Raw genomic sequence first — 72,089 nt, 5'->3', positions numbered from 1 at the left:
GATATATGGGAGAGGAGAGAGGATCTAGTGGAGCAGAGAGAACCAAAAGATGCCTATGCTAATTTTGTCTCATACTGAAGAGGTTTGGATGACTTCCTCCTTAGGGTGAAGCAATATGTGGAGCGATTGATACCAGCAGATACTCTGGGTGAAAAAAAAGAATGTATTGCAGAAATTAGACCTTCATGCATCTGATGATGTTAAAACTATGTAGACACAGAAATCATTGCCAAAAATATCTGAAGTGATATGTGCTCATGAACTTAAAGGATCAATATAATGTGCAAGACTCAGCCTCAATAGGATGAGAGTTTTCTCAAGTGTGGGACACAGAAGCAAATCAAAGCAACAGAAAGGATGAAAGAAAAGAAGAAAGGAAGGAAGGGGAAAATGAATCAAGGAAGGAAGAAAGGAACCAGCTTTTAATTTTATTTATTAATTCATTGTTTTGTTCTCAATTTTATTAATCTCTCCTCAGATTTTCAGAATTTCCATATTGGTGTTTAATAGAAGAATTTAACTTTTAGAGGAAGGTGTGTTCAGTATCATGCCCAATTCACTGATCTTCTCAATCCCACAAATTTTGAATATTGTCTCATTGTTTTCATTCTCTTTAATGAAAGTATTAATTGTTTTGATGATTTGTTCTTTGACCAACTTTTTTTTTTAGGATTAATTATTTGGATTCCATTTAACTTTTGATACATGCTTCTTCGATCATTTATTAAATGTATTTTTATTTCATTATGGTCTGAAAAGTATACATTTGACATTTTGGGTTTTTTTTTTTTTTTTTTTTTTTTGCATTTTTATGAGACTTTAAGCCGTAATGCATGGTCAATTTTTGTGAAGGTGCCATGTGCAACTGAGAAAAAGGTATATTCATTTCTATTCCCATTCCATTTTCTTCAGAGGTCTATCATATCTAAGTTTGCTAAGATTCTCTTCATCTCTTTGACTTCTTTCTTATTTATTTTATAGTTAAATTTATCTAGTTGAGAGGGGAAAGTTGAGGTCCCCACAGCTATAATTTCACTATTACCTCCTGTAATTCATTGAACTGCTGCTTTGAAAATTTATATTCCATCCCATTTGGTGCTTTTATGTTTAGTATTTATATTTCTTCATTTGCCCTGATTCCTTTAAGCAAAATGCAGGTTCTCTACTTTTTTCTTTTAATTGGGTGTGATGTTTTGCTTTATTTGAGACCAGGTTTGTTACTGTGCCATTTTTACTTCACCTGAAGCAAAAGAGATCCTATTTCAGCCCTATATCTTAATTGTTTGTGTTTCTCTATGTTTCAAGCAGGTTTCCTCAATACAATATGTTGCTGAATTCTGTTTTCTAATCCATTCTGTTTCATGCTTCCCTTTTATGGGTAAATTCTGCCCATTTATAGTCACAATTATTATTTACCTCCTATTTTGTTCTATTTGTTTTCTCTTTTGATCCTCTCACTCTTTTCATGTCTATTTTGCTTCTGACTGTTGTCTTTTTTTCTGCTCCCCCTTTCACCACCTTCCCTTTGTCTTATGTCCTTCTCCTACTTGTTGGGTAAGGTGGATTTCTATTACCAATTGAGTATAGACACACAGACACACATGTGTGTGTATGTTTGTGTGTGTATGTGTGTGTAGAAAATCTACAATCACTGGATCAATTTAGATGTAATTAGAGTTGTTTTCTTCCCCCCCCCCCATTTTCCCCTTCACTGTAAAAGAAGCAACAAATAATTCTAATTTCCTCAGTTGGTTTATCCTTGGAATGATTCTAAGATTTGTAAGACAGATGGCTACCAATGTAATACATCACACATAGAGGAAATATATTGGAAATAATACTATTGCCTCAATAAAAGTCAAGTTGGCATTTTTTAAAGTTCAATGTCTCTTCTTGATTAAAAATCTAAAAATAGATCTATATGAATGTTTTGCTTGATAATGAGTATTTATTTTAAATGTCAAATTGATTAAAAAAAATACAGTCTTTCCCAGCACCATTCAATAAGTCACTTTGGTTACTTTTTACCAGCAATTTCAAATATAAAATAATTGGTTTGGTTTTCAAAGCCTTTCATAATCTGGCTCTCTCCAGTCTGTCAGACTTCTTATATTTTATTCCTTCTGAGCACTATGAGATCTAATGACACAGAAGGCTGTTCCTTCTGGATAAAATTTTTTATCTTCCAACGCTGAATGCTTTCTCTTGGTGTCTCCATGCCTTGAGCATCTTCCTAATCTGTCTCCTGTCTACACTGGTTTCCTTCAGGTCTCAGCTAAATTTCCACCTTCATCGAAAATCTTTTACCAGTCCTTAATCTCAGTGCCCTCTAGATTCACTGTCAATTTACCCTGTCTACTAATTTTACATAGTAGTTTGCATGTTGTCTATTCTATTAAACTGTCAGTCTCTTTGCATTCAATATAGTTAGGGAAATGCTCAATCTAGAAGAGTAGAAAAATAAAACTAAATCAAAGGAAAAAATAAAAATTATTTTTCAACCAAAATTAACAACAAATGTCACTAAAGGTAATCAATGCGTTCAGCAAATACTCAGGATAATAACTTCAGTAGACAAAGAAATAACTGCATTTCTATGTGCCATTAATAAACAGCTACTAACCATAACAAAAGAGATCTTTAAAAAAAATAAGGACCAAAATGCTAAACACTTGGGCATAGAATTAATTTGGAACACATGAGCTTTATTCAAATAAAATCAGGAAAATCTAATGAGGGAAATGCAGAAAGATATGAATAATGGAGAGATATGTTTTTTTTCCTTGCAGAAAAAAACTAAATATAGTAATGATGACAATACACCTTAATATACTGATTTAGTGCAATACTATTCAGTCAGGAATAGTTTATAAAGGCTTACAAATTGGTCATAAAATTTAATGAGAAGAACAAGTGACCAAAAATATCAGGCTATAATTTATAAAGGGAGTTCAAAGTGGCAAATTTGCCTATAAAAGTTTAAAACATCATTTAAATAAAATTTACCAAAATTATTTATTATTTTAAAACAGAAAAAATCAATAGAATTCTATGTCAATTCAAGAAATGATTTCCATTACATATTATATACATATAATAAATATTAAAATCTAGCAATATGAAATCAATTAAGTGATAAAGTGTACAGAATAAATGCTCCTACTGTCCAAATAGACACATCACTAACATACCATTGAATTCTTCACCACTTAAACAAGTATAGGCATGGGATGAATGCAATACAAAAAATATAAAATTTTAGAGAATGAGGAGAAATAAGTAGTAATTATAACAAGATAATTTTCTATGCAAAATGTAATTTTTAAAGAATACAAAGCTATTCACAAGTAGTCAGATGAAAGTTTATTCAAAAGAAAATTCAAACAATAAACTTATAAATTAGTGTCCTCATTATCCCTCAAAATATGAAAATTAATAAATCTTTAAGCTTCAATTATGCACTTAGGATACTAGTAAAAAAATCTAGAAAAATAAATCCTATTGCTGAATATTGGCTCTAATACGAAAAAAACAAGTACACATACATTTGTCAGTAGCACTGTGAGTTGATTTGTTGTAAAAACATAAAAATTCTTCAAAAACATTTTCAATAAATTGAAAATATAATTCATATCAATCCTAAAGGCCTGCTCTCGAGGTACACATCTATACATTTCTACAAAAGGGATGACATTTAAATGAACTCTTCTGGATCCAGGTGAGACCACATTGACATAAAAGCACAAAATCTTATTACTTCTAAGACAAAGTTTAGGGGGCAGGGAGGAGAGAAGTAGAGAGGGAATGGAAAGATTTAGATGTGGAGTGAGAAGGGCAGAGAGACAGAGATAGAGAAAAAGAGATTTGAACAGAGACAAGGAAGTATTTGCTTCTATGTAGACTGGTTGGTTGTTGTCCTTCATTCTCAAAAAGGAGCAAAATGACATCACTATGATAAAGTCGAGTTTCAATGTGTCTGACTATGGATGATCAAACCAATATGACCTTGGAATGCTTTGCCAGAGATTGGGCAGAGATAGTCTATGTGAACATTTGAGGTGCATACTCTAAATCTGCGCATCCTAAGTTTCCTTTGAGCTGTTTCAATTCTGTTTGTTTATAGAGAGCAGCACCTTCTCTGATGTGGGCATGCCATGCTGAACAGTCCTATGCCAGTGTTGTCCTTGTCACACAATCAATTCCAAAGTTCTTGAGAGAGACCTTGATAGTGTCCTTGTATTGCCTCTTTTGACCACCAGGTGATTGCCTGCCCCATGTGAGTTTTCCATAAAATAGTCTTTTTGCCAAGCACACGTTTTGCATTCTAACAATGTGGCCATGAGAGTTGTACTCTGTGAAGCATAGTTTGATTGCTTGGGAGTTTAGTTTGAGTAAGGATCTCAGTGTCTGATACCTTATCCTGCCAGGTGATCTTCAAAATCTTTCTAAGACAGTTCAAATGGAAGTAATTCAGTTTCCTGCCACTGGAGCTAGTAGACTGTCCATATTTCACAGGCACACAACAATAAAGTCAGCAAATGGCTCTGTAGACTTTCAGTTTGGTGATCAGTTTAATACCTCTTCTTTCCCATACTTTCCTTCAGAGCCTCCCAGACACTGAACTAGCTCTGGCAATGCATGCATCAACTTTATCATCAATGTGTACATCCCTGGAAAGTACACTACCAAGGTAACTGAACTTATCCACAGCATTCAAAAGTTCTCCATTTGTTGTAACTGATGGTTCCATGTATGTACAGTGTTGTGGTGACTGATGGAGCACCTGGGTTTTCTTGGTGTTAATTGTTAGGCCAAAATTAGCACAAGCAGCAGAGAATTGATGCATACTTTGTTGCATCTCACCTTCAAAGGCTGCATTCAATGTGCAATCATCTGCAAACAGAAAATCATGCACCAACACTCCCTCTACTTTCATCTTGACTTGTAGCCTTTTCAAATTGAAGAATTTACTATCAGTGTAGTAGCTGGCCTTGGTCATGTTCATCCTCATTGAAAACATTTGATAACATGGCTGAACACATCATTCTAAAAAGCATATGAGCAAGCACACTCACTGTTCACCTCCTGATGTGAGGAAAGGGACTAGAAAAGGTACCCTAAAATTTGTCTGCTTACCCAACTCTGAGCTGATTATTATGGCAGGTGGGAAATACTACTCTGTGGTCAAAACAAAAAGGATGTACAAAATGTACAAAAACATCTGCAAAGATGTTCTCACTCACCATTGGCACATAGAAGATGCATGAACATATAGACAACGCAAAAATTCAGTAGACCTGAAAGACAAACAGCTCTTGTTGCAAGAGCACTCAACAGATACTACATGCAAATTGCAGCCTTGAGTGAAACAAGGCTGGCAAATGAAGGCTAGCTTACTGAAGTCAGAGGTGAATACACATTTTTCTGGAGTGTACACAGTGAAGGGGAGCACTGTTAAGTTGGTAGAGGTTTTACAATCAAAACTAACCTAGTAAGCAAGCTGGTATGCCTGCCAAAAGAACTGAATGACAGGCTCATAACATTGCAATTGCCACCTACAGGAAAACATCATGCCACCATCATTAATGCCTATGCTCCTGCAACAGTAAGTACCCCAACAAGCACAGGAGGCCTTGCTATCACAGGTTCTTCAATCTGCACTCATAAAAGGAAAGGCAACTTTTGAAGAGTTAATAATTATTTTCATCAAGCACATGTATCATTCTTTTAACCATACACATATGTCATTCACCTAGTTCATGGAAGTCAACACCCTGACCTTCAAAGAAAATACAGAGAAATCAAAGAACAATAGACATGATTTCCTCTGCCTCACCATAATTCATTGGAAAGATCCAACTGTCTGACAATAGTTACCAGAGAGGGAAGCACTGACATCTAGGTTTTCAAAGCAAGGGGGCTCCTTAGTGGCTACTCAGAGCCCTCATTTGGCCAAACAAACACTTCCAGTCAGTAAGCCCCAATGTAAAAAAACCTCAACTTAGAGTATTTATATCTTTTTTAGAGCCAGAGGGCATCACAATCATTGGGAACCAGTGCCTCATTAACAAAAGGCTTCCGCCTTCCCAAAAATCTTCCCTAATCAAACTCCTCTTAATGGGTAGGCCCATTAATGGGTGGGGAAAATATTTAATCACATTAAAATATTAACAATACAAATGCATTTACTGTTTCTAGTTTAAGAAATCCTTTTTTTCTGTTTGTAAAAACTCTTTATTGATAAAAGCAGTATTCAATCAGAGGCACCTGATTACGCTAAAGCAAAAACAGCAAAAGATCTTAGTTTGCTTGTCATTGTAGCTCCCATTACAAGGAACCATGATGAGGTTAAGGAAAAAAAAATTTATGAAGACCTAGAGACCCTCATCATCAATGTGCCAAAAGAGGACAAGCCTGAGTAAGCCTAGACTACCAGAGTTGGCAAGGAGTCCTAGGAAGGAATGGAGTTGGAAAGAGCAACAGTAATGGTCAGTTACTGCTGAAGACTTGTGTATTGCATGATCTCATCACCAACACTGTTTTCCTTTCACCTAAACACAATAAAACTTCAAGTATGCACCCTCCCAGAACACATTGGCATCTTAATAGACTATGTGATTATAAGGAGAAGAGATAAACAAGATGTGAGGGTGATGACGGCAATGTATGATGCAGAGTGCTGAACTGATCATAGATTTATCCTTTCCAAGCCAAATGTTCTCATTCATCCAAAGTGCCAACCCCCAAGGCAAAATGACTATCAGAATAATTAATGCCAACAAATTAGAGTTCTCTGAGTGTGAACACTTTGCTTCTCTGTACACTGTGAGTGTTCATCCTTCATTGTTGAAGAAGATCATGCCATCAGAGAAATAATGATATGACTTGCATTTGACTTTGCTTTGAGTGAAGGAGGGCTATGCAGGTCATCAGTCTTACTTCTCCTCCAGAGTTATCTGAATCCAGTGACCAGATATTCATCAGGATGACTGGGGATGACCCAGGATGTGGCAATTGGGGTTAAGTGACTTTCCCAAGATCACACAGCCAGTAAGTGTCAAGTGTCTGAGGTGAGATTTCAGCTCAGGTCCTCCTGACTCCTGCATTGGTGTTCTATCCACTGAATCACCTAGCTGCCCCTCTCTGTACACTAGAGAGAAGACCAAAGCAGAAGAGCACTATTGGCATTAACTATCAGTTGCTTGCTAGAAAAACAGAAGAAATGGAAGACTGAAAGGAAGACCTCTATAACCTCAAGTCTTCACAACTTCTAGTCTAGTCATTTATATATATAATCAATTCACTTCCTTCTCAGATATATGCTGCTTCTTACATATATCTTGTGTTGGGACTGGAAGCTCAATTCTGTGTGGACAGTCTCGGGCAGGTAAAAGTGGGACTTCTAAATCTTAGAGTCTTACGAGGCCCTCCATGAACAGCGGGGGTTCGAGAAGGTCAGACTGAGTTAGCTCGGCTAGCTCGGGTATTTCCGCCTCTCCCCCGGAGATTCCATGATGGGTGGAGTCTCCCTGCCCTCGAGGTCGTCCCTGATTGGAGCACACCTAGTTACCTAACAGCACGGTATTGAGATGCAAACTGTGTGGCTGAAGATTAAGTAGGATTGAGGAAGCCAGAAAGCTCGCTCTTAGCACGTGTGGAGCCAAGAGGACAGTAAGGCTCCGCTTCTCTTCTTTCCTCTCTCCCCTCCCCCTCTCTCCCCGCTTGTACTTCTACTTCCAATCCCTTAAGCTTAGCCTCCTTAGGAAATCTCCCCCTCTTCCTCCTAAGGAAGACCTCCCCCTGCACTTGTAACCGATTCCCTGAAATAAAGCTCAACCCCTGTTCGACTCTGGAACGTCCTTTCTCTCATATGTGCATCCGGCGTGGCCAGCCGAAGACCTGGGACAGGTAGGAAAGACTCGGGTAGCCCAATACAGGCCTCTAGGCTTGGCAATCTTGCTTCTTAATATTTCCTGAAGTCTGGAGACAAGTTTGAAGCTCAGAATTCTAATTTCAGTCATATTTGTAAGGTTTTTGAGACAGATTGGTTGTTGGTTGTGCTAACTTGTCTTTATAGGACAAATTGGTTTTGTATCAAGGGACCCAACTATGTAAACAACAAAAAGCTTAAATGTTAACTTCTAGAATCCAAACAAAGACTTGTGACAGAATGAGGGCTGTGTTTCGTCCTGAGGCCTATTTTTGTGGTATGAACTAAGGGACAAAGAGATTCTCTCTCTCTCTCTCTCTCTCTCTCTCTCTCTCTCTCTCTCTCTCTCTCTCTCTCTCTCTGTGTGTGTGTGTGTGTGTTTCTCTCTCTCTTCCTCTCTTATTCCCCTCCCCCCTCCACATTGAATGTTAATTCAATTAACATTTGCTAGGCTCCTAAAATGTGCCAATCACTGTGCTAAGCATAGAGGAGACAAAAACCAAAAACAGCTCCAACCCTCAAGGAACTTGCAATCTAAGGAAAGGACAAGAGGCAAACAAAAATATATAATACAATATATAGGATAAATAGGAAGTAATTAACAGAAGGAAGGCACTAGAATTAAGAAGGGTTAGGGAAGGTTTCCTGTAGGAGGTAGGATTTTATCTTGGACTTAAAGAAGCAAGGGAAATCAGTAGTCAGAGAGGAAGGGGAAGAGCATTACATGCATGGGAAACAAGAACAGAGAATGCCTGGAACCAGCATGGCATGGTCATGGAACAGCTAGGAGGACTGTGTCAGTGTGTTAAAGAGAACAGATTAGGGAATAAGATATAAGAACACTGGAAAGATAGGAAAGGGCTAGGTTGTAAAGGGATTTGCTTAGCAAACAGAGTATTTTGTATCTGCTCCTGGAGATAATAGAATGCCACTTTAGTTTATTGAGTGGGGAGGAGAGTGACTTGATTAGATTTGTGTCTTGTGAGAATCATTTTAGTGGTTTCATGGGGAATTGATTAGAGGGGGGAGTGACTTCATCAGGCAGATCCATCAATAGGTTATTGCATCAATCAAGACATATGATGATGAGGGCCTCTACTATAATGGTGTTAGTGTCAGAGAAGAGAATGGGGCTATTTGGGAGATGCTGCAAAGGTGAAATCAACAGGCCCTAGCAACAGCTTGAATGTTGGGGCAGTGTGAGAGGAGTGAGGAATCCAGGATGGCTTTTAAATTGCTAGCCTGGAGTGCTGGGAGGATGATGTGGCCCTCCACAGTAAAAGAGAATTTATGAGTGGGGGAAGAATTTACAAAGAAAAGATGGGTTCTGTTTTAGACACATTGAGGTTAAGATGTCTATTGAATATCTAGTTCAAGATGTTTGAAAGACTGCTAGAAAAGTGAGAGTGGAGGTACGTAGAGAGATTAGGGCAAGAAAGGTAGATATGAGATTCGGCATAAAAATCGTAATTATATCCATGGATGCTGATGAGGAGTATAGAGGGAGAAGAGAATATGACTCACAACAAAATTCTGAAGGACATCTAAAGTCAGACGGTGTGGTCTTAAAGATCAAGGAAAAAAGACAGAGAAGGAGCAGTTATCCAAGTAGAGGAGCACCAGTACTGAGTGGTGTCCTGAAAATCTGGCAATATGAGGTTATTATCATGAAGAAAAGAGGGATGGAAACTGTCAAAGACTGCAGAGACGTCAAGGAGAATGAAAAAGAGGCATTGAGTTGGCAACGAAGAAATCATTATCAACTTCAGAGAGAGCAGCTTTAGTGAAATGATAATGTGGGAAGTTAGATTGTAAGGAGTTAAAAAGAGAATGAGTAGAAAGAAAGTAGAGGAACTCATTATTGATTACCTTTTTGAGGAGTTTAGTTACAAAGAATTGAAGAAAAATAGGACAGGATTCTTTGGAATTCTCTACAAAGGGAAATTCCATTTAACGCTACTGTAGACACCATGAAATATCTGAGAGTCTACCTACCAAAACAAACACAGGTACTATATGAACACAATTACAAAGCATTTTTCACACAAATAAAGTCAGACCTAAGTAAGTGGGAAAACATCAGTTGCTCATGGATAGGCCGAGCTAATATAATCAAACTACCAGATAATTATTTTCAAGAGCTAGAAAAAATAATATCAAAATTCATCTGGAAGAACAAATGGTTCAGAATATCAAGGGAACTAATGAAAAGAAGTGCTAGGGAAGTTGACCTAGCCCTACCAGACCTCAAATTGTACTATAAAGCAGCAGTCATCAAAATCACTTGGTACTGGCTAAGAAGCAGAGGGGTAGACCAGTGGAATATGTTGGGTACTCAAGACACAGTAGTCATAGAATATTGAAATCTACTGTTTGATAAACCCAAGGACTCCAGCTTCTTGGATAAGAACTAACTATTCAACAAAAATTTCTGGGAAAACTGGATAACAATGTTGCAGAAACTGGGCATAGATCAATGCCTGACACCATACACAAGAATAAAGTGCAAATGGATACATGATCTAAGTATAAAGATTGATACTATAAACAAATTTGGGGAGCAAGGAATAGTGTATTTGTCAGATTTATGGAGAATGGAGAAATTTATGACCCAATAAAAGATGGAGAACACTGTGAAGTGCAAAGTGGATAATTTTGATTACATTAAATTGGAAAGTTTTTGCACAAACAAACCTAATGCAACCAAGATTAGGAGGGAAGTAGAAAACTGGGAAAGAGTTTTTGCAACTAGTATCTGTGATAAAGGCCTCATTTCTAAAATATATAGAGAACTGAGTCAAATGTACAAGAATACATGTCATTCCCCAATTGATAAATGGTCAAAGGATATGAGCAGGGAATTTTCAGAGGAAGAAATTAAAGATATCTATAATCATATGAAAAAATGCTCTAAATCACTATTGATTAGAGAGATGCAAATCAAAACAACTGTGGGGAACCACATCACACCTATCAGATTGGCTAACATGAAAAAACAGGAAGATGATAAATGTTGGAAAAGATGTAGGAGATGTAGAACATTAATTCATTGCTGGTGGAGCTGTGAGCTGATCCAACCATTCTGGGGAACAACTGGGAACTATGCCCAAAGGGCTACAAAAATGTGGATACTCTTTGACCCAGCAATATCACTTCTGGGACTCTATCCCAAAGAGATCATAAAATGGGAAATGGTCCCACATGTACAAAAATATTTATAGCAGCTCTCTTTGTGGTGGACAAAAACTGGAAATCAAGGAGAAATCAGCTGCGAAATGGTCAAACATGTTGTGGTACATGAATGTAATGGAATACTACTGTGCTATGAGAAATGATGAATAGGAAGACTTCAGAGAAGCCTGGAAAGACTTATATTAATTGATGCTGAGTGAAAGGAGCAGAACCAGGAGAACTTTGTACACAACAAAAACCACAGTGTGTGAGGAATTTTTCTGGTAGACCTAGTACTTCATTTAAATGCATAGACTTAAAAAAATTCCAATGGACTCGAGGCAAAACACCTTCCACAACTAGAAAAAGAGCTATGGAATTGGATCACAGATAGAAACTGACCATTTTCTTTTGTATTATATTTTGTCTTATTTTGTTTTGTTTTATGGTTTTTCCCACACATTTTAATTCTTCTATGTATGTAATAGGAATGTATGTGTAGAACCTATATAAGATTGTATGCTGTCTCAGGAAGGGAGTGGGGAAGGAGAGGGGAATAAAGGGGAGAAAGGGGAAAATAATCTAAAATATATAGAAGTGATTGTTGAACACTAAAAACATAAAATAATTTACAAAAAGAAATACCTGTTCACCCAAAAAGCAACCTTCTGTAGTCTTATATTTTTCCCTTTTTTGTGCATTTTCCCAACCAGTTACTTGACTTTTGATTATTTTGTCAAGTGGAGTATACCCTAGGGACCTGTAAGTTCTCAATTCCTCCAAGGTGGCACAATCAAGGGAAAGTAGTTTACTCCTCTCCTAACCGGCACTCTGGTCTGTGAGCAACCACAAGAACTCTTTTCTGCCCTGGAACTGCAAGTAGGATTCCCTCTCCACAGTCACCACCAGCTACACTATGCCAGGGTTCCTCTTTACCCCAGACCTGCCACTCTGGGCTGAGATTCAGATCAGCAGCTTGATTCCCCTTGTGTCTTTAGACTGAGGGCTCCAAAAGTGGATGCTGCTGTCAAAAGCAATCACAGAGTCTGTCATTGCTCTGGGGCCAGGGCTGGGACCAGACCATGCTCCCCTCTCAAACAGGTGAAAGATCTTTCTTACTGACCATTGAAGCTGTCTTTGGCATTTGTGGGTTGAGAAATCAGGGAACTGCAGCTGATACCCATGATTCCAAGCTCTGAAACCTACTCCACTCCTGTCGTTGCCATGCCACATGGCCCATGCTGGGCTGTGCTCCTCTCCAAGCCAGTGTGATAGCCTCTTCCTGTTGACCTTCCAGGCTGTCTTGGAGTGGAAATCTGTTTCAGTCTATCATTTTGTGGCTTTTGCGGCTCTAGAATTTGTTTAGTCATTTTTTACAGGTATTTAATGGGCTATGGGGAGAGAGCTGGAGGAAGTCTGTCCTATTCCACCATCTTCAATACTGGCAATTTTTTAAAAAGCTTAACATAACTCCAAATTTTTGCAAAAAAAATGGCATAAAATCTGTGGCAATTATGAGGTAAAATTCAGTATCTTGCATAATAATCTCATTCTGCTCACTTAATTTTCCATCAGTTAATATAGGTCTAGCCATGCTTTTATGAAACCCTCTCCCACCCATCATTTCTTATAACACAAAATGGATGGTTTTTAAAATTTTAAAATGATCCCAAATTTGTTTAAATACCTTCTTTTCTATTATTAATATCTATTATTCATTGATTTGTTTGGATCATTTTTGTTTCATCTAAGAGTTATCATCCATGGTTCTAGGATCTGACATAACAACAATGCAGAATAGGGCAAAAGTCTGCTATGTTTGGAAGTAGTAGAGCCCAAAGTTTTGAGTTTCATGAGTCTTACCTGTGGGACCTGTGGGCAAGTTATTTAATTTGTCTGAGTCTCATTTTCTTCAACTGTAAAAAAAAAACCAAAAAGGTATCAATCAATAAGTATTTATTAATTACCGTATATATTTGCTATTTATTAATTACTAATTAATTACTATGTGTCAGGCATGGAGCTAAGCTCTTAGTATACAAAGAAAGACAAAGCCTGTCTATACTCTCAAGGACTTCACAATCCAATGAAGAGGTAACATGTAAATAACTAAAGGTATCGGAGATAAATAAAGAGTAGATGGATATTATTCTGAGAAGGGAAGTTCCAGCTGCTGGAGAGACCATGAAAAACTTCCTCAGTGAGGAGAGACTTGAAGTCAGTCCTGAAGAAAGCCAGGAAAACTAAGAGGTGTAATTGATAGAAAACATTCCAGGCATAGGAGATAGCCAGCAAAAAAGGCAGGGTATGTAAGGAATTGTAAGTAGGCTGATGGAGTTGCATTATAAGAGTGCATGGGAGGGAATTAAATATAAGAAGTCTCTAAAAGAAAGTAGGGTTAAGTTATAAAGAAGTGTCAACACAAAAGTGAGTATATGCCATTTTATCCTGGAGGTATTAAGAAATCCCAGAAGTTTATTAAGTTGGAAGGGGAGAGAGTAAGACCTTTTCTTTGAGAAAATCATGTTGGTAACTGGGTGGAAGTTAATAATATCTACCTATCTCACATGGGGATTGTGAAGATAAAATGAGATGCTGCATGTAAAAGCACTTTAGAAAACCTTTTGCTATATGAAAACTCTGGCTGTTATTACTGTATGTGGGTTTCCAAAGCGTAAATGGCAATATTGGCTCTTATGACTCCCTACATACATGTCTTCACACCTACCCTCAGTCCAATAATCTCTCCATCTTCTCTATCCCTTTCTTGCCTTATCTCTGGACATAATTTAGCTGAGAAGCCTGGTACTTTTGTAGGAAATAAAAGGAAAATGAATAAAACTATTATTATCAAAGAGAGAGAGAGAGAGAGAGAGAGAGAGAGAGAGAGAGAGAGAGAGAGAGAGAGAGAGAGAGAGAGAAGAGAGAGAGAGAGAGAGAGAGAGAGAGAGAGAGAGACCCAGAATTCCAGGTCTTATTTGTAGGTGATGAATCGGTGATAAAAAAAAAGATGTAATCATTTCTATCTGAAAGTTTCATATTCAGAGTTTCTAGGTAACGCTAATACCCTAGTGTTGATATGGTAGCTCTCTCAGATACATTTCCTCAGACAGAATCACCTCATCCACATTCATGGCAATGCTGAACACCTGGCCTTTGAAAAAATGTGGACTTCTCACAAAAGTGCACCTGTCAGCATTAAGACACAAATAAATGGAACTATCAGGGGAGCAACTTCAGCCTATTGGAAGACCTCAGCAGACTGACACCTGGCCATAAAAGTTAGCAGATTGACTCTCTCAGTTTCTGGATTTCTGGTTATTGTTCATGGTTTGTTTGTTTGGTTTTTTTCCTTCTTAGTGTTGTATACCAATATTTTTCAGAATATTATGACTGGACCACTGTCAGACCTTGCTGCCCATGAAACCAGGCCTGCCTCAGCAGCTGTGGTTTTTCCCGTATACTATGAGTTAGGTAATTATTCCAAGCTAGAGGCTAGAATCATTCGCTGGTCCAGGACAGCGTTGTGTCCTGTGGGTTTATAGCAAAGTATCTCAGCCTCACTTCAGATAATGAGAATGACAATAGCTATCATTTAGATAACACTTCAAGGTTGGAGTAGTATTTTACATATGTTATCTTATTTGATCCTGTAAAATATATGCTATAATCACCTCCATTTTACTGATGTGGAAGCTGAGACAGAGAGGTTCGGTGACTTGCTCAAGCTTATAGAGGTGTCTGAGGCAAGGTTTGAGCTCAGCTCTTTCTAACACCTACTCCTGTTATTTTTCCACTATGCCACCTAGCTTCCTATTTCTACCTGTGTCAGGTGGGAAGAATTGGAAATTCTTGGGACTTTTTATTGTATTACTATATTTGAATGGTTACTTACAGTTAAGTAGCAGTCAAGACCTGGCTCACAGAATCATGTCCGAGCAGCAATATTCTGAGACATCATCTTTCCTCAAAAGTGGATAACGGCTAACATTTAGATGGTGCTTTAAAATTTGCAAAGCACTTGGTAAACATTGTTTCACTTGATTGTCAAATGAGCTCTGTGGAAAAGGCATAGTATGAATTTTAGACATGAGAAAACTGAAACTAGAAAATCAAAGGACTTATTTGGCATCAAACAATGAATGAACACCTGAAACAGGATTTGAACTGATTCTTCAGTTCTAGCCTTTTATCTACTAACCCACCCAGCTGCTTCCTAAAATAGCTTAAGAAATATTCCATTGTGTTAGAACAGACAACTGCATCAAAAGGTGATTATTGAGGGAAAAACAATCTTTGAAGCTTACCTTAAGCAGCCATATGTTGTGAGCTAATAATTTCAATGTTTCTATAGCCTCCAAACTTCTGCCCTGCCTCCACATATCTCCTATAATATTTCCACTTGCATATCGGTCTTGTATCCATTGAAGAGTGTTCAATCTACTTGTATAATTCTTCATTAACACTTAAAAAAGAGTTGTTTCCTCTTATATCCTTCACCCTCCACCCTCAGTTCTTCTTTCATAGCCCACTCCATGCATAGGATAATGCTCCATTAGTCTTTATATCTTACTAGGCTGTTCATAATTATAATAGCTCCCGTGTATCCCATCATTTCTTAATGCCATGACAAGCAGTAAGGAATAGTGGACAGCATACTGGACTTGCAGTTAGAAAGAGCCTTTGAGCTAAGTCACTTAATCTCTTGGAGCTGGAGGCAATGCTTTTAAGACCATAATTTGTAGATAGGTTGTGATATGAATCCATGATTCTAGAAGTTCTGCTACTGGAAAAAAGAATCACAGATATTTGCTATATTGACATATTCTTTATTAATATTCCTTTGGATATTTCTGACTGTTCTCTCTTCCTCTGTAGCATTTGCCGTCATGTAGACAATATTCACATTTCATTTTGCCATCATTTAGTTTAGTTATGTGCACAATTTAGTTTGAGTAATCTTTTCTCATAAATCACTCCCTCTAGTCTATTAATCATTTGCTTGCTCTTACATAGATTCTTCTCCCCACCCCAAATTTAAGAATTTTCCTTTGGTGTATAGAAGACGAAAACAATAACTACATCCAAAAGAGTACATGGAAAACAGAACCAATTATCTCTATATTTAGATAAATTCATCACCAGATTTTATTTATCATCTGATGGGCTCAGAATAAATATAATTAAAAAACAAAATATCCCCAGACAATCTCACTTGGGACAACTGGGTAGTGAAGTCAATGGAATCCTGACTCTTATGTCAGGAAGAGCTGAGTTCAAATTCAGCCTCAGAAAATGAAAAGTTGTGTCACTTTTGGCAAGTAACTTTAACCTTTGCCTGCCTCAGATTCCTCATCTACAAAATGAAGATTTTTATGAGGATAAAATGAGGTAATATTTGTAAAACACTTCGAAAGTCTTATAGTGCTACATAAATGCTAGCTATTAATATTTTTACTGCTATTATAATCATAGCTTGTGAAATATCCATCGTCTTGTCAGAAAAAATCTTAAATAGTAACTGTGTTTGTTGAACTTTTATAACTGACTGCCAAAGATTTTTTTTGAGTACTTTTTTTAGATTTAGTTTCTTTGGGGTGGGAAAGAGAGAATCAACCTGAGACAGGGCTTGTGCAAGAGAAGTGTACTGATCTCTCATGTAAATGATTTTGTAACTGGTAGATGATTCAATCCCTCTGCTTCCCTCTTGCTGCTCTTTATCTTTTGGACAATGGAAACAGACAGCTATTCATGCAACCCGGACCAATAATTTTCAAAGAGTAAATAGTGTTTTGGGTGATTGAAACTATTTCTCTTGATTGTGAAGACCAATGAAGGCACAGCTAGGTTCTACTGTTCAGTCTGTACATACTTATTGTGTCTACATTTATAGGTGATGTAATGGAACTTTCATTAGTGACTCATGTACACTAAAGTAATTGTCCAGTGATAAAACTCACTGAATCAAAGATTGCTAAAGGTAGAGTCCAGAGTCTACCTCTATGGAATCTGAAGCTCATATAATCTATTACCTTGATTTTACAAATAGGGAACATGTTCAGAGGAGTCACATGAGTTGATCAAGGTCACATAGTAAGTTAATGCAAGAGTCAGGACTAAAATTGAGATCCTCTGACTCCAAAATCTCTTCCATATGAACATACTGACTCCTCTTGCTCTAATGCCTTTATTCTGGATTGATTGCCTTCCTACTAGTCACACCATTAAATTTTATCTGGCTCATTCTTCTTCATTCCCCTGTTCCAAACCATAATTTATCATCTTCCCCCCCCACCCCACAACTCATTGTTCTTCTAAATTTCCCTATTACTGCAAATAGTACTGCAATTCTGACAGTCACCCATTTTCACCATCTCAGTTTCTTTTTCAATTTTCCTTTCTCACTTACTTAAAATATGCAGTCTCTTGTCAATTTGTGTAGTTTCTCAAAGCAGAACACTTTTCAATATACTCCACTTATCTCCACTCCCACAGTCACCACTATAGTTCAGACCTTCATTATCTCTTAATCAGACTATTGCAGTAGTCTTCTAATTGATCTCCCTGCTTCAAGCCTCTCCCTAATCCACTTATGTACTTTCTAAAGTATTTTTTTAAGTATAAGTCTGCTCATATCAAACTCTTTCTCCCTCAAACCCATTAGTTCCCTCTTACCTCTAGAATGATAGACAGACAGGTAGACAGACAGACAGACAGTCAGATAGATGGATAGATAGATAGATAGATAGAGAGATAGATAGATAGATAGATAGATAGATAGATAGATAGATAGATAGATAGATAGATAGATAGATAGATAGATGATAGATAGATAGATAGAAAGATGGATAGACTCCTTTCTTTGGCACTTAAGTATTTTCTTCACTGGCAACCTGACCTTTTCTTGCCTTTCTAATTTTCACAATTCATCTCCCCTTCATGAATTCTACAATGCAATCATGTTAGTCTTCATGCTATTCCTCTTCAAAATCTATGGTTTTGCATTTACTATTCCTCATATTTGGAGTATTGTTACTCTCATTTACAGCTCTTAAAATCCTTGGCTTCCTGTAAGATTTATATCTAGCACTGCTCTTGGAAACCTCACCTGGAGTTCTAGTTTCTAAGATTATCTTCTCTAAGACTACCTTCTATCTACTCTGCATTGATCTTGTATGCAGTGATACATACATGTTGTTTATGCATACTTTCTCCTCCAGTAGATTCTAAGCTTCTTGAAGATAGTTACTGTTTTTGATTTTGCTTTTTAGACACAGGACTTAGTACAGTGCCTGATATGTTTGTAAGTGCTTAATTAATGGCTGGACTGTGTTGATTAATTGACTGGTTGATTGATTCTCACCACAGAAAAAAAAGAGGCTTTCCCTTTTACCTAGGATCTCAGAAAACCATTACTGATTCCACTCCACCTTGATGAACAATGGAGAGTTGAACCCCATTACACTTCTTAGAGACAGCCCTTGTTTTGCTCACAGATTTGAGAATTCCTCCTTTCTCTTTTTCTCTCCCCTTCCATCTCATCAGATATTTTTATAGTATCATCTCATCATTAAAAAAAAGTTTCATTTTCAATACCCATTCTCATAAGGGTTAATCTGACTTATCTAATAGGAAAAATAAAGGTTGTCCCTATAAATAGGTAAAATTGTCAATCACTTCTAGGTTGATTTGAAAAGCAAAGAACTCTTCCCATATATGTCTCCCATTTGAGCTAACATAAGTGCTCATTGTCCTTAATTTCACTATAAATTCCCATTATTGGAGCTACTTTTTGGGGAAAAGAAATGAAAGGAGAAATACAATTTCCAGAAGTCCTGTGGATAAAATGTTCATATATCATATGGGAACAACCTGGTGGCCCTCTCCCAAACTGACACAAACATGAAATAAAGTGCAAGCTATTTGTTCCTTTCCATGGGAAAGATCCTGGCCCCAACATAATAAATTTCAATACAGGTAAGTTTCTGAGGGGGAATCAGCTCCAGGAGTAATGGTAGGGGACAGAATGTGGCACTGAAATTTGAGCAGCTTAGTCATTTGGATACAAAAAATACTCCCCAGGTAGTAGGTGTTGAATGGAATGAAGTCAGTGAAGACTTATCAGTGCTTAACAAGAGGTTTCTAGGAGATGGTTAGGCCTAGGTTTTGGTTTCCCAGAAATCATGTGACTTTTGGGAATATGAAACTTTACTCTTCCCCCCCCCCCCCGCCCTTGAATTGCCACGTCAACATAACACAACCACTCCTTGAGTTGCCTCATCAAAATAACACAACCCCCCTTGGGTTGCCACACAACATAATGCCTGCTAAGTAAGGTTATGAGCTTTCCATTGGTTAGTCCACTGCTTCCTTTTCCCCTATTCACAGGATAGACTGTTGCATTTAGATTGTGAGCCTGCCTCCCAGCCAATGGGAGTAAAAGGCCAGCAGGGGGGTGGGATCTGTGTTAAGGCTATATAATCTCTATTTTTGCCTTCTGTAATTGCCTCACTCACCTGATTACTTATCAGAGAGGAGATGCCCTTTCTCACAAGATTATAATAAAATCTTGCTGCTTTGCTTCTACCTTGAGAAGTCTCTGATTTTTATTTGAGTCACTAGTCTTTGACCCACACAGTATTAATAATATGACAGTTTTTTCCCATATTATTTACTCATCTCTGTTTTGTTTCTGATTCTTCCCCCCCCCCTTACCTGAGTTCAAGAAAACACATCACCATTTGCTAGTTCATCTAAAACAAGTGCTTATCAAAAATAAAACTTGACAAATAGCCTGAGAGCTTTTGTCAAACCATCTAACACCCAAAAAAGTTTTTGTTGCACTCTTCAAAGAACACAGAGCTACCTATCCTTAGGCGTGGATTTTTCCAAGCTGGGGGAAACAAAAAAACATAAACAGCAATTATGAACACTCAAAGTTTCCAATTTATACATCAATCACTTCAGTCTCCATAGATTCTTGTGACCTGATACTCATACTCATAACCCATTCTAAATTTATAACATTCACCAACCAAAAGAATGGCATAGATGCCAAGATCATATGTATATATCTACACACACATAAATACATATATACACATATATACATAAAAGATATACATATATGTATAAAATAGCTACCAGATCACCCAGAGGAATTTGCAAATCATTTCTATTTTCATCAAAAATACTATAAACATTTTGAATCTATTTCTAGAGATGATAAGTAAAATGAGCAAAAGTCCCTCTCCAGATTCATCATTTAAAACAATGTAATCAATATCATCATTATCCTTATTTTTTTTAGAAAACATGATTGCTCAAGCTTAGTAATGCTCCTCACCAAAGTACAATTAATGGTTTCTGCTGCCTTTCACCTGTATGGTTCACTTGTTAGTTGATATAATAATATTGCATAAAATATCTTTTTATCTAAAATATGGGAATGAAATTTATTTTTGCATCACAATTTACAGAAAATATCTGAAACCCTATTTTTCAACTTTGATTAAAAGTATATATCTCAGAGCACCACCTACCAATCACCAACATATAGGGAAGATTCTTTATACTTAATTATTCCCTTGGGAAAGAAGAGATGCAAAAACTGAGTTGGCTTTAAAAGGGGGCTCTTAACCCTGTGTGTATTAATGTGTTTATGAATGCATGCCTGTTAGGGATCCCTTTGGCAGTCTTAGGGAATGTATGGAAAAATTCTCAGAAGTTTTTTTTTTTAATTCATTTAATAAAATATGTAAGATTACAAAAAAAACAAATTATACTGAAATACAAATTATCAACCTTAAAAAAACGTTTACTGACCTTTGGTTTAAGAATCTCCTGTGGTTTAAAAGGATAATGATCTAGCTACATGTATGTCTTTATCTGAACAAAAGGGAAGTAGAATACAGGTCCTGTAAGTTCTGGAATGAATGCAAGGAACTGGTAAAGACAAAAGAATTGGTAAGTAGGAATAAAATAATTGTAAAGCACTGGACAGTAGAAAGTCACAACCAAGATGGGAACATACCCATACTACTTAGGATAAAGTCATGAGAACAAGGCTAATTGTATAACGTATCGAATCAACACTTCTAGGTTCAGAGACTTACTTAAAGCTTTATGAAGTATTTTTTAAAAAGTTATTCTTAATATTATATATAATAATATAACCTTCTAAGCCTTTTAAAAATGATATCAACCATTTATCCAATATGAAAGACAACTCTTACAGTAACATTTTGTAGAGCAGGGTAGATGTCTCTATACATATAGTTACTCATCATAGATAACTTATCTCAAAAAATAGGCGCACAGAAATGATAAGAAGGGAGAAATGATTTAAGCTGTAACCAAGAATGGTAAGCTCAGTCCTGAGAATGTCAAGTTCAATTAATATTGACTCTCACTTTTAAATTTAGTATCTTTTGCAGTGCCTTATATCTACTTTGTATTCCAAAAACTAAAATTCTGATTTTGTATATACTCTATTAAAAGGATAGCCTCAGACTTCCAGGGGTGTAGCCAGGATAACAGGGGAGCTTTCTCAATATTCTCTTCCAAATAACTTTAAAATAACATCTCAAATCAAATCCTAGAGTTGTAGAGTCAACAAAAAGTGAGGTTAAAACATATTTTCCAGCCTAAGATAACTTAGTTGATTAGAAGGAAAGAACTGGAGCATATGCAGCAGCTAAACTACTTGTGGGCCTTGGAGGTGGCAACAGAAGTAGCAGCAGATTCAGTAGCTCCTAAAACAGAGACAGTAATTAGGCAAATGATCAGAAGGAGACAACAGGGGACCCCTCTGTTAGCACTGAGTGCAGGACAGGTTGCTATTTGGCAGCTGTATTGCCTATATTCACTTCAGGGTTACAGTTCCAAGAGGAGAGAGTAGTATCACTTTCAGTCACAAGGTGTTCTAAGGAGTAGTATCAACTTCAGTTGCAAGAGGATAGTGACTACACCTCTCCTCTGATCACAACACCCTGGGAACCCTGAAAAATTCTAAAATCCTAGAACTAGCCCTGAAAACAGAAGTGCTAAAAACTCTGAAGATTGTGACAGTGCCTCCCTAGCCCAAGAACAGAGCCTAACTTTAACAAAAAGTTCATAGTGAATATATAAGCTGAAAAATGAGTAAACAACAGCAAAATGACCTAAACATAAAAAGTAACTATGGCAACAAGGAAGATCAAGACATAATTTTGGAAGTAGGCAATGACTTCAAAATAGCTATAAGCAAAGCCCCAAAGGAAAAAAAAAGATATTATATGTAACTCAAAAAGGTACCATGTTTGATCCCTGTCATCTAAACATTTTATGCTATTATTTTAATGTATGTGGATTTTTTAGCCCTTTTATTTGTTAGGTCTTACTATTATAACCATATATTTGTGAAAATAGTAATGTGGATAGAAGTGGCACCCCAGTGCAGAAATTACAATATCCGTATTTCTTCTAATACTTCCTCCTGACTTCCCTGTAATCATTCTCCCTCCCATTGGTTAGACCATCTCCTTTCTATATTCATGGAAGTACCCTAGATGGGAGTCAGCTGATCTTATGGCTTTATGCATCCCTTTCCCTTTGGTTAGGATACTATCCATAGAGAAGCAATATTTTAGAGAAATGTTCTTCCACTTCCACCACCTCATGTGGACTATACTTACAATACAAGAATATATGTCTTCCAATATAAGAGTGCTTTTAAGAGGACTACTCTTTTCTCATTAGGTTAGGTACCTTTCTCTTCCATCACCTCAGTTTCAATCCCTTTATTCTATTTTTATTCAAATTATGCATATATCTTTCATCTAAAAATCACTCCCTGTTTGTTTACCTTGAGGGTCAGTCTTCTTCTTTCCTAACAAAAAAAAAAAAAACCCTAAACATGGAATGATTAATTAATGTATAATTTATTTGTGTATGGTTTCCTTGGCACTATTATTTACTTGATTTTCTATTGTTTAATATGTTAGCTACCCCAGATCAAAGAGTACATGTCAGGAAATGAGGTATAATACACTATCATTATGCCCCCATTCCAAGTATTTTCTTCTAACTCTCCCCTTTCTACATTCAAGACAGGATATTGTCTGCCCACTTTAGCTTGTCAGCTCATTGAGGATAAGTACTATCTTTCCTTTTCTTATTTGTGTTCTCAGCACTTAGTAAAGTTCCTGGCACATAGTAGATGCTTATTATATGGTTCAGGATTTCTATTTGCTATGCACTTTTGGAAAGCTTAAACTTTATACTCAAATGCCTCTGCATTTTTTTATCTTTGAAGTCAATGCCTTCTTCTTAAAGGAGAGCTTGTATTAGTTACACAGTGCTATATTTCTCCTCCTTTAGGCAAGATTTTCCTAGAATTACATATTTTTTGTATTTTAAATCTACTAATCTACCCTTTTTAAATCAACGTCTTTAGTGACCAATCATTTATTATTTTTGCCAACCTCTATACTCACTGGAAATAAGGAATGGTAAAACTTTTTGTGAGAAATATTCATAGTCAAGAAAAATTAATTCCATATCCAAAAATATGTGATATATTATTTATCTTGAGTCCATTATCTCTAGTTCAGGACAAAGCTTTCTTCACAATTGGTCTTCCAAAATTATGGCTGATCAGAGTTCTTAAGGCTTTCAAAATTGAGTGTTGTAAAACTATTGTTATTATAATATAAAGTATTGTTTTTGTTTTACATCAGTTCATACATATTCACAATACCATTTGAAACTATCCATTGCATTATTTTTACAATATGTGTTCTATTATATTTTCATACAGGTTCCAGTTCTTTGCCACAACACAAAAGAGCTGACATATGTGTGTATATACATATATGCATATCTCTGTGTGTATACACACATTCATATACACATATAGGACAAATATGTGTGTTCATACACAAACACATATACACAAAGAACCTTTTCTGCTTCCTTTGTTCTTGATGGTTTATGTGTCTAATACAGGCATTGCTAGGTCAAAGAGTCTTCACAATATCGCAACTTTGGGGTGTATTTATAAAGTTGCTTTGCAAAATCTCTGGACTAATCATAGCTCCATCAACAGCTCATTAATAAAACTGTCTTCCTCCCATCACTCTAACAGTTTTTGTTTTTTCTTTTTATTCAACATCGTCATTTAGAAGGGTATAAAGGAAACCTCAGAATTGCTTTTATTTGGATTTCTTCAGGGATTAAGTGATTTGGAGTATTTCTTTGTATAGCTATAGATAGCCTGAGTTTCTTCCAAAGAAAAATATTTGTCATATTCTTTGCACCATTTATCAATTGGAGAATCGATCTTATTCTTATAAATGTAAATTAATTCCTTATGCAACTTTAAAATGACATGTCTATCACAGAAATTTGTTGCAAAAAAACTTTCCTACTTACAATTTCTTTTATACCTTAGCAAAATTGTTAGTGGTATGTGCAAACAAAAAATAAAATATGTAATAAAATTTGTCCATTTGATCTTCTATGACTCTTGCTATCCTTTATTTAATCCTGAATTTTTCTATACCAAATAATTAAAAAGTACTTTGTTCTTTTTATACAAGGATTCATTTAAAAACAACTGCTAATTGAGCTTTTTAATTTCTAAATGAAAAGTTGTCTAACACATATAATCATTACAAATTTATTCTCTTATGTATTATATTGGTCTTTTGACCCATTCTAAAAGTTTTACATTTTTCATGCTCTCTTGGGATTTTGTAGGATTATTTTTTAGTCATTACTTTACTTTCTCCCTTTTTTGGGTAATGGTGGATAAAAACAAGTTTTTAATATTTTTGAGGATATGCTACTCTTCCTTCCATCCAAGTTTAAGATAGTGTTTATTGATCTATTCATTTCTCTGTTCTTACTGCTTTCTTCCTTTGGAAATCAGAAATGTTTTAGCCTTTTTTATATTTCACTGATCTTCTTTTGAAAACTCCTCCCTTTCTATTTATAAGCATATTTCTAAAGTTTTGATAGTTTTAGTTTTAATATGAAGATCAACAGTAATAATATAAAAATTATTTGTAATTCATATGTAAAAGTGTTATCATATTAGTAATACTATCATTTTTATTATACAACTATAATTTTTCTTTTGTTTTAAACTGAACACACTTTAGAAATAATTAAGGCAAAACCCATTTATAACAGTTCATATAGATAGTGAATAGCAAAATCAAGATTTGAAAAAAAAGTCTTCTGATTCCAAATCCCAGGATCAATAAACTATAACATGGTGTTGGCAATACTTCAGGACCTCCACCTAGGAGTTTTTCTGTTTCCTATTCTATATATTCTATCCCTTACATTCATAGACACTATCTACAGATTTAAAAGTAGATTTTTTTTCCCATAACCATTAGGAATATGTAGATGTAAATACACACTGAATACACCTTATAAAGAAGTCAGCAATCCAATTCAACATAGGTGTATTAATTACAAATAATGTGTAAGGCACTGTCCTAGGTATTAAGCATACAAAAACAAAAGCAAAAATAATCTAGTCCTTGTTCTCAAGAAGAAAACATGCTTATAACAAAAGAAGGAAGGAAGGAAGGAAGGATTATTTGTTGTTTCCCCCAAAAGACTGTGAATTCCTTGAGGGTAAGAACAGTTTGGGCCTTTTTTGGAATCTCCAGCCTTTAACATAGTGCTAGGTACAGAGTGGGCAATTAATTAATGTATATTGTTTGCATAATTGAAAGGAGAGGGAGGGAAAGAGATAGAAAAAAAATAAAGAGTGAAAAGAGAAAGAGAACAAAAGATAGAGAAAGGTAGAAGAGAAAATAAACATAACTTTTCTTCTGTTAGCTGAATTTTCTTTTCCCCTGTGGTTGGTTTTTGGGTTGAGTGGACCCAGGTACTTCAGCCAAGTAGCTTGAATTCTGATGAGAAGCAGAAGTAAAAACAAACTGATACTGACTTCCTTGCAATCCAATTTTACAAGTGTTCCTGAAATTTATAGACACCTTTAGTAAGATAATAACAATGAAAATTAGGTAAACTTCAGAAATGCTTTCGACAGCATTGTACCTTATTTTTGACAGACTGTACCTTATGTTAGAGGCATGTGATCAAAGTTCAGAGGTGTGTGTGTGTGTGTATGTGTGTGCATGTGCATGTATATGTGTATCCATAGCATGATAAAATGAGTGTAGCTTATATATTGTCATTGTGCTGGGCAGACTTCATTGTCTCTTGTCAATCAAGGACAATAATGACTTGGACAAAGCTAACGTATATCACTAATGTGCTTCATTATCCCAGCAATTTAAAAATTAACCTTGATATTCAGTATCTCCCTAGTTATTTTGACACAATGGAGTATTTTAATATGAAGCAATAATGCCTTCTAGAAATAAACTTTAGTTAAAGTCAGTTGTCATATTTCAAAAGAAATTAGTGTCTATAGAGATTTTTTCCCCTTTTATACTCTGCTGCTTATAATTCACTACTTGATTCTGTTAGGTTAGAGGTTACTCCAACCTCTCTGGAGGAATTAAAGTTTGGATGACTCTCTAGTCTATTTAAATTCTCTTTCCTTACTTTTAAATACTTCTACTTGAATACTTCAATAGTCTATAATTTTTTTTTTCTTTTGGAGCTTTCTCTCTACTTGTCCATGCCATAACCCTTCTGGGACTTTATAAGTGATCTTCAAAAGCAGCTGTGACTGAAAAGAAATCATCTTGCATATAACTTGGTGATGAGCCTTCCCAAAACTTAACTAGTAAGGCTCTCTAGTGACATAATAAGTCCACTAGTGGCTTAATATAAAAATGTATAGCTTTTCCATAATTTGATGCAATAATAGATGCTTCATGAAATCAAGATCACAAGACATCATGAAAGAATAAAATGATACCCTTAAAAAGTCATATGAATCATGTTGGTGACTGAAAAAAGTTAGGAACCTTCTGATGAATACCATCCAAACATCATTCCTAAAGAATGATTCTCTTTTAGGAAGATTTCCACCTATAGTTATCCATTCCATATTTTATTTTTCCCTCTTGTAGTTTCAATACATCATGGAATAGTATAACACATTACATGATGGAGGCAGAGCTAAAATGACAGAGTAAAGGCAAGAATTTGCCTGAACTCTCCTCCCAAACACCGCCAAATATTTGAAAATTACCCTAAACAAATTCTTGAGCAGCAGAACACACAAAAAGATGGAGTGAAACTAATTCCCAGCCCAAAGCAACTTGGAAGCTTGGCAGGAAACATCTGCATACCTGGGTGAGATTGGAGCACAGTTCAGAATAGGCCATGCCTACATAGCCCTGTTCCAGCAAACCAAGAGCAAACCTTGGAAGTGACTGAATCAGCAGAGGCAGTGGAATTGGCTGCTTCTGGACTTCTCAGCCCACAGATGGTAAGGCTGTTGAACACCAGTCAAAAAGAGATTATAGGGGTCCTTTTGCTAGCATTGAGGCAGGACCTTCTTGCTTTGCTTATACTTGAATTCAGGTCCCAGTCCTGGGTGGCATTTTGAGGGTTAAAAGTAACATTACTATAGCAAAGCTTGCAGCCACAGTGGAAGGTGGACTCTTGTCACAGTTCCAAGGCAGAAAATAGTACTTGTGGTCACTTGTAGGCCAGAGAACAGTTCAGGAGAGGAGTAAACAGCTCTCCTTAGATCATACCACCTTTGAAGGATTGAAAGCTTATGGGGGGATGGAGCCAAGATGGCAGAGTAGAAAGACACACATATGCTGGCTGTCCTCACACAGTCCATAAAATACCTGTAGAGAGGGACTCTCAACAAATTTTGTAGCCACAGAAGTGGAGAACAACAGAGTGGAGGAGATTTGCAGCCCAGGGTGACCTGAAAGGCCCACGAGAAACATCTGCTGCACCTAATGTGGAGCCCAGCTCAGCCTTGGCCAAGCAGCTTGCAAACAGCCCTCTGGGGTGGAATCTCCAGTCCCAGCGGCAGTGGTTCGTAGATCCCTCAACCCACAGGCACCAAAGGTCAGTGACAGGGTTTTCTCAGTTGGTCAGGAAGGGAGAAAGGCCTTCCCATAGTTCTGGCCTCAGGCAGTGGCCACAGAGGCACATCAGGCAGGTGGCAGCAGTTCCCACAATGGACCCCAGATCCATTGTTGGATCGTAAAAACCCTGGGGGCACTGAAGAGCTAATTATTCCATAAGCTATGTGTAGAAGCCCTATGGCAGCTGATCTTTATCTCACACTGAATGGTGGCAGAACTGGAGGCCAGGTGGCTGTGGAGAGGAAACTCTGCTAAGATTCTGGGCACAAAAATCTCTCCCTGCTCCCAGATCAGTGTACATGCTTGATTGTGCCACCTTGGAGGAACTGAGATCTTATAGATCCCCAAAGTATACTCTACTCTAGACAAAGGACCCAAAAGTCAAGTAACTAGTTGGGAAAAACACCCAAAAAACAGGGAAAAAAAAATAAGATCATGCAAGATTACTTTCTTGGTGAACAGATCTCTTCCCCCATCCTTTCCAACAAGGAAGAACAATGCTTAACATCAGGGAAAGATAGAAAAGTCAAGGCTTCTGTATCCCAAACATCCAAAATAAATATTCAATGGTCTCAGGACATGGAAGAGCTCAAAAAGGATTATAAAAAACAACTGACCTGGAAAATCGATCCAAGAGAGACAATTTAAAAATTATGGGATTACTTTAAAGTCATGATCAAGAAAAGAGCCTAGACATCATCTTTCATGAAATTATCAAGGAAGACTGCCCTGATAGAACCAGGGGGGAAAATAAATATTGAAACAATCCACCAATAACCTCCTGAAAGAGATCCAAAAAAGAATCTCTTAGGAACATTGTAGCCAAATTCCATAGTTCCCAGGTCAAGGAAAAAAAAATGCAAGCAGCTAGAAAGAAACAATTCAAGTATTGTGGACATATAATCAGGATAACACAAGATCTAGCAGTGTCTACATTAAGGGATTGAAGTGCATGGAATATAATATTCCAGAAGTCAAAGGAACTGACTAAAACCAAGAATCATCTACCCAGCAAAACTGAGTATTATACTTCAAGGGAAAAAATGGTTTTTCAATGAAATAGAGGACTTTCAAGCATTCTTGATGAAAAGACCAGAGCTGAAAAGAAAATTTGACTTTCAAACACAAGAATCAAGAGAAGCATGAAAAGGTAAATAGCAAAGAGAAATCATAAGGGACTTACTAAAGTTGAACTGTTTACATTCTTACATGGAAAGACAATATTTGTAACTCAGAACTTTTTTGAGTATCTGGGTAGTTGGTGGGATTACACACACACACACACACACGCACACACACACACACACACTCACATACACATACACACACATAGAGAGAGACAGAGAGAGAGAGAGGCAGAGACAGAGAGAGAGACACAGAGAGAGACAGAGAGCACAGGGTGAATTGAATAGGATGGGATCATATCTTAAAAAATCAAATTAAGGGGTGAGAGAGGAATATATTGGGAGGAGAAAGGGAGAAACAGAATGTGGCAAATTATCTCTCATAAAAGAGCTAAGTAAAAGACTTTTCAGTGTATTGAAAAAGGGGTGAGGTGAGAGAAAAAACATGAAGCTTACTCTAATCACATTCAACTCAAGGAAGGAATAAAATGCACACTCATTTTGGTATGAAAACCTAGCTTACAATACAGGAAAATGGGGGAGATGGGGACAAGCAGGGTGGGGTGGGATGATGGAAGGGAGGGCAGTGGAAGAAGGGAGAAATTAGAAGTCAACACTCTTGGACAGGGACAGGATCAAAAGAGAGAATAGAAGAAATGGGGGGCAGAATAGGATGGACACAACATGAATATTATTGAAGTCATTTGCAAAACTACACAGATATGACCTCTATTGAATTGCTTGCCTTTCCAAAGGGGATGGGTGGGGAGGGAGGAAGGAAGAGAAGTTGGAACTCAAAGTTTTAGGAATAACTATTATTCTTGCATACAACTAGGAAATAAGAAATACAGGTAATGGGGTATAGAAAGTTATCTTGCCCTGTAGGACAAAAGAGAAGATGGGGATAAGGGAAGGGAGAGATTTTAGAAGGGAGGGCAGATTGGTGATAGGGGTAATTGCAATGCTTGGTGTTTTGGGGTGGGGGGGAGAAATGGGGAGAAAATTTGGAATCCCAAATTTTGTGGAAATGAATGTTGAAAACTTAAATAAATAAATTTAAATACAAAAAAAAAAAAAAAAAAAAGAGAAAGCTTATGTGTCCCTACAAGTATCTGAAAACAACAGCACAAAACCCCTGGACACAGATGTGCTCTCCATCTTGAAGCAGAGCCCTATTTTAACAGAGACTTAAAACTCAATAATAAGCTGGGAAAATGAGCAAACAATATTAAAAAATATGACTATAGAAAGCTACTATGGTGACAAGGAAGACCAAAACACAGATCCAGAAGAAGACAACCAAGTCAAAATTCCTGCATCCAAAGGCTTGAAGAAAAATATGAATTAGTCTCAGGCCATAGAAGAGCTCAAAAAGGGCTCTGAACATCATGTAAGAGAAGTAGAGGAAAATTTGAGAAAACATATGAGAATTATGCAAGAAAATCATAACAAAGAAGTAAATAGTTTGGTAAAGGAGACAAAAAATATACCAAAGAAAATGGCACCTTATAAAAGAGACCAGGCCAAATGAGAAATGAGGTCTTAAAAACCAATTAGGAAAAGTGTGCCTTAAAATGCAGAACTGGCCAAATGGAAAAGGAGATCCAAAAACTTACTGAAGAAAATAATTCCTTAAAAATTAGAAAGGAGCAAATGAGAGTTAATGACTTTAAGAAAAATCAAGAGAAATAAAACAAAACTAAAAAAAAAAGAAAAGAAAAGAAAAATTAGAAGACAATGTGAAATATCCCATTAGACAAAAATCACCTGGAAAATAGATCCAGGATAAAAAATTTTAAAATTATTTGACTACCTAAAAGTCATAATTTAAAAAACCTAGGTATCATCTTTCAAGAAATTATCAAGGAAAACTGCCCTGATTTTCTAGAACCAGAGGGAAAAGTGGAAATTGAAAGAATCCACCAATTACCTCTTGAAAGAGATACCCAAATGCAAACTCCTAAGAATATAGTAGCCAAATTCCAGAGTTCCCATGTCAAGGAAAAAATATGGCAGTAGCCAGAAAGAAACAATTGAAGTATCATGGAGGCAGTCAGGATAACACAAAATTTAACATCTATATACACAGAAATATTTGTAGCAGTTCTTTTTGGGGGGCAAAGAAATAGAAACTGGGGACATATCCATCATTTGGGGAATGGATGAAAAGGTGGGATATATGATTATGATGGAATACTATTTTACTATAAAAACTGATGAGCAGGATGCTCTCAGAAAAAAAAAATGTGCAATGTACAAAGTAACAGCAATACTGTAATATGATCAGCTTTGAATGACAACTATTCTTAGCAATAAAATGATCCAAGAGAACTCTGAAGGACTTAGGATGGAAAATACTATCCATCCCCAGAAAAAGAACTGATAGTGTCTGAATACAGTTTGAAGTATACTTTTTTTAACTTTATTTTTCTTGAATTTTTTAATGTTTTCTTTCACAACATAACTGATAAAGATGTGTTTTGCATGACTACACATGTATAAATTATATCTAATTGCTTGCTTTCTCAATGAGGAGGGGGATGAGGAAGGAGAAAGAGGGAGAATTTGGAACTTAATGTTTTAAAGAGTAATGTTAAAATTATTTTACATGTAACTAGGGAAAAAGAAAATAATAAATATCATGAACCAAAAAAAAAAAAATAAATCAAATGTGAATTTTGGGAGAGTTTTGCAGAATCAAGATAACAAGTAAAAGCCAGCAGATAACACATAGTCTATCACCAAATGCTTAACCCAAATTTTACAATAAAGCAATTTATACACTTGATAAAAGAAAAAGAAAAAACTTCAGAATTCTATGGTACAAAAAGAGGGCCAAAAATTCTATGCAGTTTTTCCAGATGAAGGAGTGCCATGTTACTAACCCCCACAATGTGGAAGGGATAACAGTATTGAAACTTTCACACTATGAATGGAAATCTGAAGAGTACACCTGAAGAGAAAACTTAGGGAATTAGGGTGAGGGAAGGATTACAGGTATTTTCAAGTACTTGAAAGAGCATCCACATGGAAAGACAGTAACTTATATTTCTTGCCCCAACAAGGAAATCAAGGAGCAATAAATGAAATTTTCAAAGAGAAAGGGTGAGGCTTAATTAAAAGAAAACTTTCTGATAATTGTTTTTATACAAGAAACAGGATGGAACACTTCAGATGGTAGCTGGTCTCCCTAAAATGGAGGCCACTAAAATGAGATGAGATAACTAATTTTTAAATGTATTTTATAGAAGAAATTATTTTTTCCTGAATAGATTGATTTAAATGGTATCTAGGGTTCTTTCTAATTTCAATATGGATTCTATAAAGTCATATAAAGACAACTAACGATAAACTTAAGGTTTAAAAAGATCTTTCTCATCATTAGAAGTCATTTATTTCTTATTAAAGTAAGTCCCAATTACCCGTGCTTTGAAAATATTCTGAATGGTAGAAGAAAAAGGATTCTGGAGAGGTAGTTAGGAGGCCAAGACTTTATTCATGGCTCTGATACTAAATGAGATGCATAACTTGTAGAATGATAACTCATTTCTCTGGGCCTCTATTTCCATACCCATAAAACAAATGTATTAGCCTAAATAATTCCTTAGATATTTTTCTGGACCATTAGCTTTTTATTCTAGGTTTACATTTTAAATTCTTACTTCTATAGAGTGATATTTAGGAAGTGCAATGTAGAAAATTATGTCAACATCAAGAAGACCTGATGCAATAACTTCCATGAATCTTTTCCAATTGGCCTTAGCAAAGTATTCCTTGATTATTTACTTTTTCAGTTTTAGGTCTTGTTCCAATGGCAGAAGAATGCTAACTTTTTTCCTTCTTCTGGAAATATTATTAAGAAAAAGTAGGATATTTCTCAATATATTCATAGGAAATGGGAAATTCACTCTCCAGTAAATGAGCTACCATTTTAATTTCCCTATCTCTTCATGGACGAATTTAAATGAACATTATCCTAAAACATGTTTTCAGTTAAATCAATCAATTTAGACAGCTAAATATGATCATTTGCCAAAAATGGAGATGAGAGAACGGCTTTTGACCTGGATACTTCAATGCTCTGAGATATTCTACCATCTTATGGACATGGCTGAGCATTCTCCACTGGTCTATATTAAAACCAAACAATGCCTTCTCGTGCTGTGTGACTTTTGAGTATGTACTCTTACAAATCCTTCACAAGGCTTCTGTCCAAATCTCATAGATCTTTCACACATGTTAACACTGTATGATTACTAATGAAAAACAGAAACTATCTGTTAGTTATTCCTCATTCTTATTATCTGACCTAAACACATTCTTTTAAGGTTCAACCTATATGATTGATTAGCTGATTAGCTTCGTAGAATTTCAGATCCAGAAGGAACTTTAGAAATATTGGTCCTAAGTTCTTCATTTAAAATGAGTTTTCAAAGGTTATGAAACCAATGTATGACAAATTCATGACAGAGAAAAATTAAGCTCTTTGTGTCTCTTTCCACTGTTCTTTCTACTTCTGTAGGAATGCATTCAATATTTTGGTTAATTAACTGAGTTTGTATAAAGACAATTAAAATAGTAACCAAAATTTTTTATTTTTGCTATGTTGTAGGCCATTGAATCTTAGAATGTAATGCACCTCAACTTCTATCTAGTCTAAACTGTGCCTGAATTAAAATCTTCTTACATCCTATGCTTAAGTAGTCATGCAGCTTTTTCATAGATACCTGCAGTGGGGGATCCCACTAAATCAAATGCTACTCCATCAGTCTCCGAAGTACTTGTATTTGGAAGCTCTTTACTAGTCAGGGAAGTCAGGAGTTAGTAAAAACAAGAGAATTTAACACCTTTAAGTTAATAAATGATATGTATGGAGATTTTATAAAGTTTGTCAATAATCCTGAAAAACTAGCTGTTTAATTTGCATTCAAGAAACATTAGCAATAATGTAGACACAGCTCAAGGTTCATTAAGTCTAAAACATATAGTGTATTATAATCTAACAACTCCCAATGATATAGCACTTTTTTCATAGATATAGTGGTATTATTGCAAAAATAGCATTGTTACCATCTGGTTTTCCATATTTCCTACTTGAAGAAATTTAGAATCTTTCAACTCCCACCATAATCTGACTCCACATTAACTTCCCAGCTAAGCCTTACTAAGTAAGACTACTATTACAAACATGGACTTTTCAATAGCCAGTTTCCCTTCTTCTTTGTCTTATGAATATAACATGCTCACCACAACTATACCTTTCCATTCATGTTTCTCCTCCTAACAAGCATCTATACTTTGTAAAATTCTTCCCCATTTCCACTATGTAAATAAGTCCTACCTATCTAGTACTGCTTTATTTATGAAATATTCATTGTCTGTTAAATTATGGGTTCTTTAAGGAAAGGGATCTTTTTTAAAGATTTTTTTTTCATTCATCATATCTAGTTCTATGGAAGGAGATTGAAAAATACTTATTAACTGAATTAAATATTTAACAAAAATTAAATGATATTCTTGAGGTTGGAAATATGTAGAATATTTGAAACTCCTTTTGCTTGTATTCAGAGTTGACCTATTCCTATCCCCTTCTTTCTTCATGAAAACCAGCACATAAGGAGTTTCTTTTTGCTTTATAAAGACTGAAGTGAACAGCTATTTTCTTTCCTTAGCTATTTTATGATACCTCCTCCTGAACTTCTGACATTAACTGCCACTCACTGTCAGAAAAGCTGTCAGTGAACATGAATCAATCTTTCCATTCAGGATAAATTAGAGCTGAGTTACAGACAATAGTTCTTTCTAACTCCAAAGGGACTGCTTTTCTTTGAGCTACCACTTTGCTTGCAAAATAATCATCTGGAACCTTAGTACATGAACTGCAATTGTTATTAAGGACCTCAATTAGAAACTCAGTTTCCAAAAAAAGAAGTAAACTCCAATGTAGAAAACTGGTTGTCTTGGAATTCAAAGTAGTCAATGAAGAGAAAACAGGTTCCAGTTCTATTCAATAAGGTTATCACAGAGCTCACAGACTAATGCTGCAAGCAACTATGTACAAATGAAGTATATAAACTGATAAATTGAAGGAAACCTCAGAAAGAAAGAGCTAGAATCAAAGGAGATTGGAAAAGGATTCTTGTGCATGTTGGGATTTAAATCTACCACTTTACCTGGTTTCAACATCAGAATAAGATGCCCCTCCCCGCATAAGCTCATCATTTTTCATCCTATCAGCATGCTCCCAACTCAAACCTTAATTGACATCACTTCCCTCAGCTTCTTCACCTCTCTGATTAGAGTGCTAGTGGGTGGGGGGTAAAATTCCAAACTCTTCCCAAAACCTTCCTTTATAGAGGGCAGATACTGGGCTCTCAGCTCCTCCACTTTGTATCTTCTTTTCTATCCAACTTCAATTCCATGGAACAAGATGCCTCCATACAAGGTACTCCCTGAGTTCACCCCTACTTTCTTGCTTCCTTTTTTGTATTGTCTCCCCCTTTAGATTATGAATACTGGAAGGCAGGTTCTATCTTTTTATTAATCATATCCTCAGGCCTTGCACAGTGCCTGGCACATAGTAGCTGCTTAATAAATATTTGTTAGATTGGGTTTCAATTGGATGTGAAATTTGAAGTATGGAAATTGAATGAATCATGCTGATTCCATCTTGTGACTCAATTTTAGCTTAGTTCCCTTTCTATTCAATTATAACTCTAGTCTAATTTCTGTATCATGAGAAAACTGTATTCAGTTATGGGAACTGTGAGAAAATTTTATTGCATTGTTTGAACCTAGCCTTGCATGGTTGGAAAGTTGAACTACCTCTACTTGCTGCTTAGTGACCCTTAACTAAGGACCTAATATAGGCTGATCAAAAGCCCAGTCAGTATCAAAACTTAATGTAAGGAGTTTTCTCAATTACATATCTCAAGTAACCTATATTTCTTATCTGAAAACTATCCCTGTATTGGTCAATCAGTTATTGTTTCTATGTTCCTTTGATTTAATACAGATATTTGGGGGAAGTGTGACACCATTTTTTATTTCTGATTTCAGGAAACTACACCTGTTCATGCCCCCCCCAACTTGGAAAGTCCCCAGTCTTTCTTATCATTAGAAATCAGATTACCTCAATTCATATCTTGGCTGTTGTCTTTTAATTAATTGGTCTTATTTGGTTAAATATTTTACTTTATAAAAATCTGTCCCACTTGTCATTCATGGTCTTTGGACTGATTGGGGGGGGGTGGAAGTCCATTGGACCATTGATTTATGTTTTGTTAATAAGTTATATAGCTCAGATTGATTCCTCACTAATTATTAATTGTCCAGAAAAGAAACAAAATAGAGAATACAGGAGGCAGATATGATGAAGATGAGCATTCCAGGTTTTGGAGAAAGCAAGTGAAAAGTCATAGATTTGGGACACATCAGGAGATTAATTGCTTTTTGTGAAGAATAACAAGGAAGCCAGTATTACTGGAGATTAGATTATAGAGTATGTGAACAGAAGAAATGCATTATAAAGACTACAGTGTTAAGAAAATAGTGGTTATGAAGGTATTTAAAAGCTAACCAGGATTTTATATTGGAATCTGGATGTAACAGGGAGTCACTGATGCTTATTAAAGGATGGAAAATTGGAATGAGTGAAGATTAAGTATATCTCTTCTTAGCTGAGTGGATGATGGACCAGAGTGGGGACCAACTTAAGGCAGGAAAGCCCACCAGAATACCATTGCAACACTATAGTAATGAGTTGATAAATTCTTGTAATACAGTGGTAGTGGTTTAAGAAAAAAGAAGTTAAGAAGACTGGAAAATTTGAAGAAAAGGTAATGGATTTTGGTTTCCTGGATTTTAGACAGAGACAAGAGAAATAAATGATAGAACTATTCAAATGACATTTGTGAAGTATATGACATTTAGCTTTGTCTAACATTAAAAAATAGTGAATTTCCAGACACAGTAGTCAACGACTATAGTAATCTACTGTTTCATAAACCCACTATTTGACAAAAATGGCTGGGAAAATGAGAAAATGCTATGGCAGAAACTGGGCATAGACCAATAACTTACACTGCATACCAAACTAAAGAACAAATGGGTACATGATTTAAATATAAAAATTGATACTATAAGCAAACTGGGAGAACAAGGAATAGTTTATCTATCAGATTTATGGAGAATGGAAGAATTTATGGCAAACATGACATAGAGAACACTATTAAGTAAAAAAAGGATGATTTTGATTACACTAAATTAAAAAAATTTTGTACAAAGTCTGTACAACCAAGTTTAGAAGGGAAGCAGAAAACTGGGGAAGAATTTTTAGAATCAGTGTCCTTTGTAAAGGCCTCACTTCCAAAATACTGAGTCAAATTTACAAGAATACAAGTTGATACCAGTGAAGAACCTGCCATAGCAAAGCTGAGCAGGGTGCCCCTAGTAGTCTGAAGCAGCAGCAGCACTGCAGAATCTCAAACATATCGACCAAGGATGGAAGTCCAGTGGAAGGGAGCAGAAGCCCATGTAACTGGAGCAGCCACTCCTGAGACAATCAGCCTGCAGATTAAATGACGATAAGTCACATACTTGAACTCCCAGGAGTCAAGATTGCAGAGTGATCAGTAAATGCTATTGCCCTCCCCTTGTTGACCTTGAAAAATTCAGAGAATATTTCCCTAGGGAAAATCTGGGAATAGTGACATCAGCTGAAGGCATAAACAGTCTCAATCTGTGAGGCTAGGAAAATTACAAAGGGAGTTCCCTCTTGCTGTGGCTGAAGGGGCCAAGTGCAGGACCTGAGCTGTCCCAGATAGCCCCACCTCAGTGAACCCAGGAGTAAAGGAGGTCACTAACACTGTGGATAAGACAAGATAGATCGATGGAGAAAAATATATGGGGATAGAAAGAAATATACCTTTTTCTCAGCAGTAAATGGCACATATACAAAAACTGACCATGTATTAGGTAGGGCATTAAAATTTTACAATCTAGTGCACAAAGACAGAGATGGTCCTTGCATCCTTCTCAGGTCATATTGCAATAATATTATATGTAATAAAAGGCCATGGGAATATAGACCAAAAATTAATTGGAAATTCTATAATCTAAACCTAAAATATGAGTATGCTAAACACGAAATCATAGAAACAATTAACAGCTTCATTCAAGAATGACAATAATGAAACAAATGACCAAAAGTTATTGGATGCTGCAAAAGAAGTTCTCAGAGGAAGTTTTATATCACTGAATTCCTAAATGAATAAAATACAGAAAGAAGGTATCAATGAATTGGGCATGTAGCTGAAAAAACTAGAAAAAGAACAACTTGAAAATCCCCAAGTAAATACCAAATTAGAAATACTGAAAACCAAAGTAGAGATTAATAAAATTGAAATTAAGAAAACAATTGAAATAATAAATAAAAGTAAGAATTGCTTTTATGAAAAAAACAATAACACTGATAAATCTTTGGTCAATTTGATTTAAAAAAAAGAAAGAAGAATATCAAATTCCAATATCAAAAATGAAAAGGGTGAACTCACCTCCAATGAGGAAGAAATTAAAACAGTAATTAGAAATTACTTTGCCCAACTGTATTTCCATAGATTTTACAATCTAAATGAGATGGGTGAATATTTTAAAAAATGTGAATCACCCAGATTACCAGAAGAGGAAGTTGAATACTTAAATAACCTCATCTCGGAAAAAGAAATTGAACAAGCCATCAATGAACTCCCTAGGAAAAAATCTCCATGGTCTGATGGATTTACAAGTGAATTTTACCAAACATTTAAAGAACAGTTAATTCCAAAATTATATAAACTATTTGGGAAAATTGAGGAAGAAGGAGTCTTTCCAAATTCTTTTTATGATACAAATACTGTTCTGATACCTAAACCAGGAAGAACCAAAACAGAGAAACAAAATAATAGACTAATATCTGTAATGATCATACGAGTAAAAATTTTAAATAAGATTTTAGCAAAAAGAAAACAACAACTTATGGCAAGTATAATATATTATGATCAGGTAGGATTTATATCAGAAATGCATGGCTCATTCAATATCAGGAGAACTATTGGCATTATTGATCATATCAACAACAAAACTAATCGAAACCACATGATTATCTCAATAGGTACAAAAAAATCCTTTGAAAAAATAAAACACTCATTCCTATTAAAAACACTAGGGAATAAAGGGAATAAATGGAACTTTCCATAAAATAATAAGCAGTATCTATCTAAAACCTTCAGTGAGCATTATATGGAATGGGGATAAGCTAAACGTATTCCCAATGAGATCAGGGGTGAAAAAAGTACATCCATTATCACCACTGTTATTCGATATGGTACTAGAAATGCTAGCTGTAACAATGAGAAGAAAAAGAAATTGAAGGAATTAGAAGAGGCAAGGAAGAAACTAAGTTATCATTCTTTGCAGATGATATGATGATATACTTAGAAAATCCCAGAGATTCCAGTAAAAAACTATTCAAAATAATAAACAACTTTGGCAAAGTTGCAAGTTTCAAAATAAACCCACACAAATGTTCTGTGCTTCTATACTTACTAACAAAGCCCAACAGCAAGAGATAAAAAGAAAAGTTCCATTTAAAACTAGGGTAGACACTATAAAATATTTGGGAGTCTACCTGCCAAAACAAATCCAGAGACTATAGGAACACAATTACAATTCACTTTTCACACAAATAAAGCCAGATCTAAGGAACTGGAAAAACATCAGTTGGTTGTGGGTATGCTAAAGCAATAAAACAAAAATGACAATTCTACCTAAATTAATTTACTTATTCAGTGCCATATCAATTAAATTATCAGATAATAATTTTCTAGAGCTAGAAAAAAATAACATCAAATTCATCTGGAAGTACTAAAGGTCCAGAATATCAAGGAAACTAATGAAAAGAAATGCAAGGGAAGGTGGCCTAGACATACCAGATCTCAAATTTTATTATAAAGCAGCAATTATCAAAACCAGTTGGTACTGACTAAGAAACAGAAGGGTAGTCCAGTGAAATAGTTAAGTACTCAAGACAAAGTAGTCAATGAATATAGCAATCTAGTCTTTGATAAACTCAAGGACTCCAGTTTCTGTGATAACAACTCACTTACAAAAATTGAAAATTTAAAAGGAAAAATGGATAGCAGAAATGACATAGATATTAGACAAAATAATTATTTTCACAAGTTTGATGAATGTTAATAATTGTTACAACAGACTATAATATCCCAGAAAGCATCTTATTAAGCAAATATTTGTTTTTCTCTGCTTGTCAAATTCAGACATGACTTTCAAAGCCAACATTAAATTAGACATTAAATATACTTGGAAAACCCAAAGAAGAAAGATGAAGGATTGTTGTCATCTCCTAAAGCAGAGAGAGTCAATAGAGGATATAATCACTTTTTTTACAAAATTTCACAGGATAGTTACTTAAACAAAATCTCTGAAATGTACTGTAATAGTAATTTAAATGGGAAGATCTTTCCCATCCATTAATATACCCATGTCACCTGCCTGGGTCACATGGAAATCTGAGTCACATGGACCCTGTGGTGGGAGGAGTTTGCTGAACAGGTACAAGAGGAAGGAGTAGAGCAGAAAGTGAGTCAGAGTAGTAACAGATGGAAGAAAGCAGGCAGCAACTAGAGTGAGTGGGAGAGCCTGTTTTTTATTTTGTTTAAGGGAGCCTTTTTTGTGATTTGTTTAAGGGAGTTGGTTTGTGGGAAGCCTAACAGAGGGAAGACTTGTGGATGGTAGGGCCCCCTGCATTGTTATTGTATATATATTTCTTTGTTGCTTTGATGGATTTGGTTTTCTGGTGTTGGAATTTGACTTTAGGACCTTTGAATAAATGTTTTGGTTCTATCTTCTATGTGGAGAGTCTTTTACATTTTGTGATTCAGAACTGTACTGGCATATTCATAGCCATCATAGGTGCTCTGAATATTGCATTGGCACTACAGGGACACAAGGTTGAAATTTAAGGTGGGATATAGCAGGGGGGAGTCAGGTGGTGCAGTGGATAGCACAGTGAGCTTGAAATCAGGAAGACTCGTTTTCATGAATTTAAATCCAACCTCAGACACTTACCAGCTGTGTGACCCTGGGCAGGTCATTTAACCCTCTTTACTTCAGTTCCTCATCAGTGAAATCATCTGGAGAAGGAAATGGCAAACCACTATTATATCTTGCCAAGAAAATCCCAAAATGGGGACTCAGAGAGCTAGATATGACTGAAACACAACAATACATAGCAGAAAAATAAAGAAAATATATTGAGGAAAAATAACAAACTCTTTCTTCAACCATGAATGGTAGAACTACTACACTTGAACCATAACACCAAAGTCTTTGATGTGCTTATAGAGGAAGTAGATATAGTACTACAGAGAACAAAAACAAGGAAAGAAGGATTGAACAAAGTGTGTATAAAACACACCTGTGGTTGAAGATGATATCACTGTGAGGGCCTTGAGGGAATAATATGGTATATATCTGAAAGAGGGGGAAATGGTAAAAGTACGGAAATATATTGAGCAGCATTAATATTATTAAACAGCAATCAAAGGAACATCAATAACTAACAACTTATATGCTTACTTTTCTATCTTTATAAATTTTTTATGGAAAGCTTCCTCACATGCATCAAAATTATGAGAGAACAAGTATTCTTTCACAAGAGAGATGGAAATTAGATCAAATCATTATCATTTCACAATCAATTGAAAGGCAAAGAGAATATCACATCCTATGGTACTTTTAATTAATTGATTTAGGAAAATAATTCTTTGGTAGAACAAAATATCCCATTAGTAGTCCCTTTAAAATAATATTTCCCATCAAAACATTAAAATCATTCAAATTCTATGGACAGTACCACAATAGAAATAACCCTATTCAATAACTCTCTGATAATAAAGATGAAGGAAATCTTAAAAATGTGAGATATAGACTATCCAAAAGTTACTCACCACTGTAATAGATGATATCTAGAGTGGAGTTCAGGTAAAAGAAGAATTCTCTATGGGTGGTATGGTCTTCCAGAAACTACTCTTTTCACATAACATTGTCCCAGAACATCACAGAACTTCTTGTAATAAATCCGTAGTAAAACAAAGAGCCTGATGTATTGATTGACCCAAGAAAAAAGGAGTGGATGAAAAAAGTACATTGGTTAAATTCTAATTTCAACATGCAATTAGAAGAACACTATACAGAGCAACTCCAACTATACATATACAAATATACAAATATACGTATGTTTACACACATATACATATAGTATCAATACACAAGTTGAAAACAAGGGCCCAAAGTTTAATAGAAACAGAAGAGTAAGCAAGATGGCTTTAGGGAAATTACAAAGCTCCTTTTGTAACTATGAAATTTTAATAAAAGAAAAGATATTTTTAATACTAACATTTAACTGGTGTTGATTTTTTTTTTTTTTTGCATGAAGACATGGAAGATGGTATCTGCAAAAACCTTAAAAAAGAATGTCACAGTGAAAATGGAGTTTCATATGGTGGATATGAAGAAACTTCATCCAATGAATAAGGGATTCTAAAGAATAATAGGCCTTAAAGACATCATGAAAAAGTTGCATAAAAAAAGATGGCTAAAAAAAATGTAAATTAAAAAGGGCCACAAATAGATTGCCAAAATGTCACATTCCTATCTCACAGATTTCAGAAAAATAAGGGAAGAAAGTTTCCATATGTTGGATGAACCCCTTCTTGTTAAACTTGCCAAGAAATAGATAAGATTTGTATAGGATTGGCAGACAATAGTGTATTACAACCTGCATTTTTGGAAGGAGTTAACAAATGGATGAGTTCACAGGTCCATTTTTGTATCTAAGTAACCTGATTTATTCAAATACATCACTGACAATTTTGACAACAACAACAAGATATTGACAAAGATGGAAAATAGATGACAATAATGTCTTACTGAAGTTTAATTAATGCACATTAATTGCCTTAGTAAGACCAAAAAGAGCTTAAAAAATGCTTTAGCCCACAAACACATGACTTTGGAGAATTATAGCAATGAGTAACATTTCAGAATAAAATTACTTTTTTAAATATCTTATCAAGGAGTATAAAAAAAGAGTACTATCATGTAATTAAACAGGAAAATTAGAGTTACAAACAGTTTAAAGGAAGTTTGTTGAAATATTCAGATACAAGTAATTTCAATGTCATTTAAACGTGAAACTAGAAGACAAAGTAAATAAAATACAGATATAAAAGATTACAATGATTTTTTTAATAAAACATTTTCTATTATGGAAAGTAGAGCTATCATACTTTATCTCTGACATAGTCTCAGATCTGCTACCTACCTCCATAGGAATTAGAAAAGTCACTAAATAGGACAAAATAAGAGCTTAGAAAATACAAAAAGCAATAACATTTATTATTGTTACAATTATAATTATAAATTGTTTTATGGTTCACAAAAATCTATATGCATGCTATCTCATTTGATCCTAATGATGATTCTGTGAGGTAGGTGCCATTTTAATTCTTATTTCACAGATGAAGAAAATGAGGTTAAGAGAAGTAAAGCCATTTGTCCAGGGTTATGAAGCTAGTAGATATCTGAGATTGAACTCAGTATTTTCTTTCTCCTAGTCCAACAATCTAACTATAAGCAGGAGAGAGAAGAGTGAATCTGAAGGTAACAAAATTGTGAAAAATTTGAGGGATTGATTCACAAGGTATCTAAAATGGGAAGTGGCTGAAATAACAATGGTGTGTATAAAATTATCTTATCAAAAAGAGGGGAGACTAAGAGAATATTAACAGCAGTTGAATGATTTGTCTGATGGAGTTCTAATACAGCTGTGCCCAGTCCCTATAGTCTAACTTCATTACAGGCCTATTGTACCCATCTAGATCCTCCTCCCCTTCCAATGTCCTAACTTCTTCATATATGCCTCACTGTTCACTAGAATAGCAAGTGTGTCACTGAAGCTCATAGTTCTCACAGAATCAGCATGTATGGGAACCCAGCTGCTGCCTCTACCTAGCCATGACCCCCAGACCTATTCCCACAGAAACAGGTGTGTTCTTGTAGTCAATCACAATCACATTATCCATCTAGCCCAAGACAGGACCACAATACCTAACTATCTGTCTTGATCAGAGAGGATCATGATAGCTAGCCAATATGATAGATAACCATGATAGGTAGCATGACTAGAATGTTTAACCACCAAACTATAGATGGGATCCCTCCTCCATTACCTAATCTCTTAATAAATTCCTCCTGCCTTTTTAATAGTAATCATATTTCTATAGTCTATGTAATTTTTTTGTTATATAATTGAGTCTTTACCCTATAACAAATTCATCTTTCTTTCTCTGAAGTTGCTGGTTCCTCTTGGAACTTAGCCTGCTTCATGAGAGGCATCAGTCTCAATAAGTGCCTGTACTTGGATTAGAGGTGATCTGACTCTGAATTCTTTGAGACAGTTCCACCACAACACATCATGGAACCTCAACAATTTTTGGTATCCCTGGTCAAACCCCAACATGTCTAGTTTCCCATCTATATTAAAATTTTGTGACAATAAGATAAATGCACATCAATGCCATCTCTGGTAAGGGTATTTGTAGAGAATGGGCAAGTGATTAAAAATGATACTCTATGGCAGACTAGATATTTTCCATTAAGCAATATAGAGAATACATGATTCCACTGTGCTTATTCTTTATTAGTTACAAAAAAATTGAATTTACCAAATAACATCTCATAGGATCTTTTTTTCCAAGAAATTGTTCCCCTTCCCTTCCCTATCTCACTTGTGCAAAAACATATTGTTCATTCAAGTACAAATCACACTACTGACTGGCATAGAAATTTTGGTCTTTTCAATTTCTGATAGGGGTTAGAAAATCCATTCAATTTTCTTCCTTTGTATTTAATCCTTGGGCAAACTTAAGGTCCATTGTAAGGACCTATCCAAAAATAGACAGACAGATAGATCTACATATAATGGATGAGAACAAGCAACAACATTAAAAATAAACTACCAAGCAGAATCAAAGTAAAGGGTATCTTGAAGGAATGGAGAAGGGAATAGGATAAGAAGGAAGAGGAGGAGAAAGGAAAAGAGAGAAGCAGGAGAGGGAAAAGAAGAAGAAGAAGACTGTTACAACATAAGGAGAGCTAAAAAACTGGAAATACTGTGGGAAGAAAACAGTTTATTAGAAACTTGAGGAACCCAGATCCCCCATAAACACCCTTATAAAGCTCTACATATGCACCAGAAGAGACAATGATAAGAGAGAGTTATAAGCTCTATTAATTCGTGAAATCACAAGAATGCTCTAAGAGTCCTGCAGAAACTATAAGCAGAGACAGAACAGGTTAAGCAGAAAGCAGAGATCCAGGAGAGGTGATAAAGTTATACCAGAGTCTACAAAAGTGTATATGCAAGACCAGTGCCTAGGATAACATTCAACATTCAATTTATGCCCTGATCCTGCCATAATCAAAGCAGGACACAAAACCAGAACATCAGCCCAGGTAGCAGAGTGACCAGGACCTGGCAGGATAGCTACCAGGCAGTACTGCCCGAGGAATAGTAGGGGAGAGAGCCATACTAGAGCCCAGGTACACTTTGCCCAGGCAACCCACATCTGACCTAGTGCAGGAGACACAGTAATGGAAAGGGCAACAATGCAAAAGCAAAGCACAAGGGATCTCACTACCAGCATACCCCAAAACACCACTATTTGTGGTCTATAGGGATCACAGTCATGAATGGAGCTAACTGTGGAATGAAAACTGTATAAGAAGGAGCCAGAGTAGGACATATTATACACAGTGAAGAGTTATGGACTGAGCAGGAAGATCAAAAGACAATCCAAAAGAAGAGAGTAACCTCAAAACAAGTTAAATTGAGCTCCAGGGAAAATTTCCTGGACATCAAAACTATGGGAGAACTTGAAAAATCAGATTTTTAAAATATAATTTATAAGAAAATGGCAGCTTTTAAGGAAAATTTGTAAGGAAAATTAATAACAGTACAGATAATGAATAAACATATAGAAGAATTAAAGTGCCTGAAAATTAGAACAGGCCAAAAAGAAAACAATACCCCTTCTTTGGGAAAGGTGTATGGAAAAAAAAATAAGGAAATGGGCAGGATTTGGGGCTTGTGTCACACTTTACCAACTTCTGATTAAGGATTGGTGATGAAACATTCTTCTGACTTCTTGACTTAGAGTTCATGGATTCAAGATGTAGAATAATACATATATTTTCAGACATGGTGATATGGGAAGTTTGGTTTGTTTTTGTTTTTTTTGCTTGATTATACATTTTTATTATAAGAATTTTTATTTTTTTTGTCAACTAGTGTGACTGGAAGAGAGAGGGAAGGAAGGCTATAGATGACAAAAATGAAAAGAAATAAAAGAGGTAAAATGCAGAATTATTCTAATACACAGAAAAGAAAAAAATGGAAGGCCTGAAAGAATCACAGATAAACAGAACAACTCTGAAAATTGCACGTAGTGATTATTTCATCTTCAAAAAGAAAAGTACACTTTATATAATACAGATTCACAATTTCATATACAATATTTTGTTGTTTTCATTCTTTACAATTTCTGAATAAATTCCCATTTGGGAGGTATTTGTTAAGTTCAGTCATAAACGGGAATTGTCTAGGATGGGCATACAGGAATAGGTTATGGTCTACATCGCTGGAAGAAGTAGACAAATCAGTTTGGTTCCAGATCACTTTAGGTATTTGACTGCTGTGTAGTTTTAAGTTTTTCACTAAGTCAGATTGAGAACCATCCTGAAACAAATCAGCTTTATGATGAAAACTGTAGGACTAATGAGTTCAATTTTCAAGTTTTTTTCTTCCAGATTTCAGGAGGATTTTTCGAAAAATCCATTCTCTCACAGGCCATGGAAGACACTACTGTTTGATTTCATTGTATGATGAGAAAATCATAGAACCCTGCATACTTCAACTCCTATTTGATCTAGAATCCCTTCTTCAATATCACAATAAATTATTATCTACAATGCATCATGTTTCTAGTTATTATTATTATTTTTATTATTATTTCATTCAGTCCATTTCTTCCTTTAGGAAGCTCTGATCATTAAGAAAGTTTTCCTTGTAGAAAGTCTAACTTGGGGGAGGAGTCAAGATGGCAGACTAGAAAGATGCACATACCCGTAGCTCTTACCCCACAACCCATAAAATACCTGTAAAGAAGAACTCTCAACAAATTTTAGAGCAACAGAAGCCACAGAACAACAGAGTGGTGGAGATTTCTGTCCCAGAGAGACCTGAAAGACCAATGGGAAAGGTCTGTCACACACCTGAGGCAGAGCAGAACCCAGCCCTGCCTTGGCCATGTGGCACTCAGAGGAATAGATCTGAGCAGGCTTCAGGGACACAATCTCCAGCTGCAGTGCAGATTCCTCAACCCACAGGCCACAAAAGTCAGTGAGAGGGTCTTTTTGGCGGCCGAGAGGAGAGCGGGGTGTCGCCATAACTCAGGCCTCCTCAGGTGGCAGCAGTAGAGGCAGCATCAGACAGGGCTCCCAACGCAGGCAGTAGCCCGCATCCATTGTTGAAGGTCTCATTGTAAAACCCCTGAAGGAAATGAACCCTGTGTGGCTACCCTGCCCCTACCTGAGCAGATGATCTTAATCTCACACTGAATAGCAGCCCTGCCCCTGCCTACCACCCCTGAGGCTTGGGAGCAGCTCATTTGAATCTCAGCCCCCAAGTGCTGACTTGGTGGAACTGGAGGCCAGGTGGTTGTGGAGAGGAAACTCAGAAGTCAAATCAAGGCTGGGAAAATGCCCAAAAAAAGGGGGAAAAAATAAGACCATAGAAGGTTACTTTTTTGGGGAACAGGTGTCTCCCCCCATCCTTTCAATTGAAGAAGAACAAGGCATACTGTCAGAGGAAGTCAAAGCCTCTGTCTCCAAAGGGAACTTAAACTGGGCTCAGGCAATAGAAAACCTTAAAAAACAAATTAGCAGTTTACTAAAGGAGAACCCAAAAAATGCTGAGAAAAATAACAGCTTTAAAAAGAAGTTAACTCAATTGGAAAAAGAGATCCAAAAAGCCAATGAGGAGAAGGAGGTTTTAAAAAGCAGAATGAGTGAAATGGAGGAGAAGATTCAAAAGCTCACTGAACAAAATAATTCGTTGAAAGAGAGAATTGAGTTTAGGGAAACAAATGACTTGAGTTAAACCAAGCAGTTAGTAAAAAAAAAAACCCAAAATTTGAAAAAATAGAAGATAATGTGAAACAATTAGTTGGAAAAAAAGCTGACCTGGAAAATAGATGCAGGAGAAATAATTTAAAAATTATTGGACTACCTGAAAGCCATGATCAAAAAAAGAGCCTAGACATTATCTTCCATGAAATTATGAAGGAAAACTGCCCTGATGTTATAGAATCAGAGGGCAAAATAAATATTGAAAGAATTCACTGACCATCTCCTGAAAGAAACCTGAACAGAGAAACTCTTAGGAATATTGTGGCCAAATTTCAGAGTTTCCAGATCAAGGAGAAGATACTGCAAGCAGCTAGAAAGAAACAATTTGAGTATTGTGGAAATACAATCAGGATAACACAGGACTGGCAGCTTCAACATTAAGGGATCAAAGGCCTTGGAATGAGATATTTCAGAAGTCAAAGAAACTGGGATTGAAACCAAGAATCACCTACCCAGCAAATCTGAGTATAATATTTCAAGGGAAAAAATAGTCATTCAGTGATGTATATGACTTTCAATCATTCATGTTGAGAAAAAGACCAGATCTGCATAGAAAAATTTGACTTCCCAAGACAAGAATCAAAGGAAGCATGTAAAGGTAAACAGGAAAGAAAAATCATAAAAGACTCTCTAAAGCTGAACTGTTTACATCAGCACATGGAAAGAAAATATTTTTAACTCTTGAATCTTTTCTCAGTATTTGGATAGATGGAGAGATTGTACACACACATACACACACACACATCATACACGTAGATAGATAGAGATTACAGGGTGTGTTATATCAGAAGAGATCATATCCACACACAAAAATAAAAAAAAAATAAAAACTTAAGGGATGAAGAGGAAAATTTCAGAAAGAGAAAGGGAGAAATGGAAGAGGGCAGGCTATAACTCATAAAAGAGATAAGAAAAATCTTATTCAATGGAGGAGATAAGGAGGAAGGGGAGAGGAGGGAAAATAAAGCTACTCTCTCCACATGTGACTGAAGGGGGGAGTAATATGCTCACTAAATTTGATTTGAAAATTTATATCATACCACAGTAAAATAGAAGAAGAGGTGACAAGTAGGGTGAGGGGATTGTTAGAAGGGAGGGCAAATGGGAAAAGGGAGTCACTAGAAATAAACACTTTTGAGAAGGGACAAGGTCAATTGTAGGGGAAAAAATAAGGGAGAATAGAGAAGGACAGAGGGCAATATAATTAGTACTACACAACATGATTTTTATGGAAGTCTTTTGCAAAAGAACACATACTTAGTATGTCTTGAATTGCTTCCCTTCTCAGTGGGGCTGCAGATGGGGGAGAGGGAGAGAAGTTGGAATTCAAAGTATTAGAAATGAATGTTGAGAATTTTTATTGCATATAATTGGGAAATAAGAACTACAGGGAATGGGGTATAGAAATTTATCTTGCCCTACAAGAAAAGAGAGAAGATGGGGATAAGGGAAGGGTGGAGTGTGATAGAAGGGAGGGTACATTAAGGGAAAGAGTAATCAGAAAGCAAGGTATTAGGAAATGGGAAAAGGGAGTGATGGGAAGAAAAATTGGACATGTTAAAAAGTTAGGTAAAAGCAATTAGTACTTAAACAATTGACTGAATTAATTGCTGAGAATAAATCAATGACATCTTTAGTTTAGGGAAAAGAATTTCAGTCTAAAATTTCCTAGAGGAAGGTAGCCTTGGGAAAATTTGGCACAGATGGCAAAGTTAAGGTTTTGGTTTTTTACTGTTTTTTGTTTTGTTTTGTTTTGTTTTTTATTTAACTTTTCACATTTATTTTCACAAAATTTTGGGTTACAAATTTTCTCCCCTTTTATCCCCTCCCCCCCAAACCCAAGCATTCTAATTGCCCCTGTGACCAATCTGCTCTCTCTTCTATCCTCCCTCTCTGCCCTTCTCTCCATCTTCTCTTTTGTCCTGTAGGGCCAGATAACTTTCTTTACCCTTTAACCTGTATTTCTTATTTCCTAGTGATAAGAACATTACAGTTTATCCTAACACTTTGAGTTCCAACTTCTTTAGCTCCCTCCCTCCCCACCCCTTCCCTTTGGAAGGCAAGCAATTCAATATAGGCCAAATCTGTGTAGTTTTGCAAATGATTTCCATACTAGTTATGTTGTATAGGACTAACTATATTTCCCTCCATCCTATCCTGTCCCCCATTACTTCTATTCTCTTATGATCCTTTCCCTCCCCATGAGTGTCGACCTTGGATTGCATTCTCCTCCCCATGCCCTCCCCATACCCTCCCCTCTATCCTCCCCCCCACCCTGCTTGTGCCCTTGTCCCCCACTCTCCTGTACTGTGAGATAGGTTTTCCTATCAAAATGAGTGTGCATTTTATTCTTTCCTTTAGTGGAATGTGATGAGAGTAGACCTCATGTTTTTCTCTCGCCTCCCCTCTTTATCCCTCCACTAATAAGTCTTTTGCTTGCCTCTTTTATGAGAGATAATTTGCCCCATTCAATTTCTCCCTTTCTCCTCCCAATATTTCTCTCTCACTGCTTGATTTCATTTTTTTTTTTAAGATATGATCCCATCCTCTTCAATTCACTCTGTGCACTCTGTCTCTATGTATGTGTGCATGTGTGCATGTGTGTGTGTGTACTCCCATCCAGTACCCAGATACTGAAATGTTTCAAGAGTTACAAACATTGTCTGTCCATGTAGGAATGTAAACAGTTCAACTTTAGTAAGTCCCTTATGACTTCTCTTTGCTGTTCACCTTTTCATGCTTCTCTTCATTCTTGTGTTTGAAAGCCAAATTTTCTTTTCAGCTCTGGTCTTTTCATCAAGAAAACCTGAAAATCCTCCATTTCATTGAAAGACCATTTTTTCTCCTGAAGTATTATACTCAGTTTTGCTGGGTAGGTGATTCTTGGTTTTAGTCCTAGTTCCTTTGACTTCTGGAATATCCTATTCCATTCCCTTCGATCCCTTAATGTAGAGGGTGCTAGATCTTGTGTTATCCTGATTGTATTTCCACAATACTTGAATTGTTTCTTTCTAGATGCTTGCAATATTTTCTCTTTCACCTGGGAATTCTGGAATTTGGCCACAATGTTCCTAGGAGTTTCTCTTTTTGGATCTCTTTCATGCGGTGTTCTGTGGATTCCCTGAATATTTATTTTGCCCTCTGGTTCTAGAATCTCAGGGCAGTTTTCCTTGATAATTTCATGGAAGATGATGTCTAGGCTCTTCTTTTGATCATGGTTTTCAGGTAGTCCCAGAATTTTTACATTGTCTCTCCTGAATCTATTTTCCAGGTCAGTTGTTTTTCCAATAAGATATTTCACATTATCTTCCATTTTTCCAATCTTCTCGCTATGTTCTGTGATATCTGTCTTTCTCATAAAGTCCTTAGCGTCCATCTGTGCCATTCTAGTTTTGAAAGAACTATTTTCTTCAGTGAGCTTTTGAATCTCCTTTTCCATTTGGCTAATTCTGCTTTTGAAAGCATTCTTCTCCTCATTGGCTTTTTGAACCTCTTTTGCCAATTGAGTTAGGCTAGTTTTCAAGGTGTTAATTTCTTCAACATTTTTTTGGTTCTCCTTTAGCAGGGAGCTGATCTGCTTTTCATGCTTCTCTTTCATCCCTCTCATTTCTCTTCCCAGTTTTTCCTCCACCTCTCTAACTTGATTTTCAAAATTCTTTTTGAGCTCTTCCATGACCTGAGCCCATTGAGTGGGCTGGGACACCGAATCCTTGATTTCTGTGTCTTTGCCTGATGGTAAGCATTGTTCTTCCTCATCAGAAAGGAAGGGAGGAAATGTCTGTTCTCCAAGAAAGTAGCCTTCAATCGTTTTATTTCTTTTCCCTTTTCTGGGCATTCTCCCCAGCCAGTGACTTGACCTCTGAATATTCTCCTCACACCCACCTCGCCTCCTGGTCCTCCCAACCAGCGTTTGGGGTCGGAGATTCAAATGCTGCTTCCCGCCTTAGGGCTTTTGGCGGGGGCAGGGCTGCTCTTCAGTGTGATAATTAAGTTCAGGTGGCTGCCTCTCAGGCTCAGTTCCTTCAGGGGGTTTATGCAGAGACCTTCCACAATGGATCCAGGCTCCCGCCCGCTTGGGGAGCCCCTGTCTGCAGCCGCCTCTCAGCTTCTATCTCCCGGGGGGATCCTAGCCATGGGGGCACCCCACTCCCCTCTCGACCCGCCAAAGAGACTCTCTCACCGACCCCCATCACCTGTGGGTGGAGGGACTTGTGCGGCCGCTGGAGATCCCCTCCCTGAAGCCTGCTTGGATCTGTACCTCTCGGAGCCGCGGCCGCCACAGGTCTGGGTTGGGCTCCGCGTCTGCAGCGTGACGTACCTTTTGCAAGAGGTTTGCAGGTCCCTCTGTGGGTGGAGGGACCCGCGTGGCCGCTGGAGATCCCGTCCCCATAGCCCGCTCGGATCTTTTCCTCACGGTGTCGCGGCCACTGGAGGGCTGCCCTCTGCTCCCAGTACCGGCACCTAGTCCGCAGTGTGAAGGACCCCCCGCGAGAGGTTTGCAGGTCTCTCCGGAACAGAAATCTCCCTCGCTCCAATATTCCGTGGCCTCTGGGTGCAGAATTCACCATGAGTTGGTCCCCTCTAGCCGTTCTGTGGGTTGTGGGTTCGGAGCTATGTGTATGTGCGTCTTTCTACTCCGCCATCTTGGCTCCGCCCCCAAGTTAAGGTTTTAATTGTAAATTTGATTTTTGATTGCTATTTATTCAGGAACTTGAACATGTTTACAAAGGCATGTAAGCTACTTAAAACTTGTCTCAAAAGATGTTCCTTAGGCAAAGCGAAATTATAATCATATTTGAAACCTGGTTATTGGAACCTTTCATTTTTTAGATGCTATGGGACTATTAAGTGACTGTTCTTCTGAGTCTAACTCCAGGTATGGGTAGCAAGAAAAGCATCTGAGCCTCCAACCCATGATGTCAGTAAGCTGGTGAGATGCTGATATGAACTGCAAAAGGTGATCTCATGGGAAGGCTGTTCAGCCTGGGCTGAGGTAGGACTCTCCTGACTCAGTTTCCCCACAGACAACTAGCAGACCTTAAGCCTGACTGAATGCAAGTGGATAATCTAATCCTGCCTGGAACTGACATGAAGTTGGGGAGATATTGTATCCCTGCAATATCCCTACTCTTGGTAGCAATTTCCTATAGTCAAAAGGTTTGCAAGCTTAATACCAGATCTATTCAACTATAGGTTATTGGTAGGGGAACATCTGAAGTTAAGTCTAAAATTAAGCTATTAGGCATAGGACTTTAGACCAACAACAATAAATTAGGGTCCTTTAATTCTTAGTAATACTATGGAGACAATTAGGTCAAGAGCTTGTGAAGTTAGCAACTTAAATATTATTTGTGTCTCAGTTGGTTAATGTTTAAAAAAAAAATTCTTTTGTGGTCCATACTGTAAATGCTTTAAAAAGTATCACCTGAACAAAAGTTTGAATTGTTTCATCTGTTATAAACTGTTAAAAATGAAAAATTTAAAAAAAAATGTCTAACTTTGTTTCAAAGTAACTTTTTTCTATTGTTTTGCCCTGTTGGGTAAAGCAGAACAGGCTAATCAAACTTGCATATGAGAGTCCTTCAAATACTTGAAACTACTACCATATTCCTCTACCCAACCCCCTCTTTCCAAGATAAATGTCCTATTTCCTACAAATCATTTTCTAAATTTGGTTGTAGCGACCTTGAAGCTATTCACCAATGCTCTATCCTGGATATTACCCAGTTTATCAAAATCTTTAAAATTGATGATTCATTCCAGTGTATGCAAAGAATACTAACTATTGAACTTACTAAAATGCACATTTCACCAAAAATAAAAATAAGAGAATTCAGTGAAATGACTAATAACTACTATTATAACTGGCTTGGAGGCCAGCACTTAAAGCTCCTCATAACATAGAACAACTTTCAGAACAGGTAATTAAACTCTTTTATTTACCTTTTACCTCAGATATAGAATTTCCAAAACTCTAATGTCTCCTGGGAAAATGTTCAGGCTTGGGCAATCCAGAATGTTTGTTGCCATGTTCTCTAATGCAAAGCTTCACTTTCTGCAAGCCAGCTTTAACTTGATCTGATACCATGACCTCTGGGCTTTCCAAACTTAAAAGCTTGCTTCCATGCTCAGAACAGGCAATTCTTTGCCTACAATCATGAAAGAACAAACTCAAAAGTAATAGATCAAAGTCTGTTTCAGGGTTGCCTAAACAGGACAAGTTCTGATGGTCACATGGTGGCAAGAATGGGTAAGTCACGCAATTTCAGGATAAAAGCAAAAGACCTGTATATCTGCAAAGGAAAAGGGAGTGAGGGGAAAGTTCAATCCCTTTTTCATATGCACAGAGTCTTAAACCCTTCTGAGATGAGTAATGCCTGGCTGGAATAGGCCCCTGAAAAGTCCCAGGTGATTTACCCTGGTCAGGGAAGGCAACACTGAGCAAACTTCATCCATAGGATCTCTTTAGCAGCAGACATATTACCTCCTTGAAATGGCTGAAAGGAGTAATTTATTTTGAAATATGTTTTTGAAACTGTATATTCCCAGAAAGGGATGAGAAAGGAAAGTCACTTTAAAGAAGGGAAAATATGGCTGGAACAATTATGGTCCTTATACATTACATGTCAGGTAGCAGAAAGGAAGTATGAACATATTCAAAGCAAGTCAACCTAGTAAGCTGCACAAAGAAGGAAACAAGCTTGACGATGTGTATAGCACATTGAGACTGAAAATCAAATAAATGAAAAAAAGGCAAATACAGAAAGATAGCTAGGCAAATAAATAAATGGTTACACAAATAAATTAATAATGAAAATAAAACACTAATTTATAGTCTTGGGAGAGGAGAATTGTAGAAATCCCATCAAATTAATTGTTTCCTTTTTTCTTTCCAATGCTCTCATTTGATCTATGAAAGCTTAAACACCCTGCTAAAAATGAGCATGCTAAAAGCCTCAGAATCACCACCTTGTACTCCATTCCTGAGACTGGCACATTTCAATCCCATTCCCTACACTTCACTATCTTCCCCATCCCCAGATAACTTGATGTGGAATACCACCAGTCATCTTTCCTTCTCATTTTTAATCAAAGTTAAAACTACTCTGAAGTCTAGAAAATAAGCTTTCAAAACCATTACCAAATAAAAGCATAGGCACAGCTGGGCTGTCAGATTACGAGAGGGAGATCTTTCATAATTTTCAATAAAAAGACGTTTTCTTCTCTCCCCTCCCCAATCATATCCCTACTCACATAAACAAACCCCTTAGTACATTTCTGTCAAGTTTGACTAGAGTTGAAGAGGCCTACAATTAAATATCCATTATTTAGCTTTTCAATTAATAATTTATTCAGTCCTTTGGAAATATTTACTTGCCTATCACTCTGTCAGGCTAGCTACACAGCCATAATCTACTTATGCACCGAACCCATTATATTTAAGTTGGTAAACACATTCAAAATGAATATTGGCTTGGTACTTGGAAGGAAATGATTGAAATTTACTTAATAGGAGGAACTGGATTTTAATGTAGAGTTTTCAGCATTTAAGATGTGTGTGTTTATGTATGTACATATATGTGTGTACATATATGCACATATATACACATATATATGTGTGTATGCATTAATATATATGTATGTATATGTACGAATATTGATGTATATATGTATATATATATACATATATATATATATAGTCAATGACATTTTTAAAAAATTTCAAACAAGACAAAGAAATTCCAAAAATGAAAATAAAGTATGTATTAATGTATATGTGTAAGGTACAGGGAATACCTGAAGAAAAGTATAAATTAAAATCAATTAAGACTTTTATAACTGTAGGAAAGAATAATTCCAATGGTGCTATTAAAAAGTCTTTGGTTAAGATTTCAAACTGTGGAAATATGAATTTTTTCATCTGACAGGATTATATGATAAACACTGAATTTGTAAAATATAATTAAATACTAGCAAGGGTCCTTTACAAGTGATCATTATAGAAGCATGTCATTTTCTTGTGCTATTGTGTAAAAAAAGATAGGGATTTGAGATTAGAATAAATCATAGTTCTTTGTAAATATGATAAATTTGTGTCTAAGATGAAGAATGACCCATTGACACTTAAAATAGTTGTAATTACATCATTGTTCTTCCACACTTCATAATAATAAATCAACTTTTCAAGAACTAGCTTTTTTCAAGAACTAGTGCCAAATTCTAGGCAAAGACCAATTTAAAAGATTGTAATTTCTTAAATGGGGTGGCAAGAGAGACAGATATTAAGGAAGTTTTACAATATAGTGTGGAAAACAATGCGTTAAATATACATGTAAATAAAATATTTGTGAAGTATGCATTTGTATAAGTATACTTTGAATAAACTATAGTAAAATTAGTTTAATTGAGGGAGAACTAGCAATGGAATGGATCAAGAAAGATCTCACATGAGAACTAGTACTTGAACTGAGTTTTGAAAGGTATTATTCAGCCACCCAGGCTTGAAATTCATACTTAACATATCGTGCTCCCTCAGTGCTATATCCAGACCTTTTCAAGTTTTCTCAGTTCTACTTCTTTAAATGTTTCCTATATGCTCCCCCTTTTTTCCTCTAATTTTTCCATCCCTCTGCTGGTTATCACCACATGTTGGTTACACAAGAATTTTCTTGAGATCCTTGGACACAAGCACATGAGGTAAAGAGGAATACTTCATTAGCCTCTTGGATGCTCTCCCTGATTTAGTTGGGTTTCTACCCTAATCCGCTCTCATATCAGCTATCAAATTGATCTTCTTAAAGCACAGGTGTGGCCATGCTTCTCCCCTGTTCAAGAAACTCCACTGGCCCCCTACAATTCTGGGATCAAATATAAAATGCTCTAATTGGCTTTCAAATCCTTTCATAAACCTTGCCTGCCCCTTCCTATCTTTCCATAATTCTTATACCCTACTCCAAGAATTCTGCAATTCATTTGACACTTGACTTCGTGCTTCTTGAAAAATAACACCCCCATCTTCCAGCTCCAATAATTTTCACTGGCTACCCTCTAGCCCTGGAATGCCTCTTCTTCTTATCTCAGTCTCCTGGCTTTCCTGGCTTTATTCAAGCCTCACCTAAAGTCTTACCTTCTACAAGAAGGTTTTCCCAGTTTTCCTATTCAGGAGAACTGGGCAGTTAGCATTTTCTGTCTGAGATTGCCCCCTCCCCAGATTTTCTTGTAAACTTCTTGTTGTACATTGTTGTTGGCATGGAATGCCTTCTCTTACTCCCCTCACAAGTAGACTCTGATCTCCTTGGGAGGAGATACATTTGGGGGGGGGGGAGGGGGGGAGCATCTTTCTTTGTATCATTATGTTTTAGAACAGTATTACACAAATCAGGCACTTGAACAAAGTTAGCTCTGCTGAATAAGTATGCAGCTAATTTAAGGTAGAAAGTGCATGCTAAGCATGAGGGTCAGTCTCTGCAAAGGAAGTTGAGTAGAGAAAAAAGATATGGGGGAATAGTCATTTATGTAATGTCTGCTATAAGTGGCTAAGCCCTTTATAAATATTATCATTTGTTCCTTCCAATAACTATAAAGTAGATGTTATTATCCTCATTTTTCAGTAGAGGAAACTGAGGAAAACAGAGATTAAGTAATTGTAAAGTCAAAGAACTAGCAAATTTTTGAGGACAGAATTGAATTCATTTCTTCCGCATTCCAGGCCTAGAACTCTATCCTCACACCATTTAGCTGCCTCTCCTAATCAAGTGGAGATGGAAAATGTTATATGAAGATAAGGAGGTCCATTTCACTAGAATATAAATTGAATGAAGCAGGAAAAAATGTGTAATAAATATAGAAAAGTAAATTTGAGCCAAAAAGTGAAGGTCTTTAAATGGCAGAAGGGTTTGTCATTTTTTTCTTGAGATCCTTGGACACCACCACTTGGAACTTTTTGAGCAGAAGGTTGACATGTTCAGCCACCTGGGAGTCTAATGCAATTATCCAGAAGAAAGGAGATAAGAAGATCCTAACAGAGTTAGTATAGTGGGCTTGTATGCACAGAGAAGGGGGCAGATGTGAGAGTTATCACGGAGGCAGAATCAATTAGGTTAGACAACATTTTGATTAAGCAGGATGTGAGAGAATGAAGAATCAAAGACAATTCTAAGAATGTGAACCAGGTGACTAGAAGCATGGTATTTCCCTTGATAGAAATATGCATTGTCTTGGCAATTGTGATTTTAAGAGTCCAAAAAGAATTCTTAAATTTAAAATTGTGTCACGAATTTATGAATTTGGCATCACAAACATAGAGTTGTAAAAGACTTCAGATATCATTTAATTAAATCCCCTCATTTTTAATATAAGACAACTAAGGCTCAGAGAGATTAAGTAGGTAGCTGAGAAGCACAGTGGACAATACAGGGGACTTAGAGTCAAGAAGATCCAAGTTCAAATCTGACCTCAAGACAATTACTATTTGTTTTTACCCAGGACAAAGCAACATTGTTTTTCTTTTCTCCAGAGACTATAGGATCTGTTCTTTATTGTAACTTACAAAAAATAAATACAATCATAATTAATTTTGTGAGTAATTTTTGTAAGATTTTTGTAAGATTCTAAATCCTAGGCCATTTTTTTAAAAAAACAATCGCTATTCTGAAGGTTAACTCTTTGTAAAAATTGTCTAACTTAGAGAAGACAGTATCTACAGTTTAATTTCATTACATAACAAAGACATGAAATAAGGTAATTTCTAGTGATACTAATGTTTACTGGACTCAAAAGAAAGCTAATCAAGAAGGCTAAGGTCCATGTGAAAATAGACATAAGGAAAATAATCTTGGTCATTTAGTTGTAATCCAGGAATATCCACAAAAGCATCCAGTGTACTTGCTGCTGCTATTTCATCTAGGTGTTTGAAGACTGAGTCTAGAACCTCTCTTAAACATTTTGTGGCCTTCTTGTGGGGTTGTAAAAGTACTGCCTGAAAATTCATGGGTAGTCCATACCTTAGCGCAGAATCAGCAAATACTCTCAAAACCTTTAGGTGTATCCAGACAATAAACACTTCACTGAAGTTCACCTTGAGCCAGAGCAAAAGGGGACCTTCACACTCACCCTAGCCCTCACTCTATTTTTCTTTCTCTGTCTGCCCCGTAATGGACCTACCAGGGCTCCCTATTAACCATGTGATCCGGGAAGGTAGATGACTTCTTTTTAACAGCAACACGTGAAGTTTGATACTGTTGCTTCTTTTGAGAGAGCAATTTAGTCATCCCTTCCTTTTTGGTTTTAATTTCTTATTCATCATAGGAAAGAATCACGGACAATGAATTTCCTTTCTTTGGCTTTGGCTTTGAAATCATTGATCACCTTCTGAAACATTGTGACTGTAAAGAGGCCTCCCTCGTTGCCCTCATCAATCAGTTTGGTTGATCGAGATACCACCATGTCTGAGAGAGACTCATGTCTTTTTTTTTTTACATGTGGGTCCTTTTCTCTTTTTATTAATTTATTTATTTAACTTTTAACATTCATTTTAACAAAATTTTGGGTTCCAAATTTTCTCCCCTTTTGTCCCCTCCCCCACAAATACCAAGCATTCTAATTGCCCCTATGACCAATCTGCTCTCTCTTCTATCATCCCTCTCTGCCCTTGTCTCCATCTTCTCTTTTGTCCTGTAGGGGCAGATAACTTTCTGTACCCCTTTACCTGTATTTTTTATTTCCTAGTGGCAAGAACATTACTCGACAGTTGTTCCTAACACTTTGAGTTCCAACTTCTTTACCTCCCTCCCTCCCCACCCCTTCCCTTTGGAAGGCAAGCAATTCAAAATAGGCCAAATCTGTGTAGTTTTGCAAATGACTTCCATAATAGTTGTGTTGTATAAGACTAACTATATTTCCCTCCATACTATCCTGTCCCCCATTACTTCTATTCTCTTTTGATCCTGTCCCTCCCCATGAGTGTTGACCTCAAATTGCTCTCTCCTCCCCATGTCCCCCCATCCATCCCCTTATCCCCCACTTTCCTGTATTGTAAGATAGGTTTTCATACCAAAATGAGTGTGCATTTGATTCCTTCCTTTAGTGGAATGTGATGAGAGTTAGCTTCATGTTTTTCTCTCACCTCCTCTCTTTATCCCTCCACTAATAAGTCTTTTGCTTGCCTCTTTTATGAGAGATAATTTGCCCCATTCCATTTCTCCCTTTATCCTCCCAATATATTTCTCTCTCACTGCTTGATTTCATTTTTTTAAGATATGAGCCCATCCTCTTCAGTTCCCTCTATGCACTCTGTCTCTATGTGTGCATGTGTGTGCGTGTAATCCCACCCAGTACCCAGATACTGAAAAGTTTCAAGAGTTACAAATATTGTCTTTCCATGTAGGAATGTAAGCAGTTCAATGTTAGTAAGTCCCTTATCACTTCTCTTTGCTGTTCACCTTTTCATGCTTCTCTTCATTCTTGTGTTTGAAAGCCAAATTTTCTTTTCAGCTCTGGTCTTTCCATCAAGAATGCTTGAAAGTCCTCTATTTCATTGAAAGACCATTTTTTCTCCTGAAGTATTATACTCAGTTTTGCTGGGTAGGTGATTCTTGGTTTTAGTCCTAGTTCCTTTGACTTCTGGAATATCCTATTCCATGCCCTTCAATCCCTTAATGTAGAAGCTGCTAGATCTTGTGTTATCCTGATTGTATTTCCACAATACTTGAATTGTTTCTTTCTAGCTGCTTGCAATATTTTCTCCTTGACCTGGGAACTCTGGAATTTGGCCACAATGTTCCTAGGAGTTTCTCTTTTTTGGATCTCTTTCAGGCGGTGTTCTGTGGATTCCTTGAATATTTATTTTGCCCTCTGGTTCTAGAATCTCAAGGCAGTTTTCCTTGATAATTTCATGAAAGATGATGTCTAGGCTCTTTTTTTGATCATGGCTTTCAAGTAGTCCCATAATTTTTAAATTATCTCTCCTGGATCTATTTTCCAGGTCAGTTGTTTTTCCAATGAGATATTTCACATTATCTTCCATTTTTTCATTCTTTTGGTTTTGTTTTGTGATTTCTTGGTTTCTCATATAGTCATTAGCCTCCATCTGTTCCATTCTAATTTTGAAAGAACTATTTTCTTCAGTGAGCTTTTGAATCTCCTTTTCCATTTGGCTAATTCTGCTTTTGAAAGCATTCTTCTCCTCATTGGCTTTTTGAACCTCTTTTGCCAATTGAGTTAGCCTATTTTTCAAGGTGTTATTTTCTTCAGCATTTTTTTGGGTCTCCTTTAGCAGGGAGCTGACCTGCTGTTCATGCTTTGACTGAATGTCTCTCATTTCTCTTCCCAGTTTTTCATCCACCTCTCTAACTTGATTTTCAAAATCCTTTTTTAGCTCTTCCATGGCCTGAGCCCATTGAGTGGGCTGGGATATAGAAGCCTTGACTTCTGTGTCTTTGCCTGATGGTAAGCATTGTTCTTCCTCATCAGAAAGGAAGGGAGGAAATGCATGTTCACCAAGAAAGTAACCTTCTATAGTCTTATTTCTTTTCCCTTTTCTGGGCATTTTCCCAGCCAGTGACTTGACCTCTGAATATTCTCCTCACACCCACCTCGCCTCCTGATCCTCCCAGCCAGCACTTGGGGTCTGAAATTCAAATGCTGCTTCCAGCCTCAGGGCTTTTGGCGGGGGCAGGGCTGCTATTCAGTGTGAGATTAAGTTCAGGTGCTCAGGTCAGGACAGGGCCGCCTCACAGGCTCCGTTCCCTCAGGGGGTTTATGCAGAGACCTTCAACAATGGATCCAGGCTCCTGCCTGCTTTGGGCGCCCCTGTCTGCTCCCACCTCTGCTTCTGCCTCCTGAGGGGGCCTGAGTTATGGGGGCACCACACTCCCCTCTCAACCCGCCAAAAAGACCCTCTCACCGACCCCCGTCACCTGTGGGTGGAGGGACCCGCGCAGCTGCTGGAGACTCCGTCCCTGAACCCTGCTCGGATCTGCTCCTCTCGATGCAGCGGCCATGGCAGGACTGTACTTGGCTCCCAATCCGCGGCGCAAAGGACCTTTTGCAAGAGGTTTGCTGGTCCCTCTGGAACAGAAATCTCCTTTGCTCTAATGTTCTATGGCCTCTGGTTCTGCAGAATTCGCAGTGAGTTGCTATTTACAGATGTTCTATGGGTTGTGGGTTCGGAGCTATGTGTATGTGTGTCTTTCTACTCTGCCATCTTGGCTCTGCCCCCTCGACTCATGTCTTTTTTGCCATTGTGAATAGTTTGGCTTTGGAACTACCACCAGGAGAGTGATGAGATACTCTGAATCCAGTACAAAATGCTCTTTGTTCACAATATCAACTAAGATCCGAGTAAAGACATTTCCCGTGGATTTCTTTTCCAGATTCTCCAGGTTTCCTTTCAGAGTGCTGTAGGCAGCTATTCCAGCTTTTAGGTCTGTTTCTATTTGTGCCAGGTGCTTTGTTAAAGTGTCCACTACAGCCACAAGTGACTGTTTGGCAGGATCCTTGGCTACATCTCATTCAAAGTGGATCACAAAAGAAGTTAAGTCAACTACATTGGCCAACAGGTTCTCATGTACTCTTCCTTTCTCATCTCCCATAACTTCTACCACACTCTGAGCCATCTTCTTTACAAGGCTTTCAGCGAAGGTACCAATTTTCCCCAGCTTATCTGAGAAACCAACAATAGAATCCAAGGTCCCCACCTTGAAGTCAGGAATGGCAAATTTGGTGTTGTGGGACAGATTAGACTTGGAGGTTACTGTGTTCATCCATTCCAGAACATGCAAATTCTCCTTATCTCTAGGGGCGAAATTAACCAAAATTCTGACGACATGCTTGAAGTCTTCCCTTTTAGTCAAGGTTACTGGCGTAGAATGAAGGGAGCTCCCATGCCAGGGTGCGTGGGAAGGACTGAGGGCAGAGAGACTGGAGGCGGGAGGTGAACGCGACCTCTGGTTTGGGCCAATGCTATCGATCCACCTGGGCAGTCTTGGCATGGGGGCTCCTCTGACCCTTCGGAGAGTCTCTTAGGGAACTGCCAAAGTGTGTGTGGGGTGGGGTGGGGGGCAGCCTGGGGCGTACTGGGCTGTCTTCCACAACTGACTGCCGGGGTAGCTAGAGGGCAGGTGCTACCCCCTTTACCTAGATCAGTCCCCAGAGCACGCGAGCCCTGGCTCCCAGGCAGTTGCGGCTCCAGCTGCTTCCAGCAACACTCTTTGCCTTGGTTTTCTCAACTGTAAAATGGGAATAATAATAGTACCTAACTTGCAGGTTTGTTGTAAGGATCAAATGGGATAATATTTGTAAGGCACATGGAGAGAGCCTGGTACTTATTAAGCACAATAAAAATACATCTTCCTTTCCTTTCCTCCAATACATACTTTGCCAAAGGTCATACAGTTTTCAAGTGACAAAGATGGAATTTGAACACAGGTCCTCTGACTCTAGCTTCAGTATTCTTTCCATTTCCAAAACTTTAAAAGTCAATAACTGGACATTGTAAGTGAAAAAAAAAAAGGAAAGTGTGGGGGGAAATGGAAGAGGAGGAATAGGTTAGACTGGCACAGACTAGTCTTCTTGTAGCCTGATGTCCGTTGTCACTACTTCCCTTAGTTGAGCTGAGTTGAGTTTTCTTTCTCTGAACTTTACAATAATAATAAACAAACATATATATAATATATATATATATATATATATATATATCTGTGTATATATGTATATGTATATACACACATTTCAATATGCAAAGAACCAAAAGAACATTGTATATGAAGTTGGGAAATTCTACTATATACAATTTAAGAATCTATTAATTAAACATAACTAACAAAATTACCCTGCTGCTTTTGTCCCCTTGAATTTCTCATTCATCTAGACTTGCTAAGCACCTCTTTTAATAATAGCTGTTTGCTGAAATCAAAGTCAAATCTAGTGGCCTATTGTTGGAAGACTCCACTGTCTTCTTTTGAAAGTTGGAACACTTGATACTCTCCAGTCCAGTGGTACCTCTTTGTTATCATTCCCCCCCAAAACTGACAGTAGCTTAGTATAATATTTGTCAATCTTTCAATAACTTTAAATATAGGTATTCTAAATTTAGGGGCATGAATATATAAAGGGTAGTAAGGTGCTCTCATTATGTCACAACTTTTCTTGTTTTCACCTCCCTTTTAGCCATGTATGTTTTGCATTTCCAATGTAAAATATTTGTCCCTTACAGAGAAAATTGTAAGCAATACATGGGGTGGGAGTAGCAAATAAAATAGTATCTCCCCTTTCTCTCTCTCATCCATTATCCATTTCCAGTGCAAAATATTTATCCCTTATAGGGCAAACTGAAGCAAATTAAATAGTATCCCCCCTTTTTCTCTGCTGTCCATTATCCTCATGCCCTCCACCCCAAAGAGTAGTCCTTTCTTTGCCATTGCTTTTCCACTATTTTCCTCAACATAATTTATTTTTATTTGTCCTTAGTTGTCTACAACAGTCTAAACCCATTCTGACTTTTTGTCTTGACTTAGCTTTGCTTCTATTTTTTCTGCATGTCTTTGAAAAAATCTAAATATGACTGGTGCATTCAATATTGATCTCTGTTGAGAATTCACAACTTTCTTCCTCATTTGAATTGTTCATCTCTGAGTCTTCAGAATTTAATTATCACATCCTTCTAGGGTAACTAGTTCTAAAAAAATGTAGTCTTCAAGATAATAACTCATATATCTCCAAATCCTTTGAAACTCTTCTCAAAAAGTCTAGGGTCTGTGGTCAACTATGGTTGTCTTTCTTGTTCTTTATTACAAATTCTAATATCATATATTCCCCTTAAAGTGTTCATCAGATTCATCCCAAGAATCATTACTTTCCTGTTGATAAAAATCAAGGCCAACATAGAGATTCCTCTTATTGGTCCCTCTACCTTTTGAAGGATGAAATTATCATTAAGGTAAGTACAGATATTATTAGCAATTATGTTTTTGGCAGAGAGCTCCACCAGATATCTGGATAATTGAATTCTGCACTCAAAACTGTGCTGTGTCTCCATGGAACACTTGTGATATGTTTATCTATTCATTTCTTCTCTTTATCTAAGCAGTCTTTTACCAAGGGATAATATTGCTTTGGTTTCTGCCTCTGTTCATCTTTACCCAAATCCTCTTCATTGTGCTTCTATGCTTAGGTTTCTGTGTAACCTTATATAAGTGTGTCTTCATCACGTATAATGTTACTTCATCACCCTATAACCTATGATCTTAGCTACTCTGTTTTGTTGGAGAGGAGTACAGGAGAAAGGATACTATATTAATAATAATTTTAATAGCATCTGCCAGGAATTTTTCTGATAAAAGTAGAGGAGCTGGGTAATTTTTACTTGACTAAAATGACAACGTGATAAGACAATTGATCTTCTCCACCTGATTCTAACAGAAAAAACTATGTGCTGAGGTAGAAACTATAAGAAGGATGTGAGAAATTGACCACTCCATCTTAGGAGAGTGACAAAGAGATGAAAACTGGGAATTGCCTGATACATTCCATAGGTTTGGGGAGAACAGCTTTCAAAGGGTTCATAAAAAAGATAGGTGAGATCCAATGACCTAAAATCATATGAACAAATTTATTGTTGCTATTGATAGTGTTATCGTTAATAGTAGTAGTAACAATAATAACAATAATAGAATTTATATAGTATTTTTAAATTGTGAAATACTTTACACTTATTATCTCATTGGATCCTTATAAAAAACTCTGAGAGGTAAGTGCTATTATACTTATTGTACAGATGAGGAAACAGAGACAGATAGAGGTTCATTGACTTTCCTAGTGCCACACAACTAGTCTAGTAAGGGTCTGAGGCTGTATTTGAAGTCAAGTCTTTCTGATTCTAGATCTAGCATTCCAACAGTAGATGTAGTAGTAGCACCACCTAGCTTCTTCCAATATGGAAGTAATCTCCCCCACCTCCATACATGCACAAAAATTGTCTTTCAGGGAATTTGGCACCAAAGAAATGGGAAATGCTAAGAAATGAAATTTGGAGGATGTAAGCAGAAATTATTATGATAAGGATGAAGAGGGAGAGATGGCATGGCTCCATAGATAACTAATTGACTAGTTCAGATTTTAACTGACATACATATATACATATATACATACATACATATATATATACATACATACATACATATATATATATATATACATATATATATATATATATATATATATATAATATGGCAACAAGGGCAAATAATAAAGGATGTCTTTAAAAATAGTAGTTTCAGACTATAAGAACTGTGCTGTAAGTATTAAATTGTGGAACCATTTGTAGCTTCCAATGATTGACAATACATTTTGACATAATGCACTAGTAAGCATTTAGTGTGTTTTTATTATATGCAGGGACTGTGGGAGTCACCAGAAGTAGAGAGATAGATGTGAAATACACAAACATTTAAGTTTTAGTATTCAAGTGTAAAATAAATAACTAAAACACTCATTTTGTTTAGCAGAATCATTTTAGTTCAAAAGGGGGAAAACAGTCAAATAATTGCATATGGTATATCAAAGTACTGCAGTAACACACTTCTTAATCTGACATGAGAGAGAAGGTACAAGTTGAGGGTGGAGTTGAGGTTGACATTTAACCAGTCAGATCAGGTACATCTTTGATGTGCAAAACATTTTCTTTTTCTATGAAAACCAATGAATATCTGTCATACATTTATTCCTATGAATCTTCCAAAAGAAAAGAGTTATTTTCTAACAAGAGAAATTGGGTACTGTAGTTACCCGGTGGATTGTAGAATAAGCAGAAATAAAACAAAGATCTGATAACTAAGTCATAGTAGTAATGTAACAAAAAAAATTCCCATGTTGTACAAGTAAGAAATATTAGCTATGGAAAAGAACAAAATATTTTATGATAACATGATAACAAAATAATATCAGTTTCCCCCAGAAAAATTATTATACCATACATCTTTATCCTAAATTGTAGCAATCACATCAATGGGTCCCTTGTAGCAATACATGTTGTGACTTGGGACACTCCAGTATTGAATGGTCATGTGGTAATGTCCAAGGAACAGAATCTTAATGGGAACTGAAAGGAATTCTCTTGTTCTGGCTCTAGAAGTAGACTCAATTCATGGAGTAGGAACTTAAAAAGAAGAAAATGATTGCACAGCAAATTTAGGATCGAGTTAACAAAAAAAAAAAATTATCACCTATAGGTGTCTCAAATTAAAATGGGATCCCTCAGCAAATTAAAGCTATCCCATTCATTCCCAACCATGACTACCATTTTAGGTGTTCAAATTAAGCCTAAATGACCACTTGTGAAGTGTGCTGCAGAGAGGAGTCTTTTTCAGGCATAAGTTGAATTGATTACTAGTTACTTTTCATGGTGAATATCTGTGATTTCATGATTCACTTAAAAAGACAGACAATGCCTACAGTTTTCTTTGATTAATGGGATGTCTAGCTTAGGATCTAAATAACAAAGAACTATAATGATTTCTGGAACTGCAACTAAAATTCCTAAGACTCCATCTGTTATTGGGAGAAGACTGTGTTGCAGAAGGAATTCAAAGAATTCTAGCTAATGGAAGGTGCACAGTTTTGTGACTATTTTTTTTTCTGTTTATTTTGTGGTAGTCATAATGTATACTGTTTCTTGGCCCCTAATTCATTTGCTCTGCATTAGTTCATGGAGATATTGCTTTGCTTTTCTGTATTAATCACATTCATAGTTTCATAGAACAAAGTAATATTTCAGTACATTCAGTACCACAGTTTGTTTATTCATTCCCAAATAGATGAATATCAACTTCTCCCCCCTCTCCCCAGTCTTTATTAGAACTAAAAGTGCTTCTGTAAATATTTTAATGTGCTTGGGGATTTCTTATCAATGGCCTCTTTTGGGTAAAAACCCAGTAATGAAATATATGGGATAAAGCATAGAAACCTTTTAGTCATATATATTGCAAAATCTAAAACTGCTTTCCAAAACAATTGTACTGATTCACAGCTCCATTATCAATGCCCCAGCAAACCTAAAGTCCTGCCACTTCTCCAGTGTTGACTACTGCCACCTTGCCAATTTGAAGGGTATGAGATGAAGCCTCAAGGCTTTTTTATTTACATTTCTCTTATTAATAGTGATTTGTAGCAGTCTTTCATGAAGTTTTTATTTTTCAGTTTTTCTTTTGAGAATGATTTGCTCATGTCATTTGGTGATTTTCCTATGGAGGAGTAACTATTTGTATATACATATACTTCTATAAATTCATAGATACATATATACATGATGTATTTTGATAAGTCTATCTCATCTATAAAGATATACATGTATATCTATATATCTATATCTAGAGAGATAGAAAGATAGATTTTTGCTGTTGTTCATCCTTCATTCTCAAATAGGACCAATGACATCACAAGAGTTATGTCTTGGCTTGCACATGATTTGGATTTGAGTGAAGCATAGCTGTGCAAACTTATCAGCCTTGCTCTCTCTTGTCATTAGAGTTCAGTGACAAGACAAAGATCAAGATTAATTTTACACATACACACACACACAGAAAGAGAGAGAGAGAGAGAGAGAGAGAGAGAGAGAGAATACTTAGATAACAAACCTTTTTAGAGAAATGTGACAATTTCCACTCCCATCTTAGATGCAATCATTTTGCCTATGCAGAAGCTTTTCAGTTTCTTGTAAGCAAAATTATTTATTACATCTTTTGTAATTGCCTCTGTCCCTTCTTTGGTTAGGAATACAACTCATACCCATAAGAGAGAAATTTATATGACCTATTTCAATTTTGTTTATACTGTGATTTTTAATATTAAGGTTCTATATCCATTTCGAATATGGTATGAAATCCGATGTAGAAAATACTGGTCTAAGCCTAATTTCAGTCAGACTGATTTCTAGTTTTCACAATAGGATTTTTTAATCAAATATGTAATTCTTTCCCAAGTAATTTGTGTTTTGTTTTATTAAATACTAGTTTTATTGAATTCTTTTGTTTCTGTCTCCCTTGTCTAGTTGATCTCATTAAACTACTTCTCTTTTTTTTAAATGAATAAATAAAAGATGATTTTGATGATTTCTACTTATTGTATAGTTTATGATCTGAAAGTGTTATTGTCCCTTTGTCTCTACTTCTTCGACTTATTTTTTCCTTAATTTATTATTTATGTATTTTTAGCATTCATTTCTTTTAAAATTTTAAGTTCCAGATTGTCTCCCTCCATCTCTCTCTCCTTGCAATTAGTTATGCCACTTAGAAAGGAGGAGGTATCCCAAAAAGCTTAATCAGATAGGATGGCTATCTGCTAAATATGAATTGCAGACTAATGACAAAATTGTTTCTGTCATGTGTCTATGACTCAGTTCTGGTGCTGTATACCAGCATGGTCTCAATGAGGTAGATGGCCAAGAGAATGGGAAAAACACACAAACACATACACATACACACACACACACACACACACACACACACACACACACTTTACTCTCCTGTTGCCTTCCCAGGGGAGCAGCAAGTAGAGAACAAACAATCCAAACAATAGGGATATCCTTAGGTCACCAAGCTGTCTGTTAGGACCATCTCCTAAAACTGAAATGGTTCCATACTTCAGGTAAATGTTTGAGTACATTAACAGAACTCTGAGGCCAATCTTCCCACTTCCCCTGGAAAAATATTTCATTTCTGTCCTGCTTAAATCTCCTTACTTCAGGTAGCTTCCATGCGTGGGTGGGAATAGTTGTCTTCCCTTATAGATGCTACCTCTCTTCCATAGGTCTTTTGCTTTTGCTTTGATATGTTTGAGATACAGAGATTCAGTCCTATTTCTGAGTCAAAGGGTTTACACAATTTTATAGATCCTTAGACATAGTTCCAAACTGTTCTCCAGAATGAATGAACCCTCCATTAATGGTCATACTGTTGGTCAAAGTAATGTCTAATTATTGTTTTAATTTCCTCCTAACTCAAGGTGAGTTCACCCTTTCTTTTTTGATATTGATAATTTGATTTTCTCTTTTTTAATCAAATTGACCAATTATTTATCAATTTCATTGTTTTTTTCATAAAACCAACTCTTAGTTTTATTTATTACTTCAATGGTTTTCTCAATTTCAATTTTATTAATCTCTCCTTTAGTTTTCAGTATATCTAATTTGGTATTTTCCTGGGGATTTTCAATTTGTTCTTTTTCTAGCTTTTTCAGTTGCATGCCCAATTCATTGATATCTTCTTTTTATTCATTTAGGCATTCAATGATGTAAAACTTCCCCTAAGAACTGTTTTTGAAGTTTCCAATAAGTTTTGGTAGGTTTTCTCATCATTGTCATTCTCTTGAATGAAGTTGTTGATTGTTTCTATGACTTGTTGCTTAACACACTCATTCTTTAGGATTAGATAATTTAATTTCCAATTAATTTTTGGTTTATCTTTCCATGGTCTTTTATTACATATATTTTTATTGCATTGTGATCTGAGAAGGATGTGTGCGCTATCTCTGCCTTTCTGTACTGGATTGTGAGGTTTTTATGCCCTAGTACATGGTCAATTTTTGTATATGTGCCATGTACCCCCGAGAAAAAAGGTATATTCCCTTCTATACCTATTCAATTTTCTCCAGAGATTTATCATATCTACCTTATCCAGAGTTCTATTCACCTCCTTAACTTTTTTCTTGTTTATTTTGAAGATAGATTTATCAAGTTCAGAGAGGGAACATTTGAGTTCCCCCACTACTATAGTTTTGCTATCTATTTCTTCCTGTAACTTCCTTAAATTGCCCTCCAACAACCTGAATGCTATACCACTTGGTGCATATATTTTTCATAATGATATTACTTTATTTCCTATGGTGCTTCTTAGCAGGATATAGTTTCCTTCCCTATCTCTTTTGATTAGATCTATTTCTGCTTCTGCTTTGTTTGAGATTAGGATTGCTACCATGCCCTTTTTCACTCTAGCTGAAGAATAATATATTCTGGTCCAACCTATTACATTTACCTTGTTTCAAGTGTGTTTCTTATAAAAAACATGTTTTTGGATTATGATTTTTAATTCATTCTGCTATCTGCTTCTGTTTCATGGGAGAATTGATCCCATTCACATTCACAGTTGTGATTACTCTCCGTGTCTTTTCCTCCATCCTATTTTCCCCCATTTATGCTTTCAGTTTTCCCTTCTCCCTTTCCCTCCACAATAGTTTTATTTTGACCACTACCTCACTCAGTCTGTTGTCACTTCTATCCGCCCCCTCCCTTTTATTCTGCTTTTCCTTTACTACTTCTCCCCTACGTTTTAGCTTCTGCTCCCTTTTTTCCCTTTTCCCCTCCTACTGCTGGTAGAGCTAGTTAGATTCCTCCTTGTACCAAATCAGAAGAGAATAACTCTCAACCTGTGCTCATCTCCCTTTCCCTCTGCTGTAATATGTTTTTGTGCCTCTTTCTGTGATGCAATTTACCTTTTTCAGCCTCCTGCTTTTCACATCTCCTGTGCCTCCCTAAAGCAT

The 72,089-nt window shown here is 36.4% G+C and overlaps 1 long non-coding RNA gene and 1 pseudogene across 1 annotated transcript; both read right to left on the bottom strand.

Moving 5' to 3' along the window:
- Positions 1–12,869: 12,869 nt before the first annotated feature.
- On the bottom strand, positions 12,870–42,461 carry LOC140528133 (uncharacterized). The gene is made up of 5 exons (XR_011975087.1): positions 42,260–42,461; positions 41,379–41,443; positions 20,927–21,046; positions 14,997–15,159; positions 12,870–13,017 (listed from the first exon to the last, which is right to left on the bottom strand). It is a non-coding gene; the product is annotated as an uncharacterized lncRNA (long non-coding RNA).
- Positions 42,462–59,343: 16,882 nt separating this feature from the next.
- On the bottom strand, positions 59,344–63,572 carry LOC140528127 (V-type proton ATPase subunit C 2-like; annotated as a pseudogene).
- Between the last annotated feature and the right edge of the window lie 8,517 nt (positions 63,573–72,089).

This window comes from Notamacropus eugenii, chromosome 1 (assembly GCF_028372415.1).
Source record: "Notamacropus eugenii isolate mMacEug1 chromosome 1, mMacEug1.pri_v2, whole genome shotgun sequence".
NCBI lineage: Eukaryota > Metazoa > Chordata > Mammalia > Diprotodontia > Macropodidae > Notamacropus > Notamacropus eugenii.
Note: the sequence above shows the minus strand (reverse complement) of the source record. Positions and strands in the feature narration are given on the sequence as shown.